Source organism: Tasmannia lanceolata, unplaced genomic scaffold (genome assembly GCF_043159265.1).
Source record: "Tasmannia lanceolata isolate RefF3 unplaced genomic scaffold, GAP_Taslan_0.1 ptg000005l, whole genome shotgun sequence".
Taxonomy (NCBI): domain Eukaryota; kingdom Viridiplantae; phylum Streptophyta; class Magnoliopsida; order Canellales; family Winteraceae; genus Tasmannia; species Tasmannia lanceolata.
This window is the reverse complement of record NW_027518682.1, coordinates 20,189,426-20,260,916: the sequence shown is the minus strand read 5'-3', so window position 1 is coordinate 20,260,916 and position 71,491 is coordinate 20,189,426. Positions and strand designations below refer to the sequence as shown.

General features: G+C 38.5%; 5 protein-coding genes and 1 pseudogene across 8 annotated transcripts; 4 read left to right on the top strand and 2 right to left on the bottom strand.

Moving 5' to 3' along the window:
* The first annotated feature begins 4,738 nt into the window (after nt 1-4,738).
* Nucleotides 4,739-7,299, top strand: LOC143877886 (phenylalanine ammonia-lyase 2-like). The gene has a single exon (XM_077380190.1). The coding sequence runs from the start codon at nt 4,829-4,831 to the stop codon at nt 7,100-7,102; it is 2,274 nt and encodes a 757-aa protein (XP_077236305.1). The 5' UTR covers nt 4,739-4,828; the 3' UTR covers nt 7,103-7,299.
* Nucleotides 7,300-9,538: 2,239 nt separating this feature from the next.
* Nucleotides 9,539-22,467, bottom strand: LOC143877885 (PHD finger protein ALFIN-LIKE 3-like). The gene is made up of 5 exons (XM_077380189.1): nt 22,006-22,467; nt 21,875-21,907; nt 19,826-20,054; nt 10,728-10,863; nt 9,539-10,066 (listed from the first exon to the last, which is right to left on the bottom strand). The coding sequence occupies exons 1-5, from the start codon at nt 22,103-22,105 to the stop codon at nt 9,800-9,802; spliced, it is 765 nt and encodes a 254-aa protein (XP_077236304.1). The 5' UTR covers nt 22,106-22,467; the 3' UTR covers nt 9,539-9,799.
* Nucleotides 22,468-38,912: 16,445 nt separating this feature from the next.
* Nucleotides 38,913-58,070, top strand: LOC143877884 (nuclear transcription factor Y subunit A-3-like). 3 transcript variants are annotated; one of them, XM_077380186.1, is made up of 6 exons: nt 38,913-39,107; nt 41,659-42,097; nt 54,504-54,613; nt 54,707-54,772; nt 56,069-56,236; nt 57,429-58,070. In XM_077380186.1, exons 2-6 carry the CDS (start codon nt 41,797-41,799, stop codon nt 57,801-57,803), a joined length of 1,020 nt encoding a protein of 339 aa, XP_077236301.1. In that variant the 5' UTR covers nt 38,913-39,107; nt 41,659-41,796; the 3' UTR covers nt 57,804-58,070. The 3 variants fall into 3 exon arrangements, with proteins under 3 accessions (XP_077236301.1, XP_077236303.1, XP_077236300.1); XM_077380188.1 differs by having other exon boundaries at nt 41,638-42,097; XM_077380185.1 differs by having other exon boundaries at nt 38,915-39,107; nt 41,733-42,097.
* A 51-nt stretch (nt 58,071-58,121) lies between these two features.
* LOC143877883 (putative ubiquitin-conjugating enzyme E2 38) lies at nt 58,122-59,611 on the bottom strand. Its single transcript, XM_077380184.1, has 2 exons — nt 59,372-59,611; nt 58,122-59,293 (listed from the first exon to the last, which is right to left on the bottom strand). The coding sequence occupies exons 1-2, from the start codon at nt 59,404-59,406 to the stop codon at nt 58,285-58,287; spliced, it is 1,044 nt and encodes a 347-aa protein (XP_077236299.1). The 5' UTR covers nt 59,407-59,611; the 3' UTR covers nt 58,122-58,284.
* Nucleotides 59,612-64,760: 5,149 nt separating this feature from the next.
* LOC143876820 (putative ubiquitin-conjugating enzyme E2 38) lies at nt 64,761-66,463 on the top strand (annotated as a pseudogene). The gene is made up of 2 exons (XR_013250478.1): nt 64,761-65,116; nt 65,213-66,463. The product of XR_013250478.1 is annotated as a putative ubiquitin-conjugating enzyme E2 38 (transcript).
* Nucleotides 66,464-69,671: 3,208 nt separating this feature from the next.
* On the top strand, nt 69,672-71,253 carry LOC143876819 (putative ubiquitin-conjugating enzyme E2 38). Its single transcript, XM_077378513.1, has 2 exons — nt 69,672-69,878; nt 69,944-71,253. Exons 1-2 carry the CDS (start codon nt 69,844-69,846, stop codon nt 70,947-70,949), a joined length of 1,041 nt encoding a protein of 346 aa, XP_077234628.1. The 5' UTR covers nt 69,672-69,843; the 3' UTR covers nt 70,950-71,253.
* The last annotated feature ends 238 nt before the right edge of the window (nt 71,254-71,491 follow it).

Below are 71,491 nucleotides of genomic sequence, written 5' to 3'. Positions count from 1 at the left end.
TGTACAACACCCCATTCTTGCGTTTCTAAAAAACACTTGTACGGAGAATCATTTTGAACTCAATTCCCAAGAAGAACGGTGAGACATTCGATGTAGGGCCCACATTTAATCAATGATCAGTGGCCGGGTCTTCCTGCCTTGTGATCCTCTTTTATTTTGCAAGCTCATAATCAGATGGTTAGATTGTTTTATTAGAATGTTTTTCTGTTCCAATGAGATTTAAATTAAAGCCCTACAGGACATAATCAAATGGTTAGATTGTTTGATTAAGTTGGCCTGGACCCACAACCTCTGATACGGCAAAGCCCCAAAAATTGCTTATTAACCCTCTTTATCTGTTGCCGTGCTCTCATTGTTTTTGCCGATTTGAACCACTATTTCAATACTTCCAATCCTAGACTTTCCCGAGTCAAATCTTTTTTTTTAATGTCACCGAGTCCATGTCTCAGCCTTTGTTTGGCCTTACTTACTCAATCAAAATTCCTATTGACTCTCAATAGTTAATAAAAACTCAGACGCACCAGTCGAGTACCTGTTGCGTTGTGCAGGATCAACTAGAATTTGCTTTGGCCAACATTTTGGTTTTGAAACAATGAATTACGCATACTCACGTAACCAAATTACTTTTGCTCATTGAAGATTCATAGTTGATCATTTTCAGTTTTAATGCTACCAATCACACATGATACACTGGGTGTGTCCCTTCGAATTATAAATGTGTGCCACATGTATGACTTTTGATTTGACACACATCTTAGGTGATCCACGGCATTGATTTGGTGTGACACACATCGAATTGTAATCGAATTGTAATGTGTGTCCAGTAGCATGTCGGGGAAAGATGTCGGCCTCCCCATCAAGGCCTTCAATGTCAATTTTCAATTTTAAGATATCAAGATATATCGAGTGTTAATAAGTAAAACATCGAGATATATATAGTGGATATGGTGCCTACAAAAAATCAGGTCCATAGAATCATCCTAACCCTTCAATTTATGGAGGTTAAAAATGGGCAGATTTATGGAGGTTTATACCCATCCATTTCAACCTCCACAAATGGAAGGGTTAGGATGATCCTATGAAGTTAATTTTTTGGGCACACCCTATCTATGTGAGGGCCTATCAAATGAATGCTTTGGATCATCCAAACAAAGTGGGCCCCTTATGTTTTTAAGCGTCACCTCATATAAGCTATATGAGGTGACACCTTAGGAACTCTATTCTCATATATAGAGAGAGAAAACGGTTCCTACACATATGTGTAGAGAGTTCTCTACACACTAGCTTAAAATACAATGGGGGGCCACATTGTTTGGGTGATCCAAGCCATCCATTTTAAAGGCCCTCACATAGATAGGGTGTCTACAAAAAATCAGATCCATAGGATCATCCCAACCCTACGATTTGTGGAGGTAAAATGGATGTCTTTAAACCTTTACAAATTAGTCCATTTTTTGCCTCCACAATTCGAATGGTTAGGATGATCCTATGGATCTGATTTTTTGTGGACACCCTATCTATGTGAGGGCCTTAAAAACGAATGGTTTGGATCACCCAAATAATATGGCCCCCACTGTATTTTAAGCTAGTGTGTAGATAACTTATCTGCACATATGTGTAGGAACCGTTTTCTCATATATATATATATATATATATATATATATATATATATATATAGAGAGAGAGAGAGAGAGAGACCATTTCCTACACACTTGTGTAGGTAAGTTACCTACACACTAGCTTAAAATACAGTGGGGGCCCACATTGTTTGGGTGATCCAAACCATTCATTTGAATGATCCTCACATAGATAGGGTGTCCACAAAAAAATCAGATCCATAGGATCATCCTAACCATTCAAATTATGGAGGCAAAAAATGGACTAATTTGTAAAGGTTTATACACGTTCATTTTACCTCCACAAATCATAGGGTTGGGATGATCCTATGGATCTGATTTTTTGTGGATACCCTATCTATGTGAGGTCCATTCAAATGAATTGTTTGGATCACCCAAACAATGTGGGCCCCCACTGTATTTTAAGGTAGTGTGTAGGTAACTTAACTACACAAGTGTGTAGGAAATGTTCTCTCATATATATATATATACAAAAAATCAGATCCATAGGATCATCCCAACCATTCAAACTATGGAGGCAAAAAATGGACTAATTTGTTAAGGTTTATACACGTCCATTTTATCTCCACAAATCGTAGGGTTGGAATGATCCTATGGATCTGATTTTTTTTGAACACCCTATCTATGTGAGGACCATTCAAATGAATTGTTTGGATCACCCAAACAATGTGGGCCCCCACTGTATTTTAAGGTAGTGTGTAGGTAGCTTACTTACACATGTGTAGATAAGTTATCTACACACTAGCTTAAAATACAGTGGGGGCCACATTATTTGGGTGATCCAAACCATTCATTTTTAAGGCCCTCACATAGATAGGGTGTCCACAAAAAATCAGATCCATAGGATCATCCTAACCATTTGAACTGTGGAGGCAAAAAATGGACTAATTTGTAAAGGTTTAAAGACATCCATTTTACCTCCACAAATCGTAGGGTTGGGATGATCTTATGAATTTGATTTTTTGTAGACACCCTATCTATGTGAGGGCCTTTAAAATGGATGGCTTGGATCACCCAAACAATATGGGCCCCCACTGTATTTTAAGCTAGTGTGTAGAGAACTCTCTAAACATATGTGTAGGAACCGTTTTCTCATATATATATATATATATATATATATATATATATATATATATATATATATATATATATATATATATATATATATATATATGTGAGCTTGCAGTTCCTGCGGGTGCCCTCAGCTAAGCTTAGCTGCGGTGGCTCTTTAAAAACATAGGGGCCCCACATTGTTAGGATGATCTGAAGCATTCATTTGAAAGGCCACATCATAGATAGGGTGTGTACAAAAAATCAGCTCCATTGGATCATCCTAACCCCTCCAAAAGTGCGGGCAAAATGGGCAGATTTGTGGACAAAATGTGTTTATCCATTTTTGCCCCTACTTTTGGAGGTGTTAGGATGATCCAATGGAGCTGATTTTTTGTACACACCCTATCTATGATGTGGCCTTTCAAATGAATGCTTCGGATCATCCTAACAATGTGGAGCCCCTATGTTTTTAAAGAGCCACCTCATATAAGCTATATGAGGGCACCCTTAGGAACCCTTTTCTCTCTCTCTCTCTCTCTCTATATATATATATATATATATATATATATACACACACTCATTGATTGCAACATTTTAAAATATCCCCAGCATATTATGATAGATGGGACGAAATATCAATATCAGAGATATGCCGGTACAAATTCACTCCTGATAAAAATAAATGCATCACAAGTTCTATACAGATCACTTCACAATACAATTTCTTTCAAATTCATTAAAATTTCATGTAATGAAGAATCAAAACTAACTATCATAGAAAATGACTCTCTCATGGCAGTCAATGTAATCAAAGGAATTTATAAGTGTCCAATTGGAAGAAGTTTCCAATCTACGCTAAGGTTAAGGAATCCCTATCTCATTTTGTGAGCTGGAACATCTCTCACACTTGGAGAGAAGCCAATGCTGTAGATAATTTTCTCTTGAAACCTAGCTGCCTCAGTAAAGTAGAAGACCTTCCTCCCCGTTCTCTTCCTCCTCCCCTGTCTTTTCTCATTGTAAATGACTCTTTGGGTAATGTCTATGTCTGACTGTGATCCTTTTTCTCTTTTTATTTGCTGATAGGGTCCTGCCTAATCCCAACCTACTAACAAAAAAAAATATCATAGAAAAGTCATGTGATACATATTCCTTCTATTCCTCCCAATAAAGTCCTTCGTACAGCGATACCTATCTATCATATCTGATTAGCTTCTTTGTGGGCCGACACGATCAACATCCTTCATCGGCATACACATTGATTAAAACCTACTGTTAAAGCATAATGAAAACTTTGTCTCGGTCTTCTTTAAAATTTCTACCTTTCGATCATCCTTAGTAACAGATGGTCCGTGGTGGTTAGGATTTTGGATTCTTGTGAGTGGGTGCGGTGAAAGATAAGGTTATCCAATATTAAAAGAAATCCAGAGCACCCACGACTTTGTAGACATAATTTAATGAAATCCCATCCCCCCACCCCAAATAAAATAAAATAAAATAAAATAATAATAATGACACTTACACACATACACCTGCTTCATCAAAGTACTTAATTAAGAGGAAATTTAAATGGGATCAATGGTAAAAGGCCTTTTTAGGGTCCATAGGGCATATCTATGTGCAATCAACACTGTTGATCTTATGGAATATATCATTAGGCAACCCACATAAGATAAATGGACTTCAAAAATCAGAGCTGATGATGGATCAAGGGCCAAGGATCAGGTACATGAGAGACATGCAAGGCATTGATTGCCACGGTGAGGGTGCGTTTGGATTGCCAGAGAATCAAGAATTAGAATCAGTGAAGAAATTATTGAGAATTGTGCAACACACACAGAGAGTCACAGAATACAGCATCTTTCTCACGTGGTGATCAGTCAAAGTCAAAAAGATGGCGGAAGGCAACATACACGAAGCCACCCACTTCTTTTTAACTCAGTATTAAAATGGAAAGGGAAAGCCAGTTCAAAGTTCAAATGAGTGGATATAAACAACGAGTCTACCAAATACGACTTTGACCGTTAAAGGACTCTTTCTCAGCCCCCTCACCAGTATAAATCTAAACCCCATTTCAACATTATGATCAAACAAATTATTTGCTCAAACTTTCCTCTTCCTACCAATATTTTCTTAGTGTCATGGCAAGTGAAGGAATTCCCCGGCCAATAGAGGCATTTCGCCCACCAACACTACCACTACCAATCAACGGAAAAAACCCAATTTCAGTCTCTGGTAATTCCTACGTTTCAAACCCTCCTCACTGGAAAAAAGCCTCAGAAGCTCTCCAGTGCAACCACTCTGATGAAGTACGTAGGATGGTCTCACAATTCAAGCAAGCCCAAACGGTGGAACTCCAAGGCACCACCCTCACTGTGGCACAAGTCGCCGCCATTGCTCTCCGGCCGGAGGTCACCGTCCGGCTAGACGAGCAAACCGCCCGGGCACGAGTAGCACAGAGTGCCACGTGGGTCGCCGATAATATTGCTCGTGGTGCTGACGTGTACGGTGTCACGACCGGATTCGGTGCCACGTCACAACGCCGGACGAATAAGACGGCCGATCTTCAAACTGAACTTATACGGTTCCTCAACGCCGGGGTGATCGGAAAAGAGACACTTCCGGCGAGTTACGCGAAAGCAGCGATGTTGGTAAGAACGAATACTTTGATGCAGGGGTATTCGGGAATACGTTGGGAGATATTGGACGCTATGGAGAAGCTCATGAACAAAAATTTAATTCCAAAACTACCCTTGAGAGGGACCATCACTGCGTCCGGCGATCTCGTGCCGCTTTCGTACATCGCCGGACTTATCACCGGCCGGCATAATTCGAGAGTTGTTACTGCATCCGGTGAAGAGATTACGTCGGAGGAAGCGTTAAAGCGCGCGGGGATCGCCGGTCCTTTCGAGCTCCAGGCAAAGGAAGGATTGGCTCTGGTGAACGGAACTGCGGTGGGGTCCGCCGTGGCGGCAACTGTTTGTTTTGATGCTAATCTGTTGGTGCTTTTAGCTGAAGTTTTATCAGCTTTGTTTTGTGAAGTTATGCAAGGGAAGCCTGAATTTGTAGACCCTTTAACTCACGAACTCAAACACCATCCGGGTCAGATTGAGGCTGCGGCAATTATGGAATTTCTGCTTGATGAGAGTGATTATATTGAAGAAGCTAAAATCCGGCACGAGAAAGACCCACTAACCAAGCCGAAACAAGACCGATATGCGCTTAGGACCTCGCCTCAATGGTTGGGACCACAGGTTGAAGTGATTCGTATGGCGACTCATTCAATTGAGAGAGAGATTAATTCTGTTAATGATAATCCTCTCATTGATGTTTCTCGCGATATGGCACTCCATGGAGGGAATTTTCAGGGAACTCCTATTGGAGTTTCCATGGATAATGTTCGAATTGCCATTGCTGCGATTGGAAAGCTCATGTTTGCCCAATTCTCAGAGCTTGTTTGTGATTATTACAACAATGGGTTGCCTTCGAATTTGAGTGGCGGGCCAAACCCTAGTCTTGATTATGGATTCAAAGGTGCAGAGATTGCAATGGCGGCCTACTGTTCTGAACTTCAATATCTTGCGAATCCGGTCACTACCCACGTTCAAAGTGCAGAACAACACAACCAGGACGTGAATTCTCTTGGTCTGATATCCGCACGAAAGAGCGCTGAAGCGATCGAGATCTTGAAGCTCATGTCCGCTACTTACATGGTGGGACTTTGCCAAGCCATTGATCTACGTCATATGGAGGAGAACATGAGGGAAGTTGTAAAACATGTGGTTCTACAGACCTCAAGAAAGACTCTTTATACTGCCGAAGATGGGACTTTGCTCGAGTCTCGATTTTGCGAGAAGGAGCTTTCGCAGGTTATCGATCATCAGCCCGTTTTCTCTTACATAGACGATCCTACAAATCCTTCATACTCCCTCATGCTTCAACTAAGAGAAGTTCTCATTGAGAAGGCTCTTGAAGGATTAAAAGAAGATGGTTACTCTGTTTTTAAGAGGATACCTATTTTTCAACAAGAGTTGAAGGAGAAATTGGAGAAGGAGATACCATTGGCGAGGGAGAAATTTGACAATGGTGATTTTCCGATAGCGAATCGGATTAAGAAATGTCGGACTTATCCGATATATCGGTTTGTGAGGACGGAGGTCGGAACGGAATTACTTAGTGGGGCTAAGAAGGTGAGTCCGGGAGAGGATATAGAGAAGGTTTATGAGGCGATTTGTGAGGGGAAATTGGGGGAAGTTGTGATGAAGTGTTTGGCGTTTTGGCGTGGGTCGGCCGGTCCTTTTACGCCACGGCCGGTGGCGGCTTCGCCGGCTTTTTGTAACCCTGAATATTGGGGTTGGTTTGACAATTCGAGGTCTCCTTCTGCTACTAGTGGGAGAGGGTTTTGGAACCTTTGAAGAAAGCAAAAGAGCTCTCCTTGTAAGAGGTGACCGGGAAAGATTGCAGAGTGTTACCTGTTATTTTGTATGTTTGTACCTCAATTGGTTAGAGTGCTTTGATTTGGAGTGCATATATCAATTCCAGTGTAACCCTATCCTCTTTTATTAGTAGATAAGATAAGATTTAAAGTAATCAGATTCAGGATAAGCGAACTTATTACTGTCTGCAGTCTGTTCTGTCCATATATTGTGGGCCCCCTAAACGGATAAAATCCCCCCCTGGGAGAATGGTTCAGTGCTTGAGGATAAATTCACACCCTTTATGCTATGTTTGGATGCCGGGTTTTTTTTTTTTCCTGGGATTTATGTGGGTAAAGGTGGGAGACAAAAGATGGGACAAGCATTAATTAGAGAAAGATATTATGATGAGTGGAGAGAGAGCGTAGAGAGAGAAAGAGAGAACACCATTTTCAAGAGAAGATTTTGCTGATGTCAGCAAGCAAAAGCTGATGTGACCACTAAAACTTTACCCACATAAATCCTGGGAACAAAAAAAACCTAGCATCCAAACAGAGTTAACGTTTTCCTTTGCCTTTAAAACTTAAATAATGTTAAGGGGGGATTTTATCCGCCCCGGGGCGGGGGGGTTTTATCTTCTGGAATACAAAACGACGCTATTGATGCACAATCATGCTTTGATAATTACAATAACTCATCTTTTATTATTTAAAGAGCCGTCAAAGGTTATTGCAGTTCTAAAAACAAAAAAGAAAAGATAAGCCGAGTTTGTACAAGGATTTAAACAATGGTAATGCAAATTCATGAGCCTAAAAATATATCCTTAGCAACTTAAATGCACTGTTATATGGGATTTGCTAGCGTCCATTGCAAAAGGCATTTCACATTTCGCTGCTCTCGTATGGAACAGTTCATCCATCCACAAAGTGCCTTCTGCGATGGACGCTAGGAAATTCCATTTAAATGCCGTCCTAACCTCCGAATCCATAAATGTTTGTATAATGTGAAGTCCTCTACAAATGGGAGATTTAGGGCCATTCTATAGAGATGATTTACCAAGTACAGCCTATATAGAGATGATTTACCAGCTACAACCTATTTACATTATAGCCAACAAATGAGTGGTTTGAAACATCTTATGGCCAAATTTTCTCGTGATCGAACATGATATGACATTTTCCGCCGTTCCCTTGTTTTTTCGGGAAAGCAGAATTACACAGGTGGAAAATATAAATAATGACGTGAAAAACCAACTTTCTTGTACGTTCCCTCTAAATTTTCTAACCAAAATGATGGGAAAATCACTTTCCTGAGAAAACCACTTTGTCTGCATATTTTCTTTTCCTTTCTCGGCCAAGTGAACAACGGAATTTTCTCACAAAAGGTATTTTCTCACAGTTTCTTTTTTTTTCTTTTCCAGTTGTCCACGTCAGATTCTTTTCCTCTCTTTTCTTTTCCTGCAAGACGGTACCCTCCTTGATATTTGATCCTGCCGCTGTTGTCATTCGTTTTCTTTTCGTGTTTTTCGTCAAAGTGGGCAGAATATTATTATTATTTGAAAGGGATTTCCTAGGGTACATCGCAAGAGGCATTTTGCGGCTGGCCATATCAGACAAGTCACCTCGTGAGTGAAGACAAAAGCTGTTGTCTGCTATCACGAGGGCTGACATGCGAGAGAACCCGCGAATGTTGCCAACATTAATAAACAGATAATTAACTTGAAGAGAAGAAAGGAAAAGAGGGCATCAGGGGAACACAGAAGTAAAACAGACGCTCAAGCCGTGAGGGAAAGAAGTAAAAAATCTGGCTAACCGGTCCACTTCACTAATGCTGCAACCGGACTAAATGCTCCTCCACCCCTAAAACAAAACTCATTTTATGGTGAAGAAATGTCCTCCATGCCCACTTCATTAAGGAATGAGGTTAAGAAATGAGAAATAACAGACAAATTGTAAAGATTTCAAGTCTACCAAGATTATCTTCCACAAAGTGAAGTCCCTTCAGTTTAACCACAACTGTAGAAAATGGATAGAAAATGTTTTAAGTATTTGCTCCCCCTCATTCAAATCACAGTCGAAGCTGTTGAAGTTGCAAAGCGATGTGTCAAATGGTTAGAAATTGGAATTCCGGATCTCCCTTGATGGAAGGTTCAGATCATGTTGAGTCTAGACAGTTAAGAATTCAAGGCTGCGACAAAAACTCAAGCAAAACCTAACCATGACCAATAAACAGAGGCAAGTAAACAAGTATCACCCAATCCATCTCACCACATTTCCTTCCAAAGGGACTTCTGCTTAGACTTGTTCTCAAATTGCAACACAAACAAGAAAAATAAAAGGAAAACAACGCAAGAACAAAGCAGCAAACATGCAACGGACATCTAATGAATCAAGACAATGCAACAGAAAAGCAAGGTGATTCACTACGATCAAGAAGCACCACCAAAAGGAATTCCTGTGAAATTAAAACATCCTAAATAAATATCAAGAGAGAAATTGGCACTCTAAGACCTAGCTACAGAAGCATTACTGTTCAAAAGTAAAATAGAAAAGGCCCAAGTTTCATACATGTGTTCAGCCCTAAACGGGCCTTGAGGCATGAAGCACAAACCTGAAAGGCCAACACCCTCTATAAACTTAAGATGAAAAAAAAACTTAAGACAGTTAGCATAATCTAATACAAACGGGAAGGGCCAATTTATGGGCGTGCTCTCTTGTTACTGCAAGATGGGCACTTGTACTGCTTGATATGCTCGGCCCTCGCCGGAGTGATCTTCACACACTTTCCATGGAACCACTTCTCACAGATGTCACAGCAGATCCAAAACTCATCTGATGCGTAATTCTCTCCACAGGCCCCACACAGGGTATCTCCATGCTCTTCTTCATCTTCCTCTTCCAGTCCCTCATCTTCTTCCTTCTGCGGCATCCCCTTTGGATACTTGGGCTGAGATTCAGAACCCCGCTGGTAGTTGCACCAAAACACAATATAATGGATAATAAATAGACAGCACCCCACATAATGACAAGATTACTCGCGAGGAAGGAAGAAATGGAAACATCAGGACAGAGTTAAAGGCAGTTACCATGTCTAGGAGACATGAATGATAATCTTCAAACCTTTTTCATAAAAGAGAGTGGCAATTTAAACCACGTCCAAACCATTAACAGGAATTGACACTTCCTAAAAGGGAAGGTAGGATTAACTAACCTACATACCCTTTCAGAGAATCAAGGTGAAATAAATAATAAGGCAAACTAGAACTAGCAAGTATCTAACAATAAAAAAGTATCTAACAATAAGGAAAAAGGTATTTTCTGCAAGTTTATGAAATAAATCTTGGCCTGATATTTAAACTGGATAATAACTCAAAAATCTAAGTGCAGATCCACAACTGGGTTAGTGGCAAGAACTACTGAGACAGCGGACGCATTATGGGGTCCGAGATTCCCATCGGTCCCACCATCATAGGTTATATATTGACTGATGTGTAACCATGGTATATGTGGTGGTGCTCCCATTGAGAAGTCGAACCCATGCCAAAATGAAACTCATGCCACTACCCAACTGCATGGTTATGAAAAACTTTACGATCACAAAATATGGTGTCAGCAGTGATTTTTACCCCTTTAGAATTTGGCCTGGATTTGTTACTGCTGTGATTTGTAGCTGATGACTTCTCCTTCACTTGCTTTCTCGCGGTTCCAGTCACAACCTCAAATATTGTTGGGAGCTCATTTATCATACCAAAGAGACGCCTCCTGCATCACATATAACAGGGAATTTATTGGATACAAGTGAAACATTAAGTCGCATGATATATTCATCAAAGTTCAACCGCTAGCAATATATAAGAAATTTTCTCCTCTGTAGGTTACAAAATGAGAACATCAGACTCAGCACAACCCAGCCTAACATCGAGCCTCGCAGAAATAACACAAGCAGCTCACCAAGAGCTTGCACGTTACCATACCTATTAGATCAGCTTAAAATTTCTTCAGTACTATGAAGAGAACGACAGTCACATGTTAAAGTTGGCTAAATTTCAAAGTCCATAAACAAAACAGCAAATTAATAGAAATAAACCAGCTATGTTGCATCAGTATGAGTACTGAGTGTCGGAATCTGACACAGTATTGAGTGTTGGATTCGGCAAATCTCAAGCAAGATTCGCGGATTCACCAAAATATTTTAGTTAATTCTGAAATTTTAATTATAATAAATAATATATTCAAATTTTTAGTAGGTTGAGTAAATATAATGTTTTATTTTCATATAAAAATATAAAAAGCTTACTATTATGATGAATAAAACTTAAAAAAATGCAGTAATTGTAAGGTTTTGGTAGTAGTATTCAGGAAAAAAAAAACAATTAAAAGAGACCTAGAAGTGTCTCCGTGAATCCTAAAGTATTAGAATCCGAGACGTGTCCAACACGGAGTCTTCGCCCATACAGAAGAATCCATGTAACATAATAAATCAGATATCAAATATGAATCTCAAAATCAGATCTAGAAAATAAAACAATTCCTACATGGAGAAGGGAATTGGTAGCAGGTAACAAGATCATGGTATGGTGTTATGGGCAAAGGTGATGGGAAAGATTTAAGGGTCTGTTTGGATGTGCGGTATAGACTCGGAGAGTAGTGGAATAAGAAGACAATAGTGAGGAGACAAGCATTGGATTTGCCTGGAATTGCCTCGGGGAATAGTAGTAAGTAGTGTTTGTGTGTGTCATAGACTCGGAGAGCAGGAGAATAAGTAGGGGCTGTCATTACCAATAGAGAGAGCGAGAGAGAAAGAGAAAAAAAGGCAAAAAGCACCATTCCCAAGATTTTTCGGGCAAAATTCCACCTTTTTTGCGGAATTTGGTCTAAAAGTTATAAGGAGGGGACAATAATTTCACCTTAGCAGACATGCAATAATTACGTAGGAGACATCTCAAGGAGTCTTCGGGGAGTTCAATGCAATATTGGCAAACGAACAAGGGATGGCATCCCATATCCAAACAAAATCACAACGGCTACCGGGATTTTGTGCAACCAAACACAACCTAAGGAAAAGGGTGTGGAAAAATAGATGAGAAGGGGAAGGGGAATGGTGAGAAGGATAAATGGGGAAGGGAAATATAATGAGACATAGAAAGAGAACGGGGAGAATATGGTAGTACTTGAGAATGGTGTGCCAGGCCCACAGATTTATTACAGAAATTGTAAGTGGGCAGAGAGTCTTTAAGTGTAAGGTTTGTATTTACAGTTTTAGAACTTTCTAGTTCTCTTTCTTCTTATATAAGTAGCCTCAAAGCACTCTTCTTTTATGGATGGATGAATAAAAATCAGATTTTCTTGCTTTCTTGCAAATCATGGATGCAAAGTCTACTTTCCCAACGTGCGAGGCTTTGACCCTTAGTGCAATACTTGGGGTTCCCTTGGTGCGATGCCTCAAGATTTCTAGTGGGATTCTAGTACAACCTACTCCTTCATGGTGCAAATCCTTGAAAACCTAGGTTTGATGCCTAGGCAAGATCTGGAGTGATTCCAGGTCTGGTCGTTCTCTCCAATTTCATGCTTTAATCCTCTTTATTTTAAGTTCTCAATCTCTGCATATAATTTTTTTTTATCCTTGTTACCCTTAATCTCACCAAAAATACCCTTGCATGCACCTTCCCAACTTACGTTTGTACATTCTGGCAATCGTTTGCACCCTTCTAAACCTACCCTAAACAAGTAGACATAATTTTCTAATCTAGTCACATATTTTAGGATCCAAAACCCTAATTTTCACCCATCATTTTCACCCCTAGCATCCCTTCCACGGATCTGTCTTACATCCGGTTGGTATCAAAGCTACAGTTGGCGCTCTGATATTTTATTTCCTAGTTGCATCTTTTTATAAAAAAATGCTAGAGCATATTAAGTATTAGAAAATAAGTCTATCACCAAAATTTTATTGCAATCTCACCACCCGTAGTCACCACCCCATAGATTTCGTTTCTTTTTCAACATCTAATACTGAGAGCGAGGGTGGAATGAGAGTGAGCGGTCTTGCACTTCTTATCATTTGAGAGAGATGACTTGACAGTCTTACACTCTTTTGGTTAGAAATACAAACCCCCCAATCCTGTCATAATGCTAGCAGGATGAAATGCAATTAGGATCTGTGAATTTGACGCATGTTTTCTTCTCTATTTTCTCTTTCCTCTTCCTTCTCCTATGTTGTACCCACATATAACATTATAAAGTATATATACTCTGAATAACATTTTCTAAGAAGGAAATGCAATTAGGATCTGTGAATTTTGACACATGTTTTCTTTCTCTTTCCTCTTTCCTCTTCCTTCTATGTTGTACCCACGTATAATATTGTAAAGTATATGTACTTTGAATAACATTTTCTAAGAAGGTACCCTCTTATATCTTATATCACTAGATTTTTTTTTCTTTATTAAGTATTAGAAATAAGAGATAATAAATTACCACGTAAGAACAATGTCGGTTCCTGGTCTAGCAATAGGGTATAAGAGACTATAAATTTATGGAGCATTAATTATGAGAGCCCCAAATGTATATGATCTTGCATCAATATGTCTTGGTCATACATACAAGGATGTCCCAAGAGTATATCTGCCATGTTTGTGGGCAGAATGTCACACCAAATACTCATTATAAACACCAATAGAAGTGTTGATAAAGGCATGCCGAGATACTGGAATGGTGGTGTCGTCTACTAATGTGATTTTATTAGTCCATGGATGCGGGTGGGCAGTGATTTGCAGACAATAAATGGTGAACTTGGTGACAACATTAATGTTGCTTCTGTCTATGATGCGCTTGCAAACTTTGCCGTTACTCGAGTCTTGACTAACATGTGGAAGATGGCAATGAGAAGCAAGTCTTCCTTGATTTGCTCCTTGGGTGTGGCCAAGATTCATCTAACTATGCAAGCCAAGGACGTGCCAATGCCGTCTAGGTGCTCGTAGTCATCAGTATATTCCCGCCTCTGAAGTAGGATGATCCTCAGTTACATCATCAATGTTTTCCTCGATGACAATGTGAAAACTTATGGAAAAGCACTTATAGACGTAGTGGCCCTTGCCCTTACATTTTAAACATATCTTATCACTCCTTTTTGGGGTTTCACTTACTGGAACCTTTCTTGTAGATGGTGTGGTCGGTGTGGCGGCGGTGCAACTGCATCGGTATGGGCCTTGATCCGAATCCAGGAGCCTTCTAGTGCTCGGTTCATTCTGGAGAGTGAATCGCCCTGTAGTCGGTTGCTGCATTTTCTTCTCAATCTTTTGTGTTGCATGAATAGTCACCTCTGGATCAAATATGCATACGATGACCAACTCCTTTACGATCTATCTTCACAACATGTTCTTAAACGAGGTGCAAGGCTTTTGGGAGTATGGTACCCCATGACTGGCTTTTGAAATTATCTGCGTAGCTGATTACAATCAGGTTGCCTTGCCGGAATATGATCATCTGATCATACAATGCTTCTTGGTAGTCTCCTGCAAGATATAAACTTATCTTTGATCTCCCTCCACTAAACAATCTATAATGCTCCATAACGCCCAACTTGTTATCTAAGTTTCCTCTCCATATTCTAACACACCCTACTACTCTCATTCTTAAGAATCTGACCCTCCGGTTCTCGGTTATCTTGAGAGCTGATACCAATCAACGTACTCTTACATGGCAGTAGCCAATAAGTGAAGTCTTGAGGACTTAGATCAATGTCGAACTCAGATCTGTCGACGTGTATCCGTTTAGTAATATCACGGGTGGTCACGGCCTCACAGAGGGGATCCGTGAAGTTTGTAGAACCGAGCATGTCCCGCTTAAACATTTCACGTACCTCATCTCCTGAGGTGGTCACAGTTTTGGAACTCAATACACAGGTGACTCTAAGGAATGTTCTCGATGTAGGAGGTGTATCCTCTTGGACCGTAGGAAATTCAGCAAGCTCATCACTATTTTGCTGGTCGGGATTTCCAAGCTGTAGGTTCATGTCTAGCTCATCCCAATTGTAACACAATATTGTCGATTATGTCGGCTAGTTTTAAGAGCACATCTAACACCACCTGGTTATGATTCCTTGGCTGGTACGTCCTACCAATGCGGGTAGCCCATAGCCATGGTGAGGGCCTAGGTTCTGGTACCAAATGATGCAGGACAAACAACTAAAATAATCTCTATAATTAAGTAGTTTAGGACTGTTGTGACAACTGTTAAGGTATGCCGAATCTGGACAGATCCGTGAGGACTGGGAAAAAATTGGCAAAACTGGATCTGATTTGGGTAATTATGACCTGGACAGTTGTAGGGAACTGGATGCATGGTTTAGATAAAGAAGGTTGCAGGTTTCAGGGGAAGTGACAACAGGGTATGACATGGATTGTTAGGGGATATGAGGTAAATAATTTAATTACAGTCAAAGGGAAAATGGTTTAACAGGGATTGGAGGAACATGGAGGTAACCAACAAGGTATAAGTAAATAATAAGGGACAGGTTGAGGTGGTTACAGGCCAATCAGTCTAAGCACGAGGACAAAGTGCACTATTTTGGTTACATGTCTGAGATTAAGATGTTGGGCTTAAAAGAAAAGGTTCCAGGTGTACAAGTCTAAGAAAGACAGGGTTTATTGTCTGGTCCTGGATGGGAAAGGGCTTAAGGCTGTAAGGTAAATAGGGGTTTGGGTTAGGAAGGATCTCTTAAACCAACCAAGAGATTGTTCTAGGTCTACACTTGCTCAGCTACCCCCACAAGGAAAAGCATTTTATATTCAATTGTTCAGGAGTTCATCTATCACTGCTAGCAAAGAGCAATGGTCTAGGATTCCGTAATCAAAGAAATGCTTTAAAATAATTACAAAATTGGGTGGGTCTACAACACTGAAAATTGGCAAGAGAACTTGATAGTAGTAACTCATAAAACACATAATTAAAAGCTAAAATTGCAGAAGTTAACTCAATCGTGTGCTATATGTTTTTCTCCATTAGGTATTAGACAACTAAAGCTTGAAGCCTTTAAAGCAACAGCTACAACCTAGGTCATCATTTTTATTTTATGGGAAAATTTTGTTGTGTTTACCAGTCCAAAAACAAACTGTTGTGTTTCCCAATTAGTGGCAAGATTCTTCAACCAAGATGTCGCACTAACATTCGAAACATCTCATACTCCTACCGTCCAATGGTCCTACTACCAACTACCATAACCATGGTTGATAGTTCCACCAAGACCACATTCAACTTGGCCAATTTTGTAGCATTTGTACACTTGTTGCTTAAGACTATGGATGTACCTTTCATTCAAAAAAATAAAAAAGAGTTCAGAAGTACATAGTTTCTAAAAAACTACAAGTACTTAAACAGTGGACTTCAATACTTTATGAAAGAATACTAGCCTACTAGGCAACCCGTGCTTTGAAATATTCGAAGGAATGTTACTTCCTACCTAATTCCGAGTTTCAACCGAACTGCTGGCACCCGTTTTCCAAGCTCTTGCTTTTAGGGCAATTACATTCCCACTTCATGCAACCAAGGTTTCTCAGAAAGGTCACTTTAAAAAGACCCTTATAATGAAAGGGGTTCGCCATCAAAATGTATCCTGAAGATATATTGTACCCCTAAACAAATGATTACAGGTAGGAAAAAATCTTGAAGACAGTTAGGTTTCAAGGGCTTGAGGAAAACACCAATCTACTTGAATTGAATAAGGAATGCTTCGGATAGAATTTGGCATAGAGGGCTTCATTGATATTATCACGATGAAAAAACATAAACATCAATATCCTTGATTTGAATAACGAATGCTTTAGATGGAATATGTGCTTTATTGATTTTTTTTTTGTTGTTGAACAATAGGGCATTTTATTAACAAAAGGGGAGCGACCAAGAAAATCGATACAAATCAAAGACCAAGCAGCACAAAACTCCAAAAAAGAATACAACTGAGGGGTGGGCAAGGACTAATGATGACAAGTCATGAAAGCTATGGTCTGCCCACATCCATTAGAGGAAGCAATTGGAACAAGTAGCATGGCAGACCACAAAAGTTTTGGCCATCCATGAGTATGACCATGGATATCCTACTGACAGCAGCCACTTTAGCGACAGGCATCATCTCAACCCAGGAAGACGATAAATACTAGCAAGTAGAGGAAGATAAGGAGAATGATCCCTGGAGAGAGATTGAGTCGCCAACATTGATGAATAGCAGTGGATGCATGGTTTTAAATTTCCCCAAAATTTTCCCAAAACAATCGACATGTTTCCGTTTTCATCCCCATCGAAACGAAATCTCAATGAATTTCTTCCATGTCATTATTTCCCCGAAATTTCCACCAAAATTCGACCGAAATGGTCGGAATTACAAAAAAATGGAAAGATGTCATGATTTGCATTTCATTTCATTTTATTAATGTAGAGAATGATATTTAGTAGGCAACATCATTGAACTACATAGCAAAGTATCCGTATCTTATGCATGGGATGCCCATCGGCATGGGACCAATAATACCTCGTAACACTATGTGATATTGACATAGAGTTGGGGTCCACAGAGGGGAGAGTGGCCATTGTACTTTCTTATACTTCATTACACTGCACTTCTTTATTGACTTTACTGCTCCAGACATGTGTGACAATGCATGTCACTAGATGTTAGATGTGATAAAGCCATTATGGATGGCTTTCTTGCCTATGTGATAGTTTCAAAGTATGTATTTGTGCTTACTCTAGCATTTCCCAAAGTTTCATCTTAAAATTTCATCGTTTGCATATGTTAACATACATTTCCGTGCTTTTCCCACTAAAACCGAAATGTTTCTGTTTCCGTTTCCACGCCGACCGAAACTGAAACCGAAACCAAAATTTAAAACCCCAGACTTATCTGGGCTCGTTAGCATTGAGAAACTTTCAAGGATACTGAGTTATTGCCATGGTTTTAAGTTTCGGCCGAAATATTTCGGTTTCGGTGGAAAACGAAACGAAATTCACAATGAGTCGGAAAAGTACCAAATTTCGCCGAAACGTTTCGGAAATTTCAGCCGAAATGTTTCGTTTCGGTAAAATTTCGGTGAAACGTTTCGGTGAAGTACAAAATTTCACCGGTGAAATTTCGGTGAAATTTTTATAAGATTTCGGCCGAAATTTCGTACCGAAACTGAGATTTAAAACCTTGGTTATTGCAAGGGCTGGACTCTCGGGCAACTGGTGTACCGAAGGCAATACAATGGATATGTTGCTCAACCAGTGTGTGGTGGTGGGTATTTGTTAGGTTAGGTCTATCTCTCACAAACACAACAGGATGAACAACAGCCCAGTCCACAGCGGACAAGCTATTTTTTCCCTTTTTTGCATGAGGTTCAACGGACCATCTGGTTCGTAAGGAAATTCCTTGTTCATGCGAGTAAATCGAGTTATCCATTGAGCCACTCGGTTCAATTGTGTTTTTTAGAAAACAAGGTTGGGTTGTTTGAATTGGACTGAAAGAATCGCTGGTTTCGGTTGATCCCAATTAGACCAGCCAGTTTGATCCGGTTTTTAAAACATAGTGTACCCTCAATACGGCTATAGTGACATGTAACCTTGTTTTACAGAAAAATAATAAGAATAATAATTTTTCACTAAGATCTAGTGGACTATGCTCAAGGCTTGAGGCATTGACAAGTTGTATATAAGCTTTTTATAGAAGGATAAGTGAAAAAGATCAGCCTTGTCTTAAGTCCACCATAGAGTTCTAACAAATCACCATAGTGCTCTTCTCAGGTCATATTTTTCTAGGGAGATGCCCCAGAGCAAATGAATCCAACAAATGAAAAATGCATCACTAAAGTTAATGTGGCGCAAAGTTCAATAAGCTACATCTCTTCAAGTGGTACAAAGAAATCAATTACCATTCAAAAAGAAAAGAAATCAATTTGGTTCATTAAAGACTTTCCAAAGTTGCTTTACAAAATGAAAAGAATAGGTGTCAAGATGGTTCCAAGATTTTGTAATCTTATCAAGCACACAAAATCATACATGTGTGAAGGCTTAACTCTGCATCTTATTTTTCTTATTATGTTCTGAAAGACATGTTGAAGGACATCAGCTGCACAAACAAGCTTTCTTGTTATATTCTATTTTTCCATTTCATGAGTGTTACATCAAGATAGCAAGATTTATAATTACAAACAAATAGCATTCATTTGATGAGATGAGAGAAGCAAAAACAACAACAGCACACAACCAGTAAAAAAATATGTGCAACAACTTAGAACCAGAATAGGAAATGTTGAATAGATATTGATGCAAAAATCAAAAGAAAATCCTAGGAAAAATGCAAGAATTAGGCATACCTTGTACAGATGATTGGTGAAAGAAAAAAAACAAATTAACATTTGTGAGATAAAAAAAATTATTGCAGTTACTACTGACTCTAATGAGATAAGAAGCAACATATTGCCATCGTACACAACCAGGACAGCTAGAAATATGTGCATCAAATTAAAACCAAATTTGTAAATCCCAAAACTACGTTGAGTTGGCAATCCAAAAGAAAGAATAGAGGCAAAGATCAAGATAGTGTACTATTTTAAAAAGATGATTGGCAAAAGAATTAAATTAAAAAAAAAATCAATTTGTTAGAAAATGGTACAAGGTAGAGGACAGACACAACATATAAGCCAAATATCTACTAAACAGTATTCCAAGCTTTTTGAGTAACATGGATTACCTCTCATTTTTATCAAAACCAAATCTAGCACCGAAATAAAATGCCACTGCTAGTAACCATGCATCACTGTGGACAGCAACCAAAGATAACCAGTCTTTCTCTTGCATCCCATCTCTGGCGAAGTTAATGCCCAGTGCAGGCTCAGGGAGCTCTGGAGGTACCTCTTCGGCGGGTAAATTGACTTCCCATTGCTCGCTGGGAAATCCATAAAGGCACAAGTTTTCCTTCTCTGCAAGGTTAACCATTCACTACTAAGTTCCAAAATCATACGACTATACGAGTACATATTTAATTGGGTTGAAACAAGAGGGATAACATAAGGGGATGCTTACTTGTAAATGAATTCCAGCTAACTAAAGTATAAAACCAGACTAGCTAAATTATAGTGCCCAGTAAGAACACATAAGAGGAGGAAACCAGAACAGCTCATTTTCGAGACTAAGACTTAACTAGCAGGAAAAAAATTGAAGCCCTTGCATCTCAATAAATAGTAAAGTGAGACTTTATAATACCATAATTATCACAGTACATGAATCATTTTTCAAGACAGATCCAAAGTAACTATATGTCACGAAAAGAAAGCCCAATAAGCCAAATGCCAGCACTAGGGTGTGAAAAGAGACAGACACACCACCCACTAACGTTCAAATGCAAAACAGGGAAAAATCAATAATAAGATATTCCACTCATTAAATCCAGACACCAGAAATAAATATATTAAGTAACGCCGGGTTTGGATACCAACAAGATTTAGATTTGGATTTAGTTGATATTTTGAACTGGAAGAGATTCTTAGATTTCCAAATCAGCTACAACAGTGCAAAAAAATCCAATTTTCAAATCTGTTCTGCGAGACATTATTTGGAAATCAATATTTGTGTCAACTGCCTTCACCATCGCTGCTCCTCGATGTTGCTCTGGCAGTAGCGAGACCTCTCTCTCTCTCTCTCTCTCTCTCTCTCTCTCTCTCTCTCTCTCTCTCTCTCTCTCTCTCTCTCTCAAAACATGATCATGAAGATGATTGATGTGTTTTGTATCCAAAACTCAAATCCAAATCAAAATACAAATGCATGAGGTACACAAATGCATAAGGGGCCGTTTGGATACGCGTATTTTAGAATCCGTGATTTCTTTAAAATTGTAGATGAGAGACAAGAGAAGGAGACCAGCCGTCGTTTTCTGATTTCTCGCCCTTCTTTCCGTCAGCAAGAGAGTAGCAGATCATCCCATGTCTCCAGGTTTTAGAAATCCCATGATGCGGGGGAGATTTCTAAAACCTAGATTTCTTACTTAAAATCCAAGAAACGCTGTCGGGACAGCATACAGCAGCTTCATCATGAACTCTCTCTTACACTGTTATCAAACTAAAAGTGTAAAACCTGGATTCTAAAATGATCATGAACTCTCTCTTACACTGTTTTCAAACTAAAAGTGTAGAACCTGGATTCTAAAATCCACGTATCCAAACGGCCCCTAAACTAGTAGAGAAGTAATATATTATTTTATACGAAACAACCTCAACTGACAGAGAATACATTATTCTTATAAAACATTTCATTTAAGGAAATCTAAAAATGGGATGATCTGCTAGCAATTCATAATATACATGCATGCATAGCAATTCAACTGCTGGCTGTTATATCCCCCTCCCAGAAAACGAGATTGAATTCTTCAAATTTCCAAAAGGTGCGAAAAAAAATAAGAAAAATGCAAATATATTTCTTATTTCCAAAACAAGCAGAAAGAATATTCGCATTGCACATAATTTAAACCAAATTAAAATAAAAAGACAGACCTAATCCAGCATTTTTGCATGGAAGCTTAAAACCTAAAATTTAAAAGGATAAATAATTAGGAGAAAAAAAAAATGAAATCACTCATAAAAAAAAACAAAAAGTGAGCCCTAATCATAACACCACCACATTCAATCTCCAGTACCATAAATAGAAGATATTAGATCTATAAATTAAAAAAAATCCGAAGGGAAAACAGACATGCAGATATAAAATAATACAGTAAAATGAGGTAAAGAAAAACAAAAACCCTAACCTGGATCGCACTGCTGGTAAAATTCTTCAACATCTGCAGAAAAATGAAACCATTCAAAACACTAAATAGGAAAAAAGGAAAAAAGAAAAAGCCTTCAAATAGAAAAAGTAGACAAAAAAAAAAAAAATTACCGGTGGTGAGAGCTTTAATCATCCCGGCTCTACGCCCTTTGAAATCTCTGAAAACTTCTTCAACAGTCCGAGGATTGTACGGTCCAGATCCCGCGTCCATGGGTTAGAGCTTCAAAACCTCAGAGAAGGGGGGAAAACAAAACAAAAAAGGAAAAGGGAAAACGAAGAAGGGAAAAGAGAGGACAGGAATGGAAATTAATTATTTTTGGGGATCTGTTGCGGAATTTGGAGAAAGGCAAGGAGAAGACAGTGTATTTCAGAGGAGATGAAGAGAGGTTGGGGTTTTTGTTCTGTTTTAAAAGGAGGGAAAAGGAAAAGTATTTGACCTCTCAGCTAGAGAGAGAGAGAGAGAGAGAGAGAGAGACTCGAATCGTCTTGATATAGATGAGTTACTTGGACGAGTTAATTGGAATGGAGAAAAAGGCAGGATTCCGTGAACGGATTATGTACGGGTGGATGCTAACGTGAGCCTGGCGTTTAGATGTTTTGATTGGTTCGTTTCTGTAGATCGTTCATTGACATCTGGGGATATAAGTATGAAGGGCTATATTTATTGGCGAGATCTGGAGGGTGCCGGTTAGTAGATGGATGCTATGGCGTACGTTAGTGGAATATGCTACGTGTAATTCGGCTTACCTTCGCTCTGTGGGAGTCCGGATATGGCTTAGGATGTCATTCGGAGGCTTGATTTTCTAGGGCAACAATCCCTTTTTCTCACTAAAATACCCCTCTCTCCGCTCCAAACTACTGGACTGCCCTTCTACCGTTCTACGGGATTTTATTTCTTTCTTAGTTCTGGTACGGAAATGTCACAGAGTTCTGTATAGAGTGACGAGAATGCCCCTACTTATTACTTAAGGCCGGAATAGATAATGATAAATGATAAATTGGCTCTTTATTCCGAGTGCCGCCCCCTATCAGGGGTGTTTGTGCGTAGCTAGATAGATACAAAAACACTAAAAAGGGTGGCATGGGTAAACATTAGGCGCATGTATCATCAACCTAATGGTTTACACGTGGCATAAGCAGGTAAAGGTCCAAACGTGGGATCCCTTGTTCTTGGATCATAGCTAAAAAATAATCGAAAGATCTTAACCATCCATTTCCAGGCGACTTGATATGTCTCTAATCAAATGGTCAGGATCAACCAATTGTTAAATAAATTACTATGTTACCAAGGTTTAACAAATCCATATATCCAGTTCATATACTGTGTCCGCAGGTCGGTAGGCGTATTTTTTTAGAAAATACAATACGACCCACGTTATTTTATTTGTAGAGCGCTGCCTCGGAAAACATCCTCATCATATGATGATCCGAACCCTGTCGAAGTACCGCACCATATAGAAACCTCTGCATTTCCATAGGGCAAGGAACTTCCTAGGGAAATGATTTTCAGGGCACAACGTATCTATGTTGGGCGAGCCAGCTGCGTACATTCTAGCCCTCTCGAGACCTACAGTGGTGGGAGCCTTGTGCACTGGGCCGCCCTTTTTAACGTATATATGTTGGACTGCAAAAAGGATCATTTGGATCTTTGATCTTCCCATATTGTCTCTTTTGGAGTAATTACCAGCCCGGAATACCTTTTAATGCCAAATATACTAATTACTTTTGTATCGACAATTGGAACGATATTAACTCCTATATTCCATATATCACACTAGATGGATATCATATTCATGAAATACGATTTACTTTTAAGATGCCTTGATGGTGAAATGGTAGACACGGGAGAGTTCAGTACTTTAGGCGAAAAGCTTCAAGGCACAAGGCTTACGGCAAAGGCTTTGAATGCTCCGCTCAATGATGAAGGGCAGCGAGGTTGCAATCCAAAAAAAGCGGCTAGGTTGCAATCCAAAAAAGGCGGGGATGCACATTTGTCTGAAACATTTCTCAAGTCACTGTTTTACGTCTTGGAGGTGGATGGATCCTTTGATTAGATCCCGACGAAAAAATCCGACTGTTGTAAGCATCAAAGCCACTTCTTCCCATGAGCTTTTGTATGTCGTATTCCTACTTTTTTTTGAAACATTTCAGCGGCTTTTGCATGTGAGGACAGCCACAACAGATGAATTAAATGAATCAGTTTATATTTGCTAAAGAGTCAACCACTGTGGCAATCCTCACATGCAAAAGCAAGCCGCGAAATGGCTTCCCGCAAAATTGGGTAGCAAGTCCCGTGTTATAAAAGTTTAGCGAAGTACGTTTAAAAAAAAACAGGTAATTTTAATTTTCCCGATCTTTGTCTTCATCTTTACAGAACCTCTTCACTATAAAATCTCTCACTCACTGCCTTCGAAAATAAAAGGAAACTAAGCTTTACTGTCGAAGTTTAGATGAAAAGTTGAAAATTAATATGCTTATCTTTTCACTAATTTTCGTCATGTAGAAATTATGAGAGTTCCTGCACTAACAATAGATCTAATTTTGGGATTAGAGAGAGAGAGAGAGGGAGAGAGATGGAACTCAGATAATCAACCCGGCCATGGTTCTGTTAAGATGATGCTGAAACTGGTTTTTAGTGGTTTTGAAATTAGATGTAGTCAGAGAATCATATAAGTAAGAAACCCAATTGAAAATATGCTCAAACAGAAAAGAAAAAACGAAAAACAACAAACCAAAATCTGAATCTCTCAACGTTGAAGAGAGACTATGAAAACCTTACGAGGGAGAGAGATCCCATGGAGGATCTTCCTCAGGATAAATGCCATTCCCCTCAGCTATAATTAGATTCAAAATACTTGGATCAATAAATTATGCTTATCAAGAATAAATACTTTTAGATTTGGCTTATCAAGAATAAATACTCTATGCAAAGGTTTCGTTGAGCAAGACGGAGACCACGGTAGACCTCATTTATTTTTCGCTTACTTTCTGCTTCATTTCTTTTTCTTCTGCACTTTTCATTTTTTTTTTTTCATTGGTAGTTTCCATGATTAGAGGGTGAAGTGGTCCTGTGGAGATGGAGTAAAGGACACAATTATACTTTTTTCTTTTTGTTTTATGCTTGAAGTAGTGTCAATTTCAAATTTGGGGAGCACGTCTCTTTCCTATTAAAAATAGGATCTATTACCTTTGGAATTACAGCAACCCACTTTACATTTTAGAGAATGGATCATCTATGAAGACTACTCTACCTTCATACATTTTTGTTGTCTCAGAAGTGAACGTGTTTGCTAATCTGATTCCCCCTGTTGGACAGCAACTGATTTCTTCATTTCGCCTTTCTTCCCAAGCTGCTTGCGTCCTGGGCATCAAACAGGATTGTGGCTATCTATCTCTCGGGTTAGCCATAGTTTTCTGAGAACAGGATACTTAAGTTTTCTGAGCACCCATTTTAATGATTGAGGCCAAACATAAAGGCAAAAGCCTTAAAATCTTGCATTTTAATCCATGTTTAATCAGAGATCAGGACCATCTAATTAAAATAGGAGGGGGTTGGGTCTGGCAGCAAAATTAGGCCTGATTAGAATGTGAGCTGCGTTTAAGATTTGTTTTGGCTTGGACCTGGTTCGTCTGCAACCTGACCTACAAGTTCTATAGGATAAAAGTGTGTGGGGATTATACCTTACCCATTCATATCATTCCAAAGAACGAATAAAAAATGAAGCACTGTCATATAGACGAGCTTTTATGTTTAGAGTTTGGTTGAACAAACTTGGTTATCGGATGGCTCAGCAAGAGGCAAAGGGTATATGGATAGCTCAGCAGGAGGCAAAGGGGAGATTGAAGTCTAAAAACTCAGACTCAGACGAGAACTCGGTTAAGGTAAAGGGAGTCTACTCAGGCAAGACAGAGGAGTTTTGAATGACTTGTAAGGTATAACTCGAATGCAAATAAGAACTCAGCCAAGGGAAACACAACTGACTCCAGAAGAGTCAATTACTCAAGGGAGTTTTTAAACAGTGGCGGAGATTAATTAGATAAGTCAAGCTTCACTCGGTTCTTGAACCGTGTAGACTCTTTCAAGGGAGGGGAATACCTGCTATCTGAATTGGGTAATGATGAGTTTAGCATTGATGGTTCACTAGGCTTCATCCTACATATGAGTTTTGCAGAAGCAAGTAAATAGAAAGAAACTGGAAAGTCTATTATATTTTATGGCATAGCAACAATTCAATTTTTCTGATCTCTCTAATTGCTGAATCACACAGGTAGTCAGGTATTACCGTGCCTTAAAAATTAGGAACCAACAATCAGACACACTCATGACCAAGCAAACCAAGCAAATACACGGTATTTGAACAAGAAGAAAATCAGTTCTCCCAAGTATGTAACGTATTGACACAACTAATAATAATTGTGACCATTGAAATACATAGCTAATCTATGTTGCATACTCATTTTGCAGTCCTCAATAATTTTTATTTGAACAGTAACAGAAAACTTGTACATGGTCAATAATTTGATGGCCTGATAATATTAAACTATTCAATAACTCTACCACAGGTCCATTTAAAAAAAAAAACTTTTCCACAGGAATATATGGCATCTCCCATTAGTGGACAAGTTTGAAGAGAGTCCATGTCCAATGCTAGGGTTCGCAAGCAATTCTACCCTTATGTTTCAAAAGCAGTGTGAAGTCCAAGATTGATGCATGCATGAATGTATATGTGGACATGACTATTCAATTAAGATGTTACTACTGTTTAGACAACTCTGATTTGCATAATGAACTGGCTTTACCAACTTCCTTGGACTTCCTGCCATATCCTTCAGATCACACATCTTAAAGGTAGCTATTGAGTATTGACATTCCAACATTTGGATCAGAACCCACAAGAGGAGAGGAATGACTTTCTAAGCATTCATGATGCCAAGTGAACATAAGCTGAATCAGTTCCAGCATTAAAAATGGGTTCATATCTAATACATGATTTGGATGTCATGAAATTTAAATGGGTTCCTTTTATTTACTTTTTGATTGACCTAAAGTGTCCAAATTCATTTACTCCTTAAGAAGAGACCAACGATTTGAATTGAAACTCCAACCACCATCCAACTACCCAAAATAGACAAAGCAACAATCAGAAACATCAAAAAATAAAAAAATAAAAAAAATTCCACCAATATCTTCTTGGTATTTTTCAAACGATTATTGGTTTTGAAGCATGTGAAACAATGGACGGAGGAAGTTTGGAAGAAAGGCTCTTCTCAATTTAGAGACATGAAAATCCATTATAAAAAAGCCTTTCTACTATGTCCAGCTACACAGAATATATAATGAATTTCTCACTTCTAATGCTATTTCCATTCTATGGACTTGGTGAAATGATTAATGATCCACATTTTTTTGATGGGTAAGCTGGGGTTTAGCGTGCACCCCTACTGATTTATTAGATAAAGAGAAAAATGATGCAGTAAAAGCACAAAACCAACCCTAACTCAGATCATGCGAGAGAGGGAGAACCAAGACTCAGCACATATGAGCGACAAAAACAAAGCCTAAGAGAGCAAAACGTTCAATACTTGTGAATTACGTAATCAGCTAATTTGGAAGGGGTATGTTGGGCTCTTTGTGAGCGTTTTGGCCAAATTTTCTTGTGAACTTCCTGCCATGATTCATTTGATTCCTCAAAAAAAATAAAATGATCTGCATTTTTAATTTTAGTTTTTTTCTTTGTTTAGATAGTTAATTGAGAAACCCAACCATGATTTTGCATATTCATTGAGGCCATTTAATTTATGCCAAATAATCAGTTTTTGACTAAAAATCGAGTCTCAAAATCCAAAACAAGCAGGGCCTAAGGCATCACCTGCATGGAAACATGCTTTTGAGGAAACATGAGACCCAAATTTAGTAGCAAATGAATATAGACTGGAATAGACATTTTTTTCCTTGAACCCAACCTAAAAATTTTCTCTAAATTTCAATAGAATTCTAACAAAAAAACTCTAATCTTCATCACCCACTAGAATAGAACCAGCAAAAGAGCCACTCTTTTGAAACGAACCTGAAAAATCTATATGGGAAGAGGAGTTACTTCGAAGGGACTGCTTATGAGGCCAATCCTTCAAGTGATGAAACCAAGGTCAAAGTGAAATTCTATGTTCCTCATTTCTTACCCATAATCCCTGTGGTTTTGGGCAATGGTAGAGGAAGTGCAGAATCCATTAAACCAAGATTGGGAAGTGGAGGGCCATTTCAAAAAAAAAAAGATTGGGAAGTGGAGAGGAAGCTGAATAAGCCAACAGTCATGAGCATTCAGGTTACCTCTTATCCTCATTTCTAATTTTAGTATTAGCATTATGCCTATGGGGTGTTTCCTTTGTGTTGGGTTTTATGCATTCCTGTCAAAAAGGCTCCATTAACACCTTTTTTTTATGTCGTTTTACTTTTTACAAACCATAAACCTTGCTGATCATTCGGAAATTTAGAAAGACATGTATTAGCTTGAAGGGAATTTAAGACAAATATACAAATTGAATATGATATTTTAGGATATTTTCCATCATGAATAACTAACACTTCAAATGCGTATGGATCATCAGCCATGCACATTGATTGCAGTTATTAACACCTTTTTTTTAAATTTTGTTTCAATTTTTACCAACCATAAACTTTGGTGATAATTCAGAAATTTAGAAAGACAATTCTGATACTGTAGTTTTTCTAAATTACTTTCAATTAAGAGTTTCCTTATTAATTGGGCATGATTTTTTAACTGATTTTCTTCTGGATGTTCTGCAGAATTGTATATGTAATCCTTGTGGAGCAGAACCAAAACATAATCATTTATGTAATCGTCACTCGACTCACTCGTCAGGGAGAACAGGCAAACAGGAGGGAATACAAGGGTCATTGGTCAATTTGCTGCAACACATAGCTTTAATGGATTTCATTTCTTTTCTTTTTTTGAAATGTAATGGATTTCATTTCTTACAGGTGGTGTTTGGAGTTCTTTGGCTTTTATCAAACATCAATGCACATTAGGTATTATCTACAAAAGACAGTTATTATCTCCATGTTTCTTAACTATATTCTTCAGATATTGAGACCCCACAAATTAAAAAAAAGTACTTCCTTTGTGTAATAACTCCTGGTGCTGGTCGAGCTTTTGTATCCACTTTACAGTAAAACTTATAGAGCTTCCACTTAATTATATTATGTATGTACAAGAAGGTTTTCTTTTGTTTTTTTGAATGGCAGTAAGTACAAGAAGGTTGTTAAAGTTCCTGACATTATTATTTCTTCTGTGTTATGTCTTCTTTCTGTTCTGGATCTTGAGTATCTAGCCACTGAGTATCCTTGAAGTGAAGTAAAAGATCTAGATTTTTTTTTGTGCTCTTCGCCTTAGATGTATAAAAAATATATATAGTTTTGCTACTGATGTTTTTTTTTTTTTTTTTGAATAGTACCCAAGATTATATTACGGAAAAAAGACCAAGATGGTCAGTACAAAGAGAAAATAGAAGCAGGAACAGATTTATTTCTTTTTAGTTTTAGATTCATTTAGCCGACCCCAACTAGTTTGGGACAAAGGCTTTGTTGAGTTGAGTTGAGTTGAGTATATATGTGGGTAAGTATTTACAGTTCGTAAGTTGCAGTGTTAGGAGGATGCTTAACTCGATCCACAATGAAAGGTCTTTAAAGTTCACCTATGGTACTCTCTTATTTTTCTTCAGTATGTTTAGTTGTTTTGCTTTATGTGTTGTATATTTGTATTTTGTACGGCCCTATTATGGATCTTGATCAATAATTAAAATCATCCAATCATGAAGATTTTTGGGCATTGAACCATCTAAGATTTGGTCTACTGCATGAATGGCTTAGATCAATCATGGTACAGCTTCATATGTATGATAGTGACGTAGTGAAAGCTTGCGAGGGGGGGGGGAGGGGGGGGGGGGAGGGGGGGGGGTGTGGATCACCGTCCAGCACTGGTAAAACAACCTTTAATCCACAAGGAAAGAGAAGGATAGAGACAAACAACAAACTTAAATTTATTCAATGAAAAAGTGCCCTCTACACAACTACACGTCCAACATTTACAGAGTTTCAAGCTCTTCTCTTCTTGACTCCTAAACAAACTAAATTTCCTCTTCTCTTCTTGACTTCTAAACCAACTAAATCTCCTACTTCTACTAAAATATGACTCCTATAATTTCTAAAACAATTCCTACAAACTTGCTTCTAACTTAAGAATTCTAATTTAACTAGGATTTCTAACTCAACTAGGAGTTATACATCCTGCATCACATAGACTATGAAACATGGTAATACAATGCATCCAGGATGTGTGATAATACATACGTACATGTGTGTGTGTGTGTGTGTAACTTCTCATTTCATAAAGCATCTCCTCAATAGATATTGTTCTCTGCTTTCTTCATCCCACAGAATTGAGCATGTGTGTGCAAAGGAGCTGGGATAAGATAAAAATGATGGTGAAACACAGTTCTAGAACATGTTAATAACTTAATAGTCAAGAACTGAAGCACCAGGCAATAGTATAACTAGCTGTGAGAAAGAATACACCACAATGCATCAGATTAAGTAAACATAGATTTCATAAACTTCATGGTCAAGAATCTGTCAATAACTTGATAAGAAAGGGGCTGAGCTTACATTGCAAGCTAATGAATGGTAATGTGTGCGAGAAAATGGGGATTTCGAATTAATGACTCCAACGACTCTAATAGAGGAAGTACAATTCATAGGTTAACCTCGTTCAGAAAATAAGATCAAACGATCCGAACGAGAAAAAAGCTTGTTTTGGTCGGCAACAAGCAAGGACAACATTACTGAGACAAAACAGACAGCTATTATCGTGATTAAGATATCATGTTGATGAAAATATCAACTTCTCATTCAAAGAGCTGTTAGAAATATCCAGATATAGTATAACAATAATGGCAAATTTTTAATGTGGGCAATCACAATCGTCATATATCAAGTTTAAGAAAAATCTAGCAAATTTTAAACCCAAATGAACATATCAATGTCCATCACGATAATAACTTGATTCTGCCTTAAAATATGTTTACCATCTCTAGCACTGCCTATATTTCCCATGAAATGTCAATTCCCACGTATAATGCAACTAAACCAGCATTACTTAAAAGGAAAAATAGAACTTCTCCTAGACTGCCACAGTGCAAAATCATTGATTGAAGATAAAAAATACAATCACATAATAAAAAGCAGAAAAAGACAATCTATTGGCACAATTAAGAATATAATTATTAGAGGACATAGCCTTATAACTTGGTAAGAGCTCAAGTTATAAGGCTCTTATCAAGTTAATTGTAGTTATTTCACATGTGCTCGAGCTTGGACCGAAGCATGTTTGATTATGGGCTTGGGCTTGCCATTTCAATGCAAGATTTTAATCTCTGTCACAATCTAAATCCGGTGCATGCTTGTCATCTCTTCCTCTCGTCCCTTAATTGGAGGGTAAGTTTCAACACTGTTTTCGCCTGCAACACATTAAACTTGGGATAAGATTAATTTCATATCTCATGCCAAATTTATGAAATTAGAGTAACTAATTAGGGGATAAGGGATAGGATGAATTAAATAAACAAGACAAAAAGTGAGCCTGTGTGGCTCGTCTCTCATGCAACAGCCGCTCCGCAAAATGCCTTCTTTGATGGTCCCTAGCAAATCCCAACTACTAAAAGAATTAACAGCTATTAAGTCTTAAATACTTCACTTGCACTAGTCCTTCGAGAAGCATGGAGTACTTAAAAACGACAATAAAGTCTTAAAAATTAGTATACAAAAGTTAAGAACCGCATGTAAAAATTAGACAAATAATATTTCCTGACTATGGAATGGGAACCAATCCTGCAATTCTTATATATAGATTTTGGGTCGAGGAATATATTCTAAAGGATTCATTAGCCGACCCCATCTAGTTTGGGACAAAAGCTTAGCTGAGTTGAGTTGAGTATTTTGGGTCAAGGAATATTAGTGGTGAAAACCCAGCTGCAAGGGCACCCCATTGAATCAACTGTCACCAGAACACATTTATAACAGCAATGAAAAATATAAATTTAAAGGAATGAAGTGGATAGGGAGTGATTTTGGTAGGTATTACACAAAAATCAAGATGAGATCAAAACCAAAATTCCTAAGGCCCTGTTCGTTTGAGATTATGACAACTGATGGTGAGCCCCCAAACCAATTATTCGACTCGGTTTGGGGCCTCACCATCAGTTATCATAATCTCAAACGAATAGGGCTTAAAGGACATTTTTGGTAACGATAAAAATATATCCCATAGAATATTAGTGGTGTCATTTGTGAAAGATATGCAGACGCAGGGAAAATCAGAGGATGGGACTGAGTGGAGAATGAGAAAACGTTGGAAAACATGAAAAAATAAAAATAAAATTGAAGTTGCGTATTTGCTTTCACTGTCCACTCGTGCGGTTATGCCTCATCAATTCTATCCCCTCCCATTTTCAGATTGAGTTCGATTCCATGAGAAAAATAGAAGTTATGGCTGATCCGATGGAAATCATGTCTGGTCGGGGCACAGTAGAGTACAAGTGGACCTACTTGTTGGGGGCACAAAATAGTTCTAATACAACCTACTTGTGAAGGCTACATAAAAAGTACAATTAGGGCTTAGGTGTGTGCAAAAATACATCAAATATCTACGCACTTTTTCGTCACCGAAAAGGATAGATAGGCACTACTTAAAATTTGAAACGGACGGAGCTTAAATGTAAATTTGAGTCCAATAACCAGTTTTGGACTCACAATCAGTTATCATAATCCAAAACAAACAGTTCCTCAGGGTGATTAATGCAAATAATTTGATTGATCACGACAGCGAGAAGGATTAGTTAAAAGAAATGGGATCCGCTCATTGCGTGTCGAGTGATTTATGTGCGCCAATGCGGGCCCGTCGTTTGCACCAATCACCAATGGTGCATGAGGTCCACTTACTGAATTGTATTAATATTCATCAAATGAAAAATAAGATCATTGCAGTTCCTGTAACACATTTCAAAACCGTTGAGTTACAATCTAAAGTCATTTTCAAATAGATTTCTTCAACACTTTCTCCAGAGAAGTTCATATAAATGGCAAATTTGATTCTTTTCCTTTTCTTCTCTCAAGTGATCAACCCAACTTATGTTCATTCATGAAACCCTTCAAAGGCCCAGCTTATTACTTGCATGACGGTGATGTTTGGGTTGTTTATGAGACATGCTGGCTACAAAGAAACAAAGAATAGAAAAGAAGTTCCAATGATTCCAATAAAATATGTCATTCTTTCTAAATTACGTTCACATGCTTGCCGTGCAAGACAAAGGGCCTCTTTTTATATGCCACCAGAATTAGCTTTCTTATTTGTAAATACAGTTATTTTAACTTAATTTTATATGCAAATGGTGCATTATAGCCTTGTAGGAACCCATTATTTATAACATTCGTACGAGTACTTTAACCATTATTTACAAAAAAATCATATTTAACTTTGTAACTATTTGCATATAAGATTATCGGATTTGCTAGGGACCGTCGCGGACTCGCGGAAGGCATTTTGTGGAACGGCTGTTGCAGGAGAGTGCAGCCACATAGGCTCATATTTGTCATATTCATTTATTAATTCAACTGATTTTGCTGCACTCTCATATAATCTTAGCAAATCCCCAAGATTATGTGCAAATGATTATTAGAGGTATCCAAAGAGGGACTGGAACATTTCAAAGGCACATACATATGTGGGATTAAAGTATAGAGCTCAACATGCTCTGTCATGGACCCTTTTTAAATGGGTTTATTGAAGTAGTTTCAATCATTGATTAAAGTCTCCAACTGATTCCCAAAAATAAGCTTATGATAAGTTAGATAAAGTGATTTTAAAATTGTGTGTCACAGTAGAAAAATCACCGGTGAGTACTCAGTGGGAAAACGGAGGTTGGTTGCAAGTAAAAAAAAATCCATTGAATTTTTGTAGAAAAAGGGAGGAGACAAGAGATGGGACAAGCATTTATTAGACAAGGGTGTCATTATGAGTAGAGAGAGAGAAAAGAGAGAGAAAGGGAGAGAGGGCCATTCCCTATAAAATTACACGGAAGACTTCCAAGGTAATGCTGATGTCACCTCACTTTTCCACAAAAATCCAATGGATTTTTGTTTTTTACTAGCAACCAAATGAAGAGTGCATAATGTTTCTGTCCATCCGTAGCCTTTTGTATTTTCAAAAAGCCTTGAGTCAGACGATGCCTTTTTACTAAGGAAAAGTTACCAAGTTTACTTTGGCTAAACTACCAAGTTGTCAAGCTTTTGAATGAAGTATCAATACACCCAAGTTTTGAGGGTAAAAAGAGTCTTTCTTTTTCTTTTTTCCTTTCTTGTTTAAAGCTAGTATTGGTGGTTGCTTTTTCTTTTTTACATTATGTTTCAAGATTATGGTTGGTTTGGGTAACTATACCATGGTTTTAAATTTCGACTGAAATCCGAAATTTCGGTTGAGACCGACACCGAAACCACATAAACCCGAAATGGTATTTTATTTTGTCCGAAATTTCTGTTTTTTTCCGTGATCTCGCCCAAAATTTTGTTTTTTTAATTAATTTAATATTTTACCGAAATTTTGGCTGGTAATTTCGGCCGAAATTTGGTATTAAATAAAATAGAGTTTTTATTGTTTCGGCGGATTTTGGCCGAAAGTTCGATTTCGGTGGAGTCCAAAACCGGTACCAAACTGAAATTTAAAACCATGACTATAACCACCCCAACCTCCTCAATGCCCCCATAACGACAAATAGGGGTGTGCCCTCTTATTAAGCATTTGGCATGGGAACATCATTCCCCACAGGGTGCGTTTGGATTTACAAAAATAAAGTGTTGGAATCCGCAACCTATTCTTATTTCCCTCTATTCAGACATTTGGATACTGATTGCAATTTATTTTATTTTATTTCTATTCCTTCAAGAGAAGAATCATAAGATTGAGGCAGACTCATCAAGAAAAAGAACCCACCGAATGAACATCCAAGATAAGGGTCCCACATGTACAATGTTTGCTAGAATTAAATAGCATATGCAAAATTCCTTTGTTTCTTCGTTCGGTGACATTTGACATCATATGACTTTGACATCATAAGAATTCCAACCACTACCAATTTCCAAACCAAATTTAATTTCACGCAGCCCAATAATTGTAAGTTGAACACAAAGTAAAGTCCAAACCATAAAATATTTTCTTTTGTTTTTTATGGTGGCATTATTAGGGCGGTGATATTTTCACCCCCTCTCCGTACGCATTCGCCCCCCTTATAACGTGAACATAGGGCAACTTTAACGTTTGTTCTTGACGTCAAATCACGTTAACGGGGGCGAAAAATATCATAGCCCAATTATTAACACCACAATTAATCAGATTCCTATGAAATACACCAAAACGAAGGCCCTGTTGGTTTTAGATTGTGAGAATCAATTTGAGTCCAAGATTGATTATTGGACTTGAAATTGAACGCAAATTTGAGTTCAGTGATCAGTTTTAAGTCCAATAATCAGTTTTGGACTCAAAATAGGTTCTCAAAATCTAAAACAAACAGGACCTAGATCTTGAGAGCTGAGTATCAGAGGCAATTTTAAGTTCAATTATCAGGTTTTGACTAAGTCGGTTCTCAAAATCCAAAACAGGGTATAATTTTGATTCCAGTAATCAGTTTTGGACTCATAATCAGCTGTCAAAATCCAAAACAAACAGGGACAAAGGTCATCCATCAATTGAAAGGCTAAGATGGGGTCATCTGTCTCATAAATTTGAAAGGATTATTTTTTCATGGGTCAGAGCCTAGGCACTTAGGCATCAATGGGGTTTCAATAAATGACTCTTCCGTGACTCCCGATGTGTATGCACTGGTGTCTAATGTTTGGTACGGTGTCATCGAACCGTCAACATCGCCGTGTTTTGGCTCTTTATGGATAACCTGGCTCCTTCATTAATTGGTCCCTTTCCAAGAAGCTCATGTGGGCCCTATTCGCTGCTCTCCGCCAATGTTGACTCGACGTTGATAATTTTAGAAGCAGACTTACAGCGACACTCCCCACACAAAATCTATGGGGGGATGGAGATAGCGAAAAGTGAAACCTAAATTTGCCCTATCTTTGCGCTCTCATGTTTGGCCAAACTTTTTTTAGTTTTTGAATAGCCCTCTTCTCTCCACAGAATTACTGGGGAGATTATTCTTTTGGAATTTCTGCTTATTTGTTTGTAAGAGTACAATCTTGTTTTGATAAAGACATTCACTTCTCTTCATTTTGCATTTTTCTACTTACCTGTTAATTCTTGTTACAATCCCCAATAAAAGTTTATCAGCAGCCAATAGGAAAAGTGTTTATTAAAGTGAGGAGTCCCATTGTCAATACTCAATATGATAGGGAGTGTGGATATCATTTCTTAAGTAGTTAAAAAAGGAGGGATGCTAAAATGAAGGGCGCCCCTCCAAAGACCAGCCTCAAGGAACCACCCATTAGGAGGAATTCTAAAATGAAGGGTGCCCTCGCAAAAAAAAAACTGGTACATGGGTCTCAGCGAGTGCCTTTATTATTACTTTAATTTTACATTTTTTTGTCATTTTAAATGCATTTTGGTGAGATGGTCCAATGGAGGCGCCCTTATAGTTGGTTTTTGCAAGGTCGCCCTTCGGCTTATTATTCCTCTTAGTTTAGAATTCCTATTAAAAGAAATACTTTCATTGGGTCTTTAAATACCTACCTATAACATTCTTGAGGAATGCTAAACTCAGGGGCACCTTTGCAAAAAAGGGCTGATAAGGGGTGTCCCATTGGACCATCTCACCAAAATGCAGGTATGATGACACAAAAAAAAATGTAAAATTAAAGTAACATGATACATGAACTCTATGAGACTGTCTAATGGGGGTGCCCTTATCGCTGGTTTTTTGCAAGGGCACCCTTCAAACTGCATTTATAACGGCTGCAAATCAAAAGATATTAAATGCACTTTAGTCATGTGCAGCCAATGGGGCTGCCCTTTCAACCCTTTTTGCAACGGCACCCTTGAGTTTAGCATACGTCAACATTCTTTGGACAATAAAAAGTGGGAAATGATATATTTGCCCCCTTTTTTTTATACTTGGGACAGCCTCCTCTAGTTTAAAAGAGTTGTCATAAACATGGTTTAAAATTTCGACCAAAATCTGAAAATTCGGACCAAAACCGAAAATTTCCGAAATTCAATTTTTCATCATTTACCAAATTTCGGATTTCAGTAATTTGGGTCCGAAATTTCAAAATTTGGGTCCGGAATTTGGAACAAAAAAGGGGTGAATATATCACCTCCCTGAAATTTTGGCTACTGGTATTTGCACTTCCTTATTTTTATAATGAGACAATCTCACCTTGTCTTTGCCATTTTAATGGCCGGCCGAGGCTTTTTGGGAATTGTAATAGCTTTTGACAAAGTCTTAAATAGTAAAAGACAAGGTGAGTTTGTTTCATTATCAAAAAACATGGTAGTGCAAGTATCAGTAGCGCAGGTATCAGTAAACTAAATTTTTTAAAGGTTCTTGCAGTTTAATATTTTTTTGCCCAAACACTGTCTCATTTTCTTATAAAAACTTCAATTGTTTTCAGACCAGGTGGGTCGATTTATGGTGTTCTAAGAGATGGATGGTCTTGATTTCTTGTCCATGTCTACCTGTGCGGCTGTGCCCCTTTATCTGATCATGTCCATTGACTTGGACACCATTTCAACTCTCTCTCGTTCTTATTCTAATTGAACAATCCTAATCCAACAGTCCAGGTGATTGAAAGACAGATGTTGGGATTAGAATTCACAGCCATTTTTTCAATAGTTTTTCCTGAACATACCGATTAAAAAAATTCCCTATTTCCTATCCTCTGCTCATTCTATCTTCACAACTGCCAACTAGAGTTAGTTTCTCCTTTCCCACATAAATTAATTTCAAGGAAAAAACAAACACTTTTGCTTGATGCTGACTCTGGGTTTCGGAATAAACAAATAAAGTATAAAATATAAATAAATAAATAAATGTTAAAGCGGTTTCCACAGTTCTAAGAAAAGGTAATAGAAGGTTTTTCTAAAAGGAGATGTGGGTATTTCTGTCTTTTCAGCACTTTCGATGCTCAGGCATGTTGTGATTCTTGGGTCTTAGGGTCTACGGTCTCTTAGCATCTAGAACAGTCCTTGCCTCGACCGTCTGAACTAAAAGACCAAAATATCCAGTTCTTTTACCATGATTACCATCTCCATCCAAGACCAGCCTTCAGTTAATATTTGGAGGGCCTACGCCTATCATGAATTGGTTTTGCGACAAAATAGAACAATTCTCACCATCCGATCAATTGATTCTCAGACATTGAATCTGGACCGTTGGTCACATTTTCCAAGCCGTGTTGCTAAACACTAAAATCTCTGCTGATTGGATCCGTCACGATCATCCAATCCAACTGTTGTGATTGTTGGGTGTAGCTCATTTACAATGAGGCCCGCTGGTTTAAGGGTCCAGATCAGCTACCTTTTCAAGAATCAAAGCCCATTAACACCCAAGGTCTATAATCGAATGGATAGAAATACCCCAATGTAGTATTTTCATTTTATGTTATCTAGAGGATCCTGATCAATTTCACACCATGTGAATGTGCGTGGGCCAAGGCTAATGGCATTTTAGAAATTCATTACTACCCAGATGGGTAAATTATATACCACTCCTTCTCTAGTTTCATTTATCAACCAAAAAATTGAGGGGGGATAACGGGATTAAAGGGAATAAGGGCATCCTGGTCATTGAGAGTTCAGACAAAGTCGGGAGGAGAGAGAATCGAGGCAAGAAGGCGAAAGATGGAGGGCATTTTCGAAATAAAAGGAGACAGAGATGGGCGAAAAGCAGCTGTAATAGGAGAAGAAGGTGTCCTTTTCATCTCTTCTCAATTAAAAAACAGGGGAGCGAGGGCGGCTGGTGTAAAAGGAGGAGGCCACTGAATAAAGTAAAAAAAAAAAAGTGGTGGTGTGTTGTGTGTTATTTGCCAATGGCATTTGTTTTTGGGGAGGAAGCGTAAGTAAGCAGCAGAGAGGGTAAGGGTTTCGAGCCAGGGAACATGCTCAGATCTATCAAACCATTTCCCCAACTTTAACAATCAGGTCTGTTACTTCATCTTCCTACTCTTTTTCTTTTTTTCCCTTCTTTTTCCTCTCATCTTTCTCCTTTTCTTTCTCTCTTTTTTCCTTGCTTTTTTTACTTCCTTTTCTGCCTCTTTTTTCACAAGAGATGATGACTGTGTTTTTTTTTTTTTTCCTTGTTTTCCTTTCTACTTTTATGCTCTCCCACCTTTTTTACTTTTGAATGTTTGAGTGCCTCTGTCTTAGTTGTTGGGAATTTTTTCGTTGATTTTGTGGTGTTTATTTATTATTATTGTTACTGTTTTTTGGGTAATGAGATTTTGGATTATAATGCATTCCCTTTCTTGATTTTATCTTCCACTAACCATGTTTAAGAGATTCAATCGGTTCTTTCTTTCTTTGATTTTTTATTTTCTGTTCAGTTTATATCAATAATGGAGTTTGTGCTTCTTCATCTCGTTAATTATTGCTGATTTTATTCATTTGTTTTTAATGACATCAGTTGGGGATTAGGTTAATATCAGAAATGGGATTTATTTTATGGTTTATTTGGTGTTCTGTTTTTCGGGTTGGTGTGTTACAAACTTACAATAGTCCCTCAACAAGTCTCATATCTGTTTGTTGGTGCTCAGTTAGTTACTGACTGTTGAAAAGTGTTGGGAATCTGGAGAGTGACAAAAGGGAGAATGAGTATTAGTTACTCATATTTGGTTTGACTCTGGCACCATTTTATGAGATAAAAGAATAAAAGAGAATGAATTGAGCATCCATTCCAGTTTTTATATGTGCAATGCCCATAAACAGAACAAAGTGATTGCATGACTGTTAAGTGGTAGGGAATGTTAGATATGTAGACTTCATTGTCACATGCCTCAAACTTTAGGGAAGCGATTCACGAAAGTAAATTAGATTGTGATACTGTTGGTTAGGTCTATAGAGTTTTGAGGTTGTTCGGATTTGAATTAATACACCATGAAGTGGAAGTTGGCCTGGCTGTAAAGTTTTCAGGGACAAAGACGTTACTGAAATAATACTTCTCCCTGTTCTGTAATTTGGTGAGGACTAACCTCATACTGTTTTATCAACTTGTAGAAAGATGTTTAGGGTTATAAGAACAAAACTGAATGTTGTTGATCTCTTCTCCATATAACTGAGGCAGTCACTTGGTATCAAGTACACTATATTGTAAACTGATCTCAATAACTTCAGCATGAGCTAACAAACATAGCATTTTACAATTTTCCAGCTTTCAATTATGTGGCTGTGTCTCACTTCTTTCTTTTCTTTGTTAGAAGGAATGATTTTGAGGTTTAAACCTTAGTTGCAGGGAACTTCTGCCCAAGGTGTGCTCTTGCTCCTGCTAGTGAACTTTCTCTTAAGCATTCATGCTTGAGTTTTTTTTATCCTTCTCACTTCCCTGCTAGTGCACCCGAATGTACTCCCTCTTCCTCACCTCCGTGTGCAACCAAGGGTTAAATATTGTTCGGTAGTGGAGCACAGATCTGTTGCACACCCAACCCAACTGGCAACCGCATAGGATGAGAACGATTGGTCTTAAGAAATTTTTACTATGGACTTAACAAATTTTTACTATGGAATGATCTGGCTAACTGAAAGAAGCTGCAACCTGTCCGTTCCACTAGCTTCCACAACCTTGCCAAAGACGGATTTTTCTTTTCATGATGTGGCAATGTCGCGAGGTTGATGGAAAGGTTTTCTGTCGTGGAAAGGTTTCATCAATTATCTCAATTTATCGTCATGAGGCTGATGTTCCCTATGAGTTAGTCTACCGAATTTCATAAGGGAACCGCGATGATACTGTTGGGTACTGGAGACATGGGGTCTTTGTAACAATTGTTGTTGATGGGGATACTAGCATTAGTGGTGGGGTTCTTTATTGGAATATTCTTTGTGATACCATTTTGTCATGAATTTGTACATGTTTATTTATTTGGGTGCATGGTTATATGAGTGGGCACATTTATTATAACCCTTCAATTTGTTGTGATAAAAATATGGAAAATTGAAATTGTTGCTAACAGTTTTTATTAAGCTTGTGCCCTTTTGTGAGTTTTCTCCACCTTTCTTTTGCCTTTGGCTTTTGCTTCTTTTGTCTTTGTAACTTATGTACCCATTTGAAGCATCTTTGATGAATAAAACATTTATCTTCATATTGAAAGAGTGAATAAATTATTTTCGATATGGTTGTCATTTCTTAGAAATGTTAAGTTTTGTGAAGAGTGAATAAATTATTTTCAATATGGTTGTCATTTCTTAGAAATGTTTGATTTACATTTCAATTAGTGCAACTGTTTCAACTTTGTCAATAACTTTTTTCTTTAAATTTCTTTTGGTCACTTTCCTTGTGTAAAAACATTAGTTGCATATAAGACCGTTAGTCTCTTTAAGTTAATGATGTCTCTCAACTGCTGGTTGCACTGGTCACCAAAGAATTATTCGCTGGCCCAATTGGCAGTAATTTATTCTTTTGTGCCTTGAAAATGCTTTAGTGTCAAATTTGTGTATCTTTCAATTTTGTTTTATTTCTTAGTTTAACAGAAATTATTCTCAGCAATATATGTAGCGCATTGTTTCTTTGAGGAAGCTTGCACTGACGAAGTAAGAATTGCGATAATTTGGAAATAGATTGAAGCTTTTTGCATCATAAAGTGAGTCGGTCCTTGGAAGGATCACTACAAGGCTATAAAGAATGAATAAAACAATCAACAAAGAGTCAGACCAGAGTTCTGTCCATTCAACATCTCCGTGCATTGTTAATTGCCCATCATGGTGGAATTCGACTGGATCACAGATTCCACAATCTTGTCTTTCTAAGAGTTTGACCTTGAACTTGGATTCTTCTTCACAACATTGTCATCATGTTAAGCAGTTAGGTCTTCAACTGCAAGACCAAGACTCATCTTCAACTCAGTCGACTGGTCAATCTCATCATGAAGTTGCGACTATGGGTGCGGGGAACCCTCAGGGGCAATGCATTTCGATACAATCTGGTATGAACTATGGATTTCGTGATACTAAATGTTCTGTTTGTGAGATTTACTTTACTGTTTCCTTAACTTCACATGTTGGTTTTATATATTTACTATGCATGTTATGTATCCTCTCTGGGACTCCACTTGCTAAAAGCATTAAATTAATGGTGTGCTTTTACATCTTTTTTGGCTTGGGCTTTAGTTTCACTTGTTATAATTCCCTCTGCATTTCTACTGGACATGCAATGCTTGGCATTTGATGCTTCTTTGGAACTTTCTTCGTTTGCATCATGTGTGTGTCTTGTAAACTCTACTTGGCTGATGTTGTTACCAATGCCATGCCAACAAAAGACTTCAAGTGGTTTAGTAGGGAACTTTGACCTTAAGTATTATATGATGTTCCACTGTCCAACTTGAGCGAGTGTTCTATGAGATAACGGTTTCCAAGTTGAAAGACTTCTCATCTTATTCTCTTTTCATTCAAGATGCTGGTTTCCCATCATTTAAGTATTATAATTCCTGCCATTAAAAAAAAAGTATGTATAATTCCAATTTGACCTTAAGCTAGTTGCAGATATTGTTTTAGTCATAGGGAACTTTTGTTGCTTAATATGTAACTATGATATATAATAATAGTAGTAGTTGTAGTAGTAGTAGTAGTAGTAGTAGTAGTAGTAGTAATAACAATAATATATGATGTTCCATCAAAATGACTGCTTTAATACAGCAGCTTTCATATATCCCAGTAAACAATTACCTGTAGCTCAATGGTTGAGGTTTTGTTTCCCAACCTTGAGGTCGCCGGTTCGATCCCGGCTTACCTGCCAAAAAAGATGTTACCTTAAATGAATCCAATATTTACATTTTGCTCCATGTTTAGAAAGTCATGCCATCACCTATTTTTAAAAGAATTATGCCATCACCCTACTCAACTGATTTTCATGATATCCTGCAACGTGGAAGACCTGGAGGTATGAGTCTCACCCAGAGTCATCCATTGAGTGGCTGGAAACTGGAGAGAAACCCATCCTTTTCTGTTATGTATTTTGGTGTTATCTTTTTCTATTTTAAGCTTTGCCTGCCCACCTTAGGGTTTTCATTGATCTGTAGTTTCAGGATAGGGATAGTTTTGTTCTGTTTTATATTTCATGTAAGATATCATGCATGCTGTTTGAGAGATCCCGTTTTCGAATATTCTGTAATACTCTAAGCCACGATTATAAGTAAGGAATCTCAGTTGCAGTGCATTTACATCTTCATCCAGATCATGTAGCCGGGATCTCTGGAAAATCAGTTGTCACCCAATCATCAACATCATTCTGGCCCAATTAGCCAAAACGGATTTCTCTTTAATAGTTAGTGTGCTTCTTTAATTCTGCCCAAAGATAGTGTGTACCTGTCCTTGTGCACAGATTACAGTTTACTTTGTAATTGTTATCACTCATGTACGCTCACCTAAACCTAATCTTTGACCTCTTGACACCTTGCTCACTAAGAACCGGCTGTACCAGGGACAAGGTTTTAAATTGCGGGTTTGGTTTTGGTCGCTATGGAGATGGAAACGTTTTGGTTTTGATTGGAAATTTCGATGGAAATCCTGTAAAATCACAGTAACATATGGAAACATATGCAAATGAATGCATTGTCTCACATGTATGATAATTTTGTACATACAAATTCACATGTAATTCATATAACTATTTATACATATTACGTGAACTACATTTCACATGCAATTCATATAAATATAATTATGTAATGCATACTTATATGATATTAATGCGTACTTATATGATATAGCATACCACTATTAAACTTACGATTTTTATTTATGCATTTCGGTTGTTTCGGATTTGGTTTCGGTAGGGATGGAAATAGAAACATTCCGGACGTTTCGTGTTGGCTTAAGAGGATATTTAAAACCATGTTTGGGGTGCGACGATTTTTCTGTCCGTCCTTGTTGGTCAATTCAAAGAAGGTAAATTTCAGTGGAAATTTAGTAGTTTGAGTTCAAAGAAAGGTAGTTGTCGTTTTATTTGCCGACTTGCTTTGAGGGCCTAAAAAGCAGCAATGCTGTAGATTGCAAAGCCGCTGAGTGTTGACTTCATGAGCTATGTGCCCTCTGTTCGGGCTGTCAACTCCAATTTAGACTATATCTACCATGGGAATAGAGACTGCACATGCCAGTAAGGTAGCTTTTCAAGAGGGATCCGTTATTGTGGTTCTAATTTTGTTTATAATACTAAGTTTGGATCCCAGTCTTGGAAAAATGGATAAGTTGTCCGGAAAAGCTTTTTTTTTTTTGGAGGGCCGGGGGGGGGGGGGGGGGGGGTGTGATCTTGGTAAATTGTGATAGTTTTATGAAATTAAAGCTTTCCCTGCTGAGATGAGAAGAACCCTAGATAGTGGACTTTTCTTCTTGGAGATGGTGATGAGGCTTGAAAAAATTGTTTGCGATGCAATTCTGCATCATTGATATTCTTGTTGATGAGCTCCTTGATGGAATCTTTTTAAACTGTTACGGAAACCCATCTTTGGCACTGTCTGATAAGCTTTCTCTGCTGAGATGAGAGCTCGAGATATTAATTTTTTCTTCTTCTACTCATCTCCTTCCTGGTCATCATGACTAGGCTTGACAAAACTGTTTATGATGTCATTCTGTATCACTGATGTTCTTGTTGATGACATGCTCCATGATTAGGTCTAATTTGTTGAATTGTTACGGAACCCATCTTTGGCAATGTCTGATAAGTCAATAGTCATGCAATTCAGGGGGAGGGGTTGATCTTGGTAAGTTGTGACTTGTGACGGCTTTTCCTGGTTACAGCTTTCTCCGCTGAGATGAGAAGAGCCCGAAATATTAGACTTTTACTTCTTGAAGACCATGACTAGGCTTGAAAAAACTGTTTGTGATGTCATTCTGTATCATTGACATTCTTGTTGATGCTATGCGCGTCTTGATGTGGTCTTTATTAATCTGTTACAAAAACCCATCTTTGGCATTGTCTGATAAGCTTTACATGCTGAGACGAAAAAACCCTGAGATGGTGGACTTTTCCCTTTTGAAGATCGTGCTAGGCTTGAAAAAGCTCCCCCTCCCCCCCCCCCCCCCCCCCCCCCCCCCTTGAACGGTAGGCTTGAAAAATCTGTTTGTGATTTCATTTTGTATCACCGACATTCTTGTTGATGCTCTGCACTCCTTGATGAGATCTTTATTGAACCGTTATGAAGACCTATCTTGGGCATTGTATGATAAGTGAATGGTTCAATTCCGTTGTATGCTTTTTAGGATGTGTATTTTTACTAACATTCTGTCCCCAACCTTTTCACTTAATGACTGAATATTTATTTGCAAAACTTGTATTCTTTGCTATATTATGTGTCACTACATTATCATCTTATTTGAACCCAATGACTTCAGGCAACCACTTATGTGAATATATTTATTTAAACATTCTTTCACTTGGGGACCAAACACATGGACATCTACTGTAACTAGTGGACTATTATCATTCATCAAAACTAGGGCTGCAACTCGGGTCGGGTTTTGAAGAACCCAACCCTACCTGAGAAATATCTCGGGTCGGGTCGGGTTTTTTTCCAGAAAACCCACGATTCCCAAACCCGGCCCTACCCATGATAAATCTCTGGTTAGGTCGGGTTTTTTTACGTTGATGCAATTTTTTAAGGAAAACTCTTGTTTGGCAAGGTAACTCAACTCATAGAAGTAGAAAAACTCAAGCATGGCAAACTCTTTAGTACATTAACTAATAAGTAGTCCAAAGAGAATAAATTGATGCATTACCAAATGAAAATGATTATACTCATATGAGATAAACAACAAACTATTAAGTGCATTAACTACTTAGTTGAAACTTGAAAACCTAGATCTAAAGGGGGGAAACGAACAAAAGATGGAAAGAGTCCCTGTGATTGCGTGCGTGCGTGAGTTTACTTTTAAGTTTTCACTTTTAAAGTAACGAAGTTTTAGAAGAAAAAAAAACATACTATAACTTAAGTAACTCGGGTCGAGTCGGGTCCCTTCAGACCCGGCTCGACCTGAAATTCATGCGGGCTTTTGGATCGTAGACCCGGCTCGACCTGAAACCCGAGAAACATGAACCCAACCCAAGCTATTTTCAGGTCGGGTTGACCCAAGTTGCAGCCCTAATCAAAACTGATAATCGGGACATTTAATGGGTATCCTGGGAATGTGAAGCTTTTTGCTAATAGTAACCACAACTTCTTCCCAACTCCTCTCACTGTAACAGTATATGATACTCTAGATTCATAACCTCTCTTAAGCAAGAGAAAGAAATATCAAATTATTCATGGATAGCCACGATATGTTCCCTATGATGACTGGGTTCATGAATTATGGTCAACAAACAGTACGAGCTGCAAGGTACATTGGTCAAAGTTTCATGATTACCTTATCCGGGATCTCTATTCTTTGGCTTTCGGGGGTGAATCATCATCTTCCTTATTAATACATGGTATCGAATGTCGGCTGACACATCAGTTTCGACTGACATGTTTCGGTTTCAGTCACCACCGAAATGTTATTCACTAGAAATAAAATTGTTACAAAATTTTGATTGAATTTTTGGTCATGTCGGTAGAGTTTCAATGTGGGGGAAAATGGACAGACACTGTGTGTCCATGTTTTTACCCATTTTTCCCCTCCACAATGGCAGGGTTAGGATGATCCAATGAGGCTGATTTTTGGGCCACACCCTATCCATGGAAGGGCCTTCCAAGTGAATGCTTTGGACCCCCAAAAAATGTGGGCCCACACCTTGTTCCTGCACTCGTGTGCAGGTAAGCTTACCTGCACACGTGTGCAAGAAACCTTTCCCCTCTCTCTCTCTCTCTCTCTCTCTATATATATATATATATATATATATATATATATATATATATATATTAGGAAAAGGTTTCTGAGCTCGAGCTCAAAAACCACTATTCCCATAGTTGGTTGAGTCATCCAACCCATTTAGTTTATAGGTTATGCTTAGGGTTATGGGTTATGATTTGTGGAGGTTTAGAATGGATGGCTAGAAATTATGGTCCTATAGATCGGATGGTTAGGATTATGGTATGGAGCTGGTTTGTTAGGAACACCCTATCTATGTGAGGTAGTATAAAATGAATGGGTTGGATGAGTCAAACTCTCTCTCTCTCTCTCTCTCTCTATATATATATATATATATATATATATATATATATATATATATATATATATATATAGGAAAAGGATTGTACGCTCGAGCGTAGCAAGCTTATGGTACGCTCGAGTTCCCAATCACATGTGGGCCTACTTTGTTAGGATGATCCAAAGCATTAATTTGAAAGGCCCTTACATAGATGGGGTGTGTACCAAAAATCAGCTCCATAGGATCATCCTAACCCATCCATTTGTGGAGGGCAAAATGGACAGACCACAAATCTGCCCATTTTTGCCCTCCACTTTTGAGGGGGTTAGGATGATTCAATGGAGCTGATTTTTGGTACACACCCTATCTATGATAAGACTTTGCAAATGAATGCTTTGGATCACCACAAAAAAATGTGGGACCCATGTGATTGGGGCACTCGAGCGTACCGTATAAGCTTGGTACGCTCGAGAGTACAATCCTTTTCCTCACACACACACACACACACACACACACATATATATATATATATATAGAGAGAGAGAGAGAGAGAGAGAGAGAGAGAACGGTTCCTACACATGTGTAGAGAGTTCTCTACACACTAGCTTAAAATACAGTGGGGGCCACATTATTTGGGTGATCCAAACCATTCATTTTTAAGGCCCTCACATAGATAGGGTGTCCACAAAAAATCAGATCCATAGGATCATCCTAACCATTCGAACTGTGGAGGCAAAAAATGGACTAATTTGTGAAGGTTTAAAGACATCCATTTTACCTCCACAAATTGTAGGGTTGGGATGGATCTAATTTTTTGTAGACACCTTATCTATGTGAGGGCCTTTAAAATGGATGGCTTGGATCACCCAAACAATTTGGGCCCCCACTGTATTTTAAGCTAGTGTGTAGAGAACTCTCTACACATGTGTAGGAACCGTTTTCTCATATATATATATATATATATATATATATATATATGAGGAAAGTGTTTCTACTCGGTCCCCTAGATAAGCTTATCTACTCCTCCCTTTAAAAAAATACAGTGGGCCCACGCTGTTTGGATGATCCAAAGCATTCATTTGATAGGTCTTAACATAGATAGGGTGTGCCCAAAAAATCAGCACCAAAGGGTCATCCTAGCCCTTCGTTTTGTAGTGCCTTGTGGTGCCCAGAATGGACACACGTTTATATGCGTCCATTTTGGACACGGTGTGCCCAACAAAACGAAGGGCTAGGATGACCCTTTGGTGCTGATTTTTTGGGCACACCCTATCTATGTTAAGACCTATCAAATGAATGCTTTGGATCATCCAAACAGCGTGGGCCCACTGTATTTTTTTAAAAGAAGGAGTAGATAAGCTTATCTAGGGGACCGAGTAGAAACACTTTCCTCTATATATATATATATATATATATATATATATATATATATATGAGGAAAGGGTTCATGCTAACGCTAGCAGGTAAGCTTACCTGCTAATGTTAGTGTAAAACAAGGTGGGCCCACATTGTTGGGGGATCCAAAGCATTCATTTGGAAGGCCCTTTCATGGATAGGGTGTCCACAAAAAATCCGCTCCATTGGATCATCTTAGGGTGTCCATTTTGTGGGGTGAAAAAATGGGCAGATTAGTGGACAAACAGTATCTGTCCATTTTCACCCCCACAAATGGACATCTTATGATGATCCAATGAAGCTGATTTTTGGTACCCACCCCATCCATGATGGGGCCTTTCAAATGAATGCTTAGGATCAGCCCACAATGTGGCCCACCCCTGTTTTACGCTAACGGTAGCATCTAAGCTAGCTGCTAACGTTAGCAGGAACTCTCTTCTCTCTCTCATATATATATATATATATAGAGGAATAAGAGTGTGCGGTCGGTCGAGGGCCTAAACACATGGGTCCCACACTTTTTGTAGTGATCAAAACCATTCATTTGCAAGGCCCCATCATAGATAGGGTGTGTACAAAAAATCAGCTCCATTGGATCATCCTAACCCCTCCAAAAGTGGAGGGCAAAAATGGGCAGATTTGTGGCAAACAGTGTCTGTCCATTTTGCTCTCCACTTTTGGATGGGTTAGGATGATCCTATGGAGCTGATTTTTTGTACGCACCCTATCTATGATGGGGTCTTGCAAATGAATGCTTTGGGCCATCCTAACAATGTGGGCCCACATGAGTTTTTGGCCCTCGACCACACCTAAGCTTGGTGCGGTCGAGCGCACACTCTTATTCCTCATATATATATAACGCTAGTGTGTAGACAAAACTTATCTACACAAGTCTCTCTCTCTCTCTTTATATATATATATATATATATATATATATATATATATATATGAGAAAACGGTTCCTACACATATGTGTAGAGAGATCTCTACACACTAGCTTAAAATACAGTGGGGGCCCACATTGTTTGGGTGATCCAAGCCATCCATTTTAAAGACCCTCACATAGATAGGGTGTCTACAAAAAATCAGATCCATAGGATCATCCCAACCCTACGATTTGTGGAGGTAAAATGGATGTCTTTAAACCTTCACAAATTAGTCCATTTTTTGCCTCCATAGTTCGAATGGTTAGGATGATCCTATGGATCTGATTTTTTGTGGACACCCTATCTATGTGAGGGCCTTAAATATGAATGGTTTGGATCACCCAAATAATGTGGCCCCCACCGTATTTTAAGCTAGTGTGTAGATAACTTATCTACACATATGTGTAGGAACCGTTTTCTCTCTCTCTCTCTATATATATATAATATATATATATATATATATATTATATATATATATATATATATAGCAGAAGAGAAAAGGAGAGAATTATTTGAATTTCCTCCAAAATTCTATGAGAATTATACATCACTTTTTTTTGACTTTTTTTCACAAAGGCACCCATTCAACCCACATATTTTCAATCCTACCCCCTCCTTTATGCTTTTTAATAAAGGCACCCATTAAAGTCACATAATTTCAATCCTACCCCCTCCTATATGCTTTTTTAATTATGGAAACCTCTATAGATTGGAGGGCTAGGATCAGCCTATGGAAATGATTTTATGGGCACAACCTATTTCTGTTGTGTACTATCACGTGGACGGTTTGGATCAACCTATGATGTGGTCCGTACAGTTCTTTGTCGGCCCGTGCATCGCACGGGGTTTTTTACTAGTATGTGTCCAATCGAGTTATTTTTTTAGTTTAATTTTAAAAATTATTACTTTTGTTAGAAAATCCTTTAGGAAAAACTTCTTTTTTTTCAAAATAAGAAAAATAATTAATTTTGTGTTCAAAATGTTAGTAAATAATAAATGATTTATGAATGTAATAAAAAGGAAAGACAAGAAACTTATAAACTATTGCATTATTATATACTATCTGATTTAATATTTTAATTATTTTTTGTATTTTTATTAAAAATAAAAAATTTTAAATTTTCAAAAAATTAACAAAAAAATAAAAAATAAAATTTATGTTGCATTTTTTCTATTTGCTATTATTTTAACTTTTTAATAAAATATTTAAAAAATAATTTAAGCTATTATGGTTGGTTGGTTGCATTTCTTAAGTGATGCTTTCTAAGTCTGTATTTGTGCTTATTCTAGCATTTCTTGAAGTTTAATGTTTAATTTTCGTAAGTGCGTATACTTCCATAAACTTAAGTGATTTTACAGGATTTCTTGTGAAATCTATAATCGAAATCGTCATGGTTTTATTTTTGCGGCAACTGAAACATATATAGAAACCAACATTTTAAACCCGAGTACTTACAGTTATCAATTAGTAGTTTTTAGGGTAAGAGTATTTACATAATTTCCTCTTCTTTCACTAACTTTTTTGAAGATGACTTTTATTAAGAGAATAAAGATTACAAGTGCACATCAATGGGGTAAGATCACCTTGAAAAGACGAAAATAAGTGACCTCTAGTGGCTCATTGACACTCATAGGGACTTGAACAAAGGTGTATTACTTGCCCCTTACACATGTCTCTAATACTATCAATGAACATAGCTAACATCCTAAACATGGCTGCAGTTACGATTAACCCAAGACACCATGTTAGGATGTCGCACTCTACTGTTAGCAGCCCTTCCATTTGGTTAGTAAAAAATCTAATGCCCAAATGAAGAGCACAAATCTCAGCTTCTGACGAGCCTGTAATACTGATAAGATCGGAGAAAGAGTGGAGAAGGGCACCCTTGTTGTTTATAAAAATTCCTCCATTGTCCGCTAAGCTAGGGTTTCCAAGAGAGCAGCTATCAACATTAAGCTTCACTACACTGAGTGGAGGGGCTGTCATCTAGTATATTTCTCCATCTTAGGCAATTTGCGCATTATTACGGTTTTCCAATTCCTAAGAATGCACTTTACAAAGTAGCCTTGGAACTCTTTATGCATCCATCACACAATTCACAACACTAAACCTGATATTCCACACCAAACGACTAGGAGTGGGGCCGATAATCATCAAAAGTGCTTTGATTTCTTTCCATGTCTCCCACATAACAGCAAACAGAATGAAGTTTCAATGAATTATGCCCAGGGAGCCCAAGCCCCTCACGACTTCTCACAAGTCTTGAAACTGCTTCTGAAGAGACCCTATTAATCCCAAACCACTCTCAGACCTGCTTCCAAATGGAAGGAAGCCGTCGAACACTGAAGGAAGAAATGATCAATGGATTCTTCCTTCTTTATGCACATAATGCACCTATTCGCCTAGTGAAAGTTGTGCCTCTTAGAACCCATTCAACATGTTATTATTATTATTTTTTAAATGGTCTATTCAACATGTTGATATTTAAATATTTTCAACATGACTGTCCAACAAAAAAATTGATGTGAGAAGGTACTGATGACCTCCTATCTCTGTACCACGGGAAGGAAACAACTGTAGACTAAGATCTTTAGAAAGATTTAGCCATGAAAATTGTAGAAAGTTGCACATCTTGAGTCTAGCATCTTTGTTTCTTGCAATCCTATAGAGGTCGAATGAACTTGAGACATTAGACCCTCAACTAACCAAATGTCACTCCAAAATCCCACCCTCTTCTCATCTTCAAGACACTCTACCCGATCCAGTCAACGAAAGGTAAAAAATAATGGAACAGATTTCCATGCTCCTGAGCCCCGACCTCTACCTAATCTGCCAATTTCCCATCCCCCCATGTTATCCCTATATTTTATGTTAATAACCAACCATTTGCACTAGTTTTCATACCTATGGAATTTCTATTAAGAGGATACCATATCAAGAGAGTGATTCCTTGTCGTGTCACCCTCTTACTCACATTCATTGTGTATATCTTTTGTGAAATGATGCCTTTACCACCATTTCCACCCCTTTTCATGTACTTAATTTCCTTTTTTCTGAAATGTCAAAAATTCCCTAAAGCTTTTTTTTTTGTCTACCATGAACCAAAACTAATCCAAAACCTTCGTCCCCACCCATTTTTTCAGCAATGAAAACCTTGACAACATGGGTTTCACAATGAATAGTACTATTTTCCTGCGCCAGTCCACAACACTTTGGTCATAAAATCAATATCTTGCCCTATCTCGGGCTCTGTTGTGCCCTAGCTAGCTGACAGCTGTGAGATCCCTAATCCCATTTCGCTTTTCTGTAACTGGGTACTGACGATAAGATGGTGGCTGGACCTTGCTGCGGTGGCGGGTACTGCTGAGAAGGTGGTAGGTACCTGTGAGTGGATGGCAGCAGGTGGTGACTGCTCCTGGTAAGGTGTTGGGTAATGGCGGGAAGTGGTGGATGCCCTTGTTGTGGTGAGGTATAAATCTGTGACGGTGGTGGGTACTGCCCTTGTTGTGGGGGGTGCCTGTGAGTGGGCAGTGGGTGGTGAGGTGGTTGCTTCCTGTGCAAAGTTGGTGGGTCACATGATGAGGTGGTGGGGGCTTCACATGCAATGGTGATGTCAACTGTTGAGGTGGTTTGGCCGGAATGAGGTGGCAGCTTTGGAACCATTCAAAAAAAAAGGGGCAGCTCTGGCTCGTGGTGGTACGGCTCATCTGCTGGAGCTCCGGCATGAAAGGCAATTGCGACTAACAATAGCCAAAGGAGAATATGTGCTAGGGAAGGAACCCTTCATGTCTTGTTCCCTTTTCTTCGAAGAGCTTTATAAAATGTGAAAGTGAAGCCATTGATGGATTATAAAGAAAGGGAGAAGATATAGATCAATTTTCGTTGATGTTATTGCGAAAAGGACTTCACTAATATCTCATCTTCCCTTGTGTTATTCACCAGTTTGCTACATTTGTGCTTTGGACATCTTATTAGATAAATCAAAACATCAATTATCCATATACAAGGTTGCATTCTTGTAGGCTAAGACTGAGCAGCTGCTGGGGGACTCAATCTCACTACCAGCAGAGGACAAGAGGTGTCAATATCAAAACATATGGCTCTAACTGTACAATAGGTGTCAGGTAATCAGTGTGGGAAAAAGAGAGAGAAGTGTGAGAATCTCAACCATCTTCAGTTTGAAAAAGAAGTGGTAGTGTTGAGAGGGTTGAATTTCATTAATCCTTCTTCCTTCCTCTCATCTTGTCTGTGTTTCTCCATTTCTAGATTTTCATTTCCAGTCTTATGAATAACAGACCGTTCATACCGTGATGATGAAGGAGCCCATATCGAAAGAGAATTCTTGACAACAAATGCCTTTGGCATCTTGCTCCTATAATCCTTGAAATTGTATATCATTGCAAAGTGATTAAGCCTTCTCTTCACCATCAATTCAGATCGGCAAATGGCGAGGTGGACATCTTAGCAAATGATGCAAGATTGCGCTCAGTGTTAATTATCAGTGATATAGTTGCCCTATTGTGTAAAGCTCGGTTAGTTACCCTATTGTGTAAAGATCGGTTTTCTGTGTCTTTGTTTTTGGGTGAGGACAACTTGTCCTGATATTGCATTGCTACTTTTGTCTCTCTGTTCTGTTATATGTGTGGAATACAACTACCTTCTTTCCAAAAAAGACACTTGCTTTCTACTGAGATGGTAAAGGCTATAGTTCTACCATTGTTAGATTTAAGAATTATATAGATGTATTAGGTAAAGGATATTTGGCCTTTGCACACCCTTTTTTGTAGTGGCATTACTCTCTTTATTAAACCGTTTCTGAACTGCTGATGATAGATTTTGGGGAATATTTATCTTGGGTTTCTTCATGAAATACTGTGGTCCATTCCCTTTCTATATTACTAGGCTGACATGAGACTCTGATGCGTTGTTGTTCTTATCTTTCTCAGGATATGATGAGACTAATGGGAGGCGAGCTGAACACATGAAATCAGTTTTATCTTTGGCAAATCATCATATTCTTGTTCCTCCTCCACACATTGATTTTAGCCAATCGATTGTATGTTCACACCATGAGTTGGGATTGATTTTTGCGACTCTGTGGCATATATGTATTCCTTTGGGCATTAATACTTCCCTTCCTTTTATACAGGCTCACATACCATATGCTGATCCATACTTTGGTGGGGTACTGGCTGCTTATGGTCCAACGCCTTTTGTAAGTGGCATCGGATGTCTTTTCTTCTTTGGTTATTAATTTAGTGATATGGTATGGCAGGCTTCCCTTAGCTACATGTTTTTTTTAAACGGTGGAACAACTTATTAAAAATAAGGAGCTACAGAGATTTCCCCACAAACTATACTGGTCCAGAAACACCAATTTAGCAAGGTGGGTGTGGGAAAAATACAGGGGCCGGTGCCCCTCATAAAAGCGAGATGGAGCTTGGCACTTCATTTGTGCATGATTTCCACAGAAGATGCTTGACTTATCATCTTTTCACTGCACAAGTGAGAGGATGTTAAACCAGCATAATTGTTATATTATAGAGGTTTAGTACTTGTTACAACCTTTTTATGGAAAAAGCAATATTTATAATGGGATTTGCTAGCGTCCATCGCAAAGGCATTTCGTGGATGGCCTGTTGCATTTGAAAGCAGCCACAGTGGCTTACTTTTCAGCAGATTTTGTCTGCATTCACGAGATGGCTGCTCTCAAATGCAACAGGCCATCCGCGAAATGCCTTATGCGATGGACGCTAGCAAATCCCATTTATAATTTATGATAATGCTGGGAAGATGTGTTTATACGTCTTTATTCTTTGCTAGCTCCTTCTAGGTTCCTAACCTGCATTGTTTCAGTCCAGCAATTTAATCTATTTATGTTCTCTGTATACACACATACACACGCAGGCACACATGGATCCTACTCCACTATAATATATTGGTGCCTAGTTTCTATTGTGCATGTGACTATCTCGATCAATCTGAACTGTCCTTGTGGTTGCCCTCTTCTTTGGCTGTTCATTAGGCAAAAATCATTTAGTTGGGAAAACGCTTCCCATATCCTAGTCCATACTCATATCATGCAAAAGCATTCTGGATCCTAGTCTTACCCATATCCTAAGTTTTTGGGGTTGAGGGAATCCTCATATCCAGGTATATATATTGTGGTGTTGGTGGGTCGGTGTGAGCATGCGTGCGTGTGGATCTGTGTGTCTTGCATGCCAATATTGTGTGTTTCTGTATTGTGGGTGTGTCCTGTGTATGTATGCATTGGTGGGTGCATGTGCGTAATTGTGTGCTATGTATGTGTGTTGAAGATTCAATGTGTCAATTTGTACTGGCATGAGCCGTTAATGTGTGAAGATATGATGACATTGTTAAGTGTACATTCTTGCTCATGTACTCAAAGTCTTAGACTGGTAACCTGGAACTGTTAAATAGATTCATGTCTGTTTTGGGTTGGCAGTTTCCTTTGTCTTAATCATTATAGTGTGTTATCGAACTTGGTCAGATTCATCCCCAAATGTTGGGCTTGCCACCTGCAAGAGTGCCGCTGCCTCTTGAACTTTCTGAAGATGAACCCATTTATGTGAATGCAAAACAATATCGTGGAATCCTTAGACGGCGACAGTCACGTGCCAAGCTAGAGGCTCAGAATAAACTGCTTAAAGCTCGGAAAGTATGTTTCCTGAAAGCACACTTATTTTTTGTTTTATTTTTTATTTAACTCTTCTTTCTAGCAATGAGTGTTTTTATTTTTCTTGCCCATATTATTTAGGATGCTGTTAGCCTGAAATCTAGAAACGGTAAATACTGGTTTAACATTGTCTTTTTGTATGAAAACACAAATATTTTATACTGATTGCTGCTGTTTTTGCTCGTATTGTCTTAAGTGCTCTAAGCTACACATTTCCATTTCCTTGGAAGATGCGTTTTCATTGTTTAACAATTTCCAACTCTATCCCATGCAAAAAAAGATGAAAAAAAAAAAAAAACTATTTCCAACATTATATGTTGGGATTTGCTAGGGTCCATCGCAAAAGGCTTTTCGCAGCTGGTCTGTCGCATGTCAGACCAGCCACCTCGTGAATGGAGACAAAAGCTACAGACCAGCCGCGAAATGCTTTTTGTGATGGACGCTAGCAATTCCCTTGTATGTTTTATGCATATTTGAAACCAGAATTGCCTTCCATATTGTATTTGTTTTTTCTCAACATTGGGAGACTAGAACCAGGAACTGTTCTATTTATTATAACAACAACCACCTTATCAATAGTTGATTTTTAAGTCTTCAGTAGCTTCATAAATCAGGTATTGTATTGTTTGCATTGGGTACATTCTTCACTGTAACAAGGTAGCGGGTTCGTTTTCCTACCCAGATTTGTTCTTTTCGTTTCTTGGTTAGGTAGGCCAGTATTGAGCGTTTGGCTGGGGCTAATAGCTATCATCTGGTGAGTTGATTTCAAGTATTTTCTTGTTTATCAGGGAGATAAAACAATGATGTTACTTATTGGAGTAGCGATATTGTACTGTTAGCATGACCTGAGTTGATTTCTCACCATTATGATGAAATCTAATCCACTTCTAGCATGCGCAAAAAAGAAGAAGTCATACTTTCTTTTGGACTAGTGTTTAGCCTGTCTTATGAGGCCTCCATGCCGTCTTTCCAGCATGAATTTGGAAGCAAGGAGAAATGAAAAACTAGATCCCCATGAATACCCAAGAATTCAAATACGAGAGGAATCAAAAGGCCCGTTTGGTTGTTACTGTTTAGTTTCTTGTTCAAATTCTAGACGTCAACGAATAGAGAAGCTTGTTGCAAAGTTGTCATGTTTTCTTCATTTCACATTTCCACTTGCAATCATTTGCAGCCATACCTTCACGAGTCTCGGCATCTCCATGCGATGAAGAGAGCAAGGGGAAATGGCGGACGCTTTCTCAACATGAAGCAGCTCCAGCAATCCAGGCTCACTCCCACAACTGACGGACAAATCATCTTGGATTCAGCTCCGCTGCATCCGGGCAGAGGCCTATCGGAATCCGAAGTTATCCAGTCTGAAAATGGCAATGCAGGTGCCTCTGCTATGTCCTGCTCTGATGTCACCAGTGTTTCAAACAACGATGATGGCATCTTCCGGCAGCAAGATCTTAGGTTCTCCACCTTCCATTCCCATATGGGTGAGACGTTGCAAGGAAACGCCATTATACATAATGGTTCCCTGCACCGAGTTGCAGGCATTCGGTGAGAGGTGAAAAACAACCCATCTGCGGCGTTGTTTTTGTATGGAACACCAGATTTTGATTACCGTCCGATGTGAGACGTTTGTCCGTCGGATTTGAAGAACTCTGTCTGGTGTTTCATGGGCAAATCATCCTTGGCTCTGATATATTACTTATAAATTGTGTTGGCTTTATTGTTATGAACAGAAATGGTAGTCTTGTTTCGTACTGAGAACTGTTCTTCTTTGGTGGGTGGTTATATGAATTAATATACTCTGTATTTACACCTGCAAGTAACTTGATTTCCAACCAATACCAAGTTATTGATTTCTGTCAATATAGAATTTAACCAACTAGTAAATCCTATTTCATTGGTTTTCTAAGGCAGGAATGAACCGTACAAGTTTAATCACTAAATTATGTCATAGACTCTACAATACCTCAAAATGCAGAAGAAACTAATTTTTTTTTAAAAACTTCCCAACTACCTCCGATAAATCAAAGTTTTCAAAGCTGGTCATGCATCTGGGCTTTCTCTTCTACTGGATAAGCTTGCCCACAATCTAACCCAATTTGAGTAAACGCCGTACAGAGCTTTGGGACTAACAGCTGCAGGGAAGCTTTGAACTCGGAAGAACAACCCTCGTCTCCCACAGAAAGAGATCCGGCCTGACCGCCATTAAGGTACGCTTTACAAGCCTCTAGAATACCAATTCCACGTAGCTGAAAGTGCACAGAGACAATCTTCTCGAAATTCTTCGGCGGCCTCTCTAACATATACACCATCGTTCTGCACGACAGCAAAAACGCATTCTCGTTGTACTTAATAGATCTTCTCTCCCCTTCCGGCGTGCCTTCGCTCTTCTCAAATCCTGGCTCATTGAAATAAGGCTTGGAATTCAAAACCAAGCCTTGGATTGAAACAAGGACTTGAAGTATGCTTGATTTTCCTTTGCTCCTCCACATTTCACTTCCGCTCCCATTCCAAGTGTTAAGAAGGCTAAGACAGACCTTCCCATCTTGGTACAAATTAGGGTTTAGCCTAAGGCCACCAGAGTGGAAATATACATTGGGTGGACTGGTAGGGTAATTGCTTGGAAAGAAAATATCAAAGAAGAAGAGATTGTCGTGGTAGGGAGTTTCATCTGCTCCTACAATGGCGGCCCTCATAAGATCTAATCTCTCTTCGTAAACCCTAACGAATATCGAATCTGGTAGACCTTTCTGTAGTATCTTCCACTCTTGCTGAATTTTCTTTGTCCATGATTTTGGTGGTTGCCCCGAATTGTTTGATTCGTTGATGTAGTGGTGGTCTGAATAATCAGCAGCCACCACATTGTCAAATCGATTGATATCTCTATAAATCGCGTCGAGTGAGTTTTCTTCCTTCCCTTCCACTTGCTCGGTTGAACTTGGGACTGTTGAACTGCTTGTAACTGTCTCCGGTGCCTGTGGCACAGCCTTGACCACTTTTTGATCCTTCCGAGAGGACCGTTTGGAGAATAGACAGAGTAACCTACATGGAAATTGGGAAAATTAAGAGAGAGAGAGAGAGAAAGAGAGAGAGCCAGGGAGAGAGAGAGAGAGCGAGTACCATTTGGAGGAGATGGATTTGGGCAGACGGTCCATGAAGGTGTGAAAGGGGAAGGCCGGAGCTAGGAGAAAAGGCGAGCACTTTCGTTGGGAGAAAAACCAACAACCCACGCTAAAAATGCCTTCATTTAGGTCGTGTTGAGTATTGTATTGTATTGAAGGAGACGTGCTCGTGAAGAGTTTTCACTTTTGAGGAGTTCTACCAGCCCACGATAGGACCTCTGCCTTGTTTGGAACTCAACTAAAAACGTATTATATTAGATTAAGGGCAATGATATTTTCACCCCCCCGCCCCTACAGTACGCATTCGCTCCCCTTTTAAGCCTGCAGGGGGAGTGAAAATATCATCGCCCTAGATTAAATGATAGAGAGTTATTGCACTTTTAGGTGCTCTACCGTTGGATAGGATCATAGGAAAGATGTGTACCACTTTAGCTATTTTCCAATTTTCCAGTAAACAACCAAGTTCTGACGCCATTACCTTTTTTTAGGTAGGGAAGCTGGGATCGAACCTCCGACCTCAAGGTGCATTGACCATTGAGTTAGAGGCTCAATCCCTTCTCACATTATTACTACTTATGTGACGACAACATCGATAGCAGTAAAGTTTTGTACATCTTCTTAGGCCATGTATAGTGTGTACCCACATGAATGGATTTGGATGGAGATGGTGGGTCCGCTCATGGGTGTAAAATGGTGGGCCTCACAAAATGCATGGGTTTAGGTAGAAACAGTGGGCCCTATCATATCAAAACAGGAGGTGTAAGATGGTGAGTCCCACCCATGCTATGCGTGATTCTAAAATGATTATGATGGGCCTCATCTTATCAAGTGTTTTGTTCAAATTATAGTTGAAAGACAACCCATCTGCGCCGTTGTTTTCGTATGGAACACCAAACTTCGATTACTGTCAGATGTGTGACGTGCGTCCATCGGATTGGAAGAACTCTCTGTCAGTGTCTGCTGTTTCATGGCTAATTCATCCTTGGCTTTGACGGTTTACTTATAAAGTTTGTACTGGCCAGAAATGAAAGTATTGTTTAGTACTGAACTGTTCTCCTCTAGTGGGTGGATTTGGGTTTTATGGTTTGCACCTTGGAAGTAGCTTGACTTCTAAGACATATTGACAATATAGAAGCTGTTTTCCTTTGTTGATAAATGTAATATGGGAATACTGTCCTTGTGCCTATGTATCCAACGCCTAAATCCTAATTCATTGGTTTTCTAAGTCAGGGATCATTTATACGTTTAGGCCCTCTTTGATTTGGATTTTGAGAACGGATTTGAGTCCAAAACTGATTATCAGACTCAAATTTACGTTTAGGCCCTGTTGTTTTGGATTTTGAGAAGTGATTGCGAGTCCAAAACTGATATTGGACTCAAAATAAACAGGGCCTTTGTGTATACGCAACATGGCTAAGTCTCTTGTCACAACTTGAGACTCTTCACGTCCTACCTCAGCCCAGAATTCTCTAGAAAGCTCTATAAACTTAGGGCACGTTTGGCTACCCTGAATTTTTTCCCCTGGGACATTAGCTTATCCAAAGACGATGGAGCGTGGAAGAGGGTTAGATATGAGAGAGACTGAGTAGAGAGGGCAAGAAATGTTGGATTTTTAATCATTTAAGGGCCTGTTTGGATGCTGAGAAGATTCTGATTTGGATTTCTCACATTTGCAGCCCTTTTTGCATTGTAGTTGGGATCGGATCAAATTCTTGGATTTCTAATTCAGCAGCTGACGGTTAAAAAAACCAGATTTCTAAATTTGCTGTGGAAATAAGAAATTGGAAATCCACAGATCTGGCAGTTTCCTTCACCCTCTTTGCTCCTCAACCTCTCCCCTCCACTAGGAAGTACCCCCTTCCCTCTCTGTCTCCCTCTACATGAGCTGCCCGATCTATTCAATTTGTATTCAAAACTCAATTCCAAATCCAAATACAAAATGGGAGGTATCCAAACAGGCCCTAAAGTAAAACTCTTAATGCTTTGCCTTTAAGCCGTTTTCTTTTGTCTTACGTATGAATCAAATTTCAAATGGTTGCAATTTCAACATTCCAATGCCATCTTTATATCTTTTATATGCCTTTATATATGCTTTGAATGCTTTATACGTTTTGTTTTTAAGTCTGAATGCTTTATACATTTTGCTTTTAGTCTTTTTTTTGGCAAAAGTAGTCTGCATTAAGGGAGAGAGATAGAGACGTTGAACAGTGTTAATATATACACATCTACCGTGTATACAAGTTCTCTTTTCGTCTTACAGGTACACGATTTCTTCTTCTTGAACGTACTGTTTCATTCTATTCTTGAGTACTATTTTGCAAGTTTCAAGATTTTCAAAGCTTTGCAAGATTTTTTCAAGTGGGCAATTTGTTCGGCATCAACCATTGTTCACTAGGTTCGAGCGAGTGCGTGCACACCGTCAACTACAAAGAAAGTGGTGTTTAGGGTTGCAATTAAACCCGTGAAAACAGGGACCGCGCCCGCCCCGTGCGGCACGGTGCAGGGATTCCTAGATTTAAGCGGGGACGGGGATTAAAAAATTCCTGGTAGGTATGGCTCCACCCCCCCGTATTCTCCATCTATATTAAAATTACATAAATATCCCTATATATCTTTAATATTATGAAATACCTCCATAAAGTGTTATATTTTACTTTGGAATTTTATATTCTTATTTAATAATTATTTGATTAGATTAAAAAAGTAGAAATCGTTATTATAGAAGGGTAGAGGGGGGGGTGATTTTCCTTGTAGTGTGCGGGGCCAGATGTTGCATTCCCTGTCCCCTTCCCGTCCCCATGGGGAAAATCTAATCCCCGTTGCCACCCCTAGTGGTGTTGTATCCTGGAGATAGGCGGAACCTGATTGCATACCGACTGTGGTGGAGGTGAAAATCTATCTCAAGGGTAGCGTTAATCCGTATTGTGCCTCTACCACTCAACTCTCTTTCAAATTCCTTTCATTTTCATTATATTTTGGTTTGAATCTTGCTAATAGAGGTTTACATTAAAGATCATCGCCGGTAATTCCGCACTCTTTTTTGTTGAATTAATCTACTTGACCCAATTTTCCAACAAGAAAAACTTGAAAGATGAGGAAACAAAAAAATCCCACTCAAAATGCGACCTTTTCCTGGATGTTTAGCCATTCTCACCCTCCACTCAATCGTGCCCTCCCTCTATATAGATCGGGGTGTTAGAATCATCCTACGGACATGATTTCTGGGGCACAACCTGTTTACATTGTGTCCATACAAATGGACAGTTTGGATCATCCTATGAAGAGGGCCGGACCGTACTTTCCAGAAAAATACTTTACTGTAGGGCCACACACCATATAAAATCTGTTATAAATGTATAGAAGGTCATAGAGTTTTCTTGATGGTAGACTAGTACTGAGAATACTGGACTGTTGGATGCATGTGACATGGTTGTAACCATCGAAATAAATGGAAGACTAGAGATATACAAATTCTCCCTGTTTGGAGATAGACTCAGAGTAAGCCTTGTAAGCTTCTGGAAGGTTTCTTTCCATGTATTCTGCTGTGTTTTCTTTTTAGGCTCCGTTTCTTTCGACGTAAAAGTGGATGTAAAATTTATTTTATGTTCATTTTTACAACATAAAACACATTTTACGTTCATTTTTACGTCGAAAGAAACAAAGCCTTATTGGAAGAGTATAAGGTCCTATTTGAATTGCAGAAAAATATTTATACGGTAGATTTTTTTAATTTTTTTTTTTGAATTTTTCCGTTTGGCTCCATTTTCTTTCGCTACGTCGAAAGAAACTGAGCCTTAGGTAGAATTTGTTTAGAATTTTTTCCTTTTATAATGATTTAAAGGGAAATGAAATAGGCATTGCTTATTTGGAGGGATATAATCGTAATTGAAGGTTCCTCTAAATAAAGGGATTTGCTAGCGTCCATCTTAGAAGGCATTTCACGGATGGGCTACTGCATATGAGAGCAGCCACCTCATGAATGAAGACAAAATATGCTGAAAAGTGAGCCTGTTTGGCTTTTCTCACATGCAACAGCCCATCTGTGAAATGTCTTCTAAGATGGACGCTAGCAAATTCCCTAAAAAAAACTCGAATCGCAGTAGTTCATGTTTTTTTTTTTTTTTTTTTTCCATGTAAAATCAAACCATGAAAAAACATAAATTTTCGAAAACTTCTCTCTTTTCAAACATGTTTTTGGAAAATTCCTGCAATACAAACATGACTAAATTGTCCTTTCTGGGTCAATACTAGGTCACTTGGATTAGGCTGATTCGGGGCTAATGCTGGGGCATTGGACCTTTTGTCTCCTTCATTTGCACTCTGCCTCTGAATCATTTCAGCTGGATTCAATAGAGTGTGAGGTTGAGGATTAGTATTCCAGTGACAATGCTCATTTCGAGAATAAGCTATCAACCCTCAATATTATTTTACTTGCAATGGATGTATATTTTCCACAGAATCTATTTAAGGATGGCCCTTGGAGTGGATGGGTAATATATTTTCTACATAATCCATATTGAAAGGGTATTGAATTTTATATGGAATTCCATCTATAGGGCATTCGCCCACATTATTATTTCACTTGTAATGAAATTAAGATTACAATATGGACAATCTTGAAATACTACAAAGAAGTTTATGTAGGCAAAAAAAAAATAAAAAATCAGTGAATGGATGTTTCCAAAAGGGGACGAAATAGAGAAGAGAGAGAACTAATTCTTCCTACGACGGAGGTTATTTACCTATTCGCCGTGGTTGTTTGATCGACCGAAGATGATCATAAGAAGAAATGGGCTCTAGATTTGATTTTCATTAGATATTATCTCATCTTTTTATTCGATTCTTTTATTGTATTACTACTATAAAGAGATTATGAAATCTCAACAAGGGTAGATGCACAAGCAGGATAAAATTCCATCAACTAAGACGCACTGCCCATATCCATAATACAAGAAATCGCACCATGTTGGACATGTCTGGTCGCCCCATGCTGTGTAAAGATTCAAGAGCTTTGCACATTTTATATTACTTTCTGCTCTTCTCATCATATGCATACCTAATAAATCTTTTTACCGATTCGTGATTCTACCCGGAGTAGAATCCGAATATTTGGGGCAACTTTACAAAAAAAATTGTTGATTACACCTATCGACTTTCCGGGGGGGAGGGACACGAATTTTAAGGGGGGCAGTTTTAGAAAAACTACTACCTAAACATATAGATTTGGAAAATTCCTAAATTCCCCCCTCCCCCGCTTGTGTTTCTAACTTGTAACAACCAATTATAATTTATATATAGATGAGATCTTTCCTGCTCCTAAATACACAATCTCTGTGTTTACTGAAATCTCTGTTGACAATCGCAAAGAGGGACGTCTCTCTCTCTCTCTCTCTCTCTCTCTCTCATAAACGAATTGTGTTCTGTAAAATCTCCGATTCCAAACCCTAAACCCTAAACGAATTGATTGGTCCCACTGATTTGATGTTGGATCTTGTAATCCTTACCTTTCTTTTTTATTTTTTATTTTATTTTTTTGATTAGCAGTTTTTATATTTTTTAACAAGGATCATATTTATTTAATCTTTCTTAACTAATGGCATGACTGGTCTTCTGTAATCTTGAAACTGTAATGGTTTTTTTTCGATTTTATCATGATTTGTTTTCCTTAGGGAAGTGGGTTTTCTCTTTTGCTTCCCTTTTACGCCTTCATGGAGCAACAACCCAAATCCATCTCTCGCAATTGGTTCTCTCTCTCTCTCTCTCTCTCTCTCTCTCTCTGCTCGCTCAGATCTGTGTTTCCTTCTCTTGGATAATTGTATTAATCCCAATTCCCTCGCAGGCTTGATCTGTTACCTTCTGAATTATCCTCTCCCCATGATGAAGAACTAGTCAACACTGTGCCACCATCACGGGATACACCAAACCCCACCAATCCGGATCCAGTTACAATTAATTCTACAGTCTCAACCAACCCTAGTTCATCAAGGCAAGTGAAAGAAGACAAGGAAGAAAATCCACTGGAGACTATTTATAGAGATTTGAAGCCATTTGACAATGTTGCTGGCGATTATTCAGACCACCACTACATCAACGAATCAAACAAGTCAGGGCGACCATCAAAATCATGGACAAAGCAAATCCAACAAGAGTGGAATATACTAGACAAGGGTCTACCCGATTCGATATTCGTTAGAGTTTACGAAGAGAGATTGGATCTTATGAGGGCTGCCACTGTAGGACCAGAAGGAACTCCCTACCAAAACAACCTCTTCGTCTTTGATATTTTCTTTCCAAACACTTATCCCAACAATCCACCCAACGTATATTTCCACTCTGGTGGCCTTAGCCTAAACCCTAATTTGTACACGATGGGAAAGTCTGTCTTAGCCTTCTTAATACTGCTAATGGGAGTGGAAACGAAATGTGGAGGAGCACAGGAGAATCAACCATACTTCAAGTCCTTGTTTCTATCCAAGGCCTGATTTTAACTTCCAAGCCTTTATTCAATGAGCCCGGATTTGATAAGGCCACTGTCACGCCAGAATTAGAGAAAAACTCTCTTACATACAATGAGGATGTGTTTTTACTGTCGTGCAAAACGATGCTTTATACGTTAGAGAGGGCTCCAAAGAATTTTGAGAAGATTGTGTCTCTGCATTTTCGGCTACGTGGAATTGCTGTTCTAGAGGCTTGTAAATCGTATATTAATGGTGGTCAGATTGGATCTCTTTCTGTGGGAAATGAGGGCTACTCGTTTCAGTTCAAGGACTCTCTGCAACTGCTCGTCCCGAAGCTCTCCCTGGCGTTTACTCAAATTGGGTTAGATTGCCTGAACCTGTAGTAGGAATTGTAGTCGGAATCAGCATCTTATTTCGATTCCGCCTTATTTGCATTTTGTTGAAAATAGGAAATGGAATCATGGGGCAAAAATGAAAAATGCGGGAATCTGTTTTCTGTTCCAGGAGATGGTAAGCTTTTTCCGCCTCTGGAATGAAAATTTTATTAGTTTTTAATTATTATTTTAAATTTTTTTTTTTGCATTCATTTTATAAGAGAATCGGAATAGGATGCCCATTTGTTACCCCATACAGTTTCATATCCTTCTCCTCTGGTCCATTTTATCTCTGCAATTTCTTTATTTGTCTTTTGTGGATTTATTGGATTGATGTGGTAATTATTCGGAAGTAATGCTGTTTTTATGGATTTTGAATTGGCTATTGAGGAAACGGTTCTGATTAGTAGCTGCACCATCTGTAATTGGTTTGAACAGTGGTGGGAAGTAGAGTTAGTGGGGCTGGAAACTAGGCTTTCCACTCCACTTTGATTGGGTTTGTATCTTGAGTCCTCTCTCTCTCCGCTACGAGTCACTCAAAAGTTCATAAGGAAGCTTGATCGGAACGAATCAAAATTTATATGCTATAACATGATCGGGCTCAAATTCATCACGTAAGGCCATTAGGAGCTGAAAAAGTTAAAAAACAAATTTCCTTTCACTAAACTACCCAAATGTGAAGTCAGAGAATTCCTTGCAGATGAAGTCTTTTGCCTCTATTTGATTTTTTTTTATTTGATATAAGGTTAGGGTACCCTAGAAATCATGTTTTTAATCATCTTTCAATATCCAAAACAAGGGTGCTAGCGTCATAGGCATTTCACTGATGGTCTGTTGGATGTGACAGCAGCCACACAGGCTGCCTTTTCAGCAGATTTTGTCTCATTCATGAGGTGGCTGTTGTCTCATGCAACAGACCATCTGCGAAATGTCTTTTGCGATGGACGCTAGCAAATCATAGGCCTTTGGATTTTGAGAATTGATTTTTTGTCCAAAACCGATTCTTGGCAAAGTTGAGCATTTGGTTTGCCGTGTAAAATCGATTTTAGACTCAAACTGATTCTACATCTCATTAATTTGTGTATTTTCCCCTGTTTCAGAATGAATTTGTGTCCAAATTCAATTGTGCAAAGGAGAAGCAGACACCAAAATTTGCCAAGAATTGGCTTTTGACTCGAAATCGATTCTCAAAATCCAAAAAAAAGGGCAAAAAAAGAAAGTCAGTTTAACCCCAAGTGTTTTGATAAACATGCGCGACAAACATCCGCATGTTTATCAAAACACTTGGCGCGATATCATTTCCCTATAAAAAAAATGTAAAATAATTGCAATAGTTTTTGACAACTGGTTTAGTTCTCTTAGTAAAAATAAGGGATTTGATAGGCAATTTTGCAGAAAGCAATAAATACGGTGAATGAGTATTTTTTTGGTTGGTAAGCTGGGTTAGGCAGGACGCCTACCAGCAATTAAAAAATAAAAGAATATTAGTTACAAGCGAAGGTAAGAGACTCCCTCAGTGTTCATAAAAATACATCCAGACAAATAGAAAGGGACGAAGTGAGGAGGGATATCTTCTCCTTTGCACGGACAGTTAGGCTTTGAAAGAAAGTGGGCAGGAGAGTTAGCTGTCAAGTACTGTGCAAATAGAGAAGAAGAGTATATTGTTAACATTAGCCTCTCGATCTCCAAGTGTGGGAGATATGCCGTGAGTTGAATTGGGAGAGGTTTTCTATGATCTTTGTCCGGGTTAGAATTGATGATGCCGAATATTCTTCCAGGGGCATTTGTATATCCCTTTGATGATATTAACTGCCATTAGGGAATCCGATTCAATCCATAGATTCTTGATAATTTTTTTATGCGCCAGAAGGATCCCTTGGAGAATTGCTTATAAAAAACAACATGGTAGTGCGAATATCAATAGCCTTTCACAAGCCAATGGACATCCTTTCGCAAGCCAGACATCAACTTCGTTGGAGATTACTAGACATTCTCCTCAAGATTTATACTTGGTTATTTTAAACATTTTATTGGTGACACATTTGGCACTTCTAACACAATTCACACCCAACTTGTGATGTCGTTTCTAAAGAAATTTATACACTTTTGTTTTGGGCTATATATTTATAAATTAAGATCAACTAACACATTTTCTAGGCGTGTTCTTGATTTCCATTTTTAAATTAAAGCCTGGTTTGGATTGCAGGGAATATATGGAAAAGTTTGGGAACGAAAATAATTTCTAAAATTTTATACCTTTTTCTAGGCACCAAAAAAAAAGAAGAAAAACTTGAACCAGCCCTATTAAATTCTTATATAGAGGGAGCTTCAATTTATGATGATTTCCCTCCAAATTAACCATAATCATATCATTTCCCTCTAAAAGGTTTCCTCTAGAAATGTTTTTCTTCTAATCCAATCAGGGGTTAAGGAAAATGCACTCATTTTACATGACTCACTACACACCTGGTACATTTCCATGAAGATCGGAACCATTGATTCGATAGGTCTAAGTTTGACAGTAGATGTCTAATTCATGAAATTAGATGGGGCTGTAAAAAACTTAAGCTTGAAAATATCCTAAGAGATAGCTTTTAATCAAGCTTAATCAAAGAACAAGAATCATCCGACAAAAGGATGGCATGCTACATTTGGTATCGATAGGTACTGTGTCATCTCTCCCCTTCAGTAAATTTCATGTTACCGTTGATCATATTTTTCACTGCGAAGTGACACATTCGCCCCCTTTTACACTACAGGGGTGGGCAGGGGAAGAAGAGTTGGGGATTATATCATTTCCCTTCTTCATGGTAGTGCTAATACCAAGTTAAAAATAATTTAATAGGGGTGTATTATTCTATTACCTCTAGTTGAGTGGTGAATTCGTAAATTTAGGTTGGGTTTTTAGTCTTCACAAAAAAAGTTCCCTTTTAAAAACAGCAATGCCATTGTATTACTTGTCTAAACTACTCCTTCAAAATTCTGAGAATCCCTCTTAGTCTCTCCTCTCCTTAATCAAGAACTCTTGACATCAGTTCCCTTTATTTATTACCAAAATGACAGAAATAAGTAAATGGGATTTGCTCGGGACCATCGGAAAACTAATCAAGAATCTATCAGATTATGTTCTATTTTCGATTTGTAGGATGATAAGATTAAAGATTTTAATTAATCTCGGATTATTTTCATTAATCGGTAAAGGCTGTTTCAATAAGCACTTACAGTTAAAGAGATAAATATGATAAGATGAAATATTTAATTAGGAAAAGATAATCCTAATCTAAACTACTTACCTAATCTCTCTAACTAATAGCCTAATATAACGAAACTCCTCTCATCTAGTCGATTACTTTAGATCTAACGGTCAGTTCTAGTAGATCTGAAATTTTCTTGTAGAGGAGGACTACTTTTCGCCGATCGGACTCTCTGTTGAGGCCTCATTGGAACGGGTGGAGAGAATCCGGGAGATGGACAGCTCGGCAAAAAATTGATACTTCACCACCACGTTTTTTTCTTTCCGAACAAAACTTTACACAAGTTCAATTTTAGCCTGATTTTTTTTGCTTAGAGAAGTGGGTTTTCTCCTTTGCACAGTGTTTGCCTTTCCTCCTCCCTCCTCCCTTCCTTTTCACGCGTTGATGGAGCAACAACCGAAACCCATCTCCCACAACTGGTACTCTCTCTCTCTCTCCTAGGTCTGAGTTTCCTTCTCTTGTATTAATCTCAATTCCCTTGCAGGTTTCTTAGTCTATTCTCCAAATGGTCTCCTTGGCACGAAGTCGTGAACGATGAGCCACCACCACCAGAGACACCAAACACCGCCAATCCTGAGCCAGTTACAAACACTTCTACACTTTCAAGCAACCCAAGTTCAATCAAACAAGTGGAAGATAAGGAAGAAACCTCACTCGACGCTATTTATAGAGATATCAAGCGATTTGACAATGTGGCTGGTGATTATTCAGACCACCACTACATCAAAGAATCAAACAAGTCGGGACAACCACAAAAATGGACAAAGAAAATTCAGCAAGAGTGGAAGATACTACAGACAGGTCTACCAGATTTGATATTCGTTAGGGTTTATGAAGAGAGATTGGATCTTCTGAGGGCCGCCATTGTAGGAACAGAAGGAACTCCCTACCACGACAACCTCTTCTTCTTCGATATTTTCTTTCCTAGCAATTTTCCCAGTAAGCCACCCAAAGTATTTTTCCACTCTGGTGGCCTTAGACTAAACCCTAATTTGTACAGTGATGGGAAGGTCTGTCTTAGCCTTCTTAACACTTGGAATGGGAGTGGAATCGAAGTGTGGAGGAGCAATGGAAAATCAAGTGTACTTCAAGTGCTTGTTTCAATCCAAGGCCTGGTTTTGAATTCCAAGCCTTATTTTAATGAGCCCGGATATGAGAAGACCGAGGGCACCCCGGACGGAGAGAAACATTCTCTTGAATACAACGAGAATGTGTTTTTGCTGTCGTGCAAAACAATGCTGTATACGTTAGGGAGGCCACCAAAGCATTTCGAAACGATTCTCTCAGGGCATTTTAGGCTACGTGGAATTGCTATTCTAGAGGCTTGTAAAGTGTACCTTAATGGGGTTGGATCTCTTTCTGTGGGCAACGAGGGTTGTTCTTCAGAGTTCAAGGCGTCTCTGCAACTGCTTGTCCCGAAGCTCTGTAAGGCGTTTACTCAAATTGGGTTAGATTGTGGGCGGTTCATCGAGGAGGTAATTGGGAAGTAAAAAGTGTTTAGTTTTTATTACTTTTTGAGCTTTTCTAGGGTTTCTCCCTGCTTTAGGACTTTGAAAGCATTTTGTGATTTGTTAAGACTTTTGAGTTCAATAGGTTTTTTGTGTAAATACTTGGGTGCGTTTAGATTGCTGGAATCAGGCACTAGGGGTGTGGAATGAGAAGAAAAATTGCTGGAATTCTGCCCACGGGAATAGTAAGTTTTATTAGAATTTATTTCCATTAATATTTATATTTTAGTTTTTTCTCAGACCCATTTATGGGAGAATCATTGTTGGAATTGGAATATGATATCGATTCCTATTCATGATTGTGGCAATTGCGTTGGAATTGCTGGAATTGGGGTTGCAATTGCCATATTTTCTAATCTGCTATGAAGTGGTTACTGATGGTAATGCTGTTTTTTAATAGATTTTTAAATGACAATTGAGGAGACGGCTGTGTTTAGTCACCGCAAGTCTCTCTCTCTCTCTCTCTCTCTCTGTTTGAAAGGAATGGCATGCTAAACAGAAAATTCAAGGGGCATAATGAAAAG

What these genes read in the sequence shown, in the direction of transcription:
- LOC143877886 (XM_077380190.1), top strand. Translation starts at nt 4,829, where the DNA reads ATGGCAAGTGAAGGAATTCCCCGGCCAATAGAGGCATTTCGCCCACCA.
- LOC143877885 (XM_077380189.1), bottom strand. Translation starts at nt 22,105, where the DNA reads ATGGACGCGGGATCTGGACCGTACAATCCTCGGACTGTTGAAGAAGTT. An exon ending in GGTTTTGATAAAAATGAGAG is followed by an intron (nt 10,864 to 19,825) that starts GTAATCCATGTT and finishes TATGTGATGCAG; the next exon opens with GAGGCGTCTCTTTGGTATGA. An exon ending in CCAGGCCAAATTCTAAAGGG is followed by an intron (nt 10,067 to 10,727) that starts GTAAAAATCACT and finishes TGCAACTACCAG; the next exon opens with CGGGGTTCTGAATCTCAGCC.
- LOC143877884 (XM_077380186.1), top strand. Translation starts at nt 41,797, where the DNA reads ATGAATAAAACAATCAACAAAGAGTCAGACCAGAGTTCTGTCCATTCA. An exon ending in ATGCATTTCGATACAATCTG is followed by an intron (nt 42,098 to 54,503) that starts GTATGAACTATG and finishes TATCTTTCTCAG; the next exon opens with GATATGATGAGACTAATGGG. An exon ending in CTTATGGTCCAACGCCTTTT is followed by an intron (nt 54,773 to 56,068) that starts GTAAGTGGCATC and finishes GAACTTGGTCAG; the next exon opens with ATTCATCCCCAAATGTTGGG.
- LOC143877883 (XM_077380184.1), bottom strand. Translation starts at nt 59,406, where the DNA reads ATGGACCGTCTGCCCAAATCCATCTCCTCCAAATG. An exon ending in AAATCCATCTCCTCCAAATG is followed by an intron (nt 59,294 to 59,371) that starts GTACTCGCTCTC and finishes ATTTCCATGTAG; the next exon opens with GTTACTCTGTCTATTCTCCA.
- LOC143876819 (XM_077378513.1), top strand. Translation starts at nt 69,844, where the DNA reads ATGGAGCAACAACCGAAACCCATCTCCCACAACTG. An exon ending in AAACCCATCTCCCACAACTG is followed by an intron (nt 69,879 to 69,943) that starts GTACTCTCTCTC and finishes ATTCCCTTGCAG; the next exon opens with GTTTCTTAGTCTATTCTCCA.